A 72,089-nucleotide genomic window follows, 5' to 3' on the forward strand; every position below is an offset into this window, starting at 1 on the left:
AAAATCCTCAACAAAATACTAGCAAACAGAATCCAACAGCACATGAAAAGGATCATACATCATGATCAAGTGGGGTTTATTCCAGGAATGCAAGGATTCTCAATATATGCAGATCAATGAATGTGATACACCATATTCACAAATTGAACAAGAAAAGCCATATGATCATCTCATTAGATGCAGAGAAAGCTTTTGACAAAATTCAACACCAATTTATGATAAAAACCCTGCAGAAAGTAGGCATAGAGGGAACTTTCCTCAACATAATAAAGGCCATATATGACAAACCCACAGCCAACATCATCCTCAATGGTGAAAAACAGAAACCATTTCCACTAAGAGATAAAGAAGATGTGGCACATATATACAATGGAATATTACTCAGCCATAAAAGTAAACGAAATTGAACTATTTGTAGTGAGGTGGATCGACCTAGAGTCTGTCATACTGAGTGAAGTGAGTCAGAAAGAGGAAAACAAATACTGTATGGTAACACCTATATATGGAATCTAGGGGAAAAAAAAAAAGGTCATGAAGAACCTAGGGGTAAGACAGGAATCAAGACACAGACCTACTAGAGAATTGACTTGAGGATATGGGAAGGGGGAAGGGTAAGCTGTGACAAAGTGAGAGAGTGGCATGGACATATATACACTACCGAATGTAAAATAGATAGCTAGTGGGAAGCAGCCGCATAGCACAGGGAGATCAGCTTGGTGGTTTGTGACCACCTAGAGGGGTGGGATAGGGAGGGTTGGAGGGAGGGAGACGCAGGAGGGAAGAGATATGGGAACATATGTATATGTTTAACTGATTCACTTTGTTATAAAGCAGAAACTAACACACAATTGTAAAGCAATTATACTCCAATAAAGATGTTTAAAAAAAAATGGTTGCTTGCTTAAGTGTATTTTGGAAGCAATATTCATTTCTATGGTATTGCTGTCCAAGAATCTGGAAAGAGTCCAGTAACACCATAAGACAATAATGTGAGATTTGACCTATTTGAGGAGGGGTGGGGGGCGGATTCCAGCAGAAGGTCAATTGATCTGATACCTGCATAAGAAGCTAACCAGGCCAGGGGGCCTAGAAAGCCCATTGTGACAAAACAGAGGAGGTTTAAAATGCAAAGTTGACTTCTTATATATGTAGATATCAAAAATTTTTTAAATGGCATTAAGCTCAGTTACTTGGGCTTCCTTTAATTTATGCAGAAACAATATATGCTAACTCATTTGATCTTGATGGGAACTCTGTAATCATTAATAAGAGCCATTTTATAGATCAGTATGTGAGTTCAGACTTGTTAACTGGCTTGTCCAAGGGACAGAATCTGGAGTAAAAACTATGGTCTCTGATCCCTAGCGCAGGACTTTTTCTCCTTAACTACTGTCACTGCCCCTGCAGTTTGCAAAACCCATTTGTCTCTGCTCAACAGGCAGACCAAGTGTGACTTTTTTCTTGAGGCCTTCTCAGTCCTTTTTGACCCACAATCAAATATAACTAGAGGAAAAAAATGGTATCTTACAAACCAGAAAAATACCTGTAACATAGATGACAGATAGGAAAGGGTCACCATAAAAAGAGCTCATAAAATTGATGGGAAAAAAAAAATGAGAATCCAGTTAACAAATAAATAAAATTCTTGAAAAAGAACTACAAGGGGCTAAACAAATACAAAATAAAATGTCAACCTTTGCTAGTAATCAAAGTGCAAACAAAAGGGATAACTTTTACCCATTAAGCTAGTATTCTTTAATATATAACAAAAGGAAGAGCTGTCAAAGTTGCCACAAAAATGGCATTAATGGGCTTCCCTGGTGGCGCAGTGCTTGAGAGTCCGCCTGCCGATGCAGGGGACACGGGTTCGTGTCCCGGTCCGGGAAGATCCCACATGCCGCAGAGCGGCTGGGCCCGTGAGCCATGGCCGCTGAGCCCGCGCGTCCAGAGCCTGTGCTCTGCAACGGGAGAGGCCACAACAGTGAGAGGCCCACGTACGGAAAAAAAAAAAAGAAAAATGGCATTAATGTACACTGTTGGTGGGAGCACAATAAAAATAGCGAACAGTTACACAGAATGTGCAGTACCTTCCATATATCGCCTCAACTCTATAAAGTAGGTACATTGTGATTCCTGTATTAGAGATGAGGATGCTGAGGCACAGAATGTTTAAGTAACTTTCCTAGACCCAAATAAAGTAATACAACCATACTGATGATTACTGAGACTCTTTACAAGAAAATTTAAAGTATCAAAATTTGACCTAGTATCGATATAATAACTTACTGAAAAGATTTATGGACGAATGTATTCAAGACAGTGTTAGCATTCAGATTGTTCCTGATTTTTCTCACTGTTATAAATGTGAATAGTAAAATGAAAGCGGGAAAACTTGGAATAATAAGAGAGGAACTGTTAAATAATTACAGTCTATCTGAACGGCAGAATATCATTCACCCCTCCAAAATAATATGAGTAATAAATTGTTGATCGACATAAGAAAATGTTTTGGAATATTACTGAAAATGTTAAGGGAGAAAAATAATACAAAATCATATACAGTATAATGACTCCAACTTTGTTTTGAAAAAGTAGTCAGTAAATATGTGAATGCAGCTTCAAAGACAGATACATCATCCTTGGCTTGGAGAAGAGAAACGTATGTATACATGTATAAATAAGAATATGGTACATCTCCTTTGAAGGAGCAACACAAAATTTACTGATTTAAGAACACTAGGGAGAATCTTATTTTAAAAAGAGAATTGTGATTTATATTATATTATTATCTTCGTAAAATAGTTCAGAGTTTACAAATTGGAGGAACCTAAACTGTTACTTTACACTTAAATCTTTTAAAAATGAATCACATCCATGAAGCTTTTTCAGTATTACATGAACAAAACTTAACTAAATCTGAACTACTTGGCCAGAACCCTGCTCTTCAGGTTTGGCCAGTCTCCTTGACCAGCTGGGGTTAGGTCCAGCTGACCCTCTGAACCCAGGAAGTGAGATTTAGGTGTCCTGTTGACTCCTTAAAGTATAAGAGTTTAGTAGAAAGAGCCTCACCCGCTGGTCCACCCAAAGGAAAACCTGCAGCCATCTCCAAACTCTAAGAATCTTCCTTCCTCTCCTGAGCCTGTATGGTCCCCTGAGATTCAAAGCTAGCTACTGTCAACCCTATTTCTCTTCTTCTACTCAAGGCCTGAATATAATCCCCATTCCTCAGAATGATCCTCACTGGGTTTGGAGACTGCACCGTCCTAATGCAGTACTAACAGAGCCTGGCCTGGTTCAGACCCTAACCACAGAGATCAAGATCCAGCGAGACCCAAGTTCCTAGGATGTGGTGAAGGAATCCTAAATCTCCACTTTCTCCTGCCCACCCTCACAATGAATGCAGGTTATACATTTGGTCCAGTTACCTTGTCTATGTATCTCCACTTTCTCAGCTGAAAAATAGCTATAACAGTAATATTTATCTTGTTAGAAATATGCCATTAAAAAGTTTTTAGCACATAGGCACCAGGTCCATAAATGCTAACTACTATTATGGTAATGAGGAGGTAATGATCACCAAGAAGAGCTGGCCAATTCCCAGTCAGAGCAAGTACAGAAATTTAGCCAGACTGTAAACTCTTGGCTGTTTTAACCCATTATTTTATCTTCAGTACGTATAGTATAGTGAAGGCACATAGTTGACCCTTGAAAAAATATAGATAATTGAATAAGTAAATGGATTTGGCAAATCCCTTCCAGCTGCCCAGATTTTAGGCGTCCCTGAGGAGTAGTGAGCTCTCACATATCTGGATCAAGACCATGGGATGTCTGGGAGGGGTATCTTGGTTTCCTAGCTGCTTCCAGAACTGGTGTCTAGGTGTACTCTTCCTCAAGTGGCTGCCTTTTTTCCTAGATCTCTATATAACTCTAGGCAGAACTAAAAGTTCCAGTTAAAACTGAAATTTGTGCAAACACTGTCTGAGGTCACTCCCTCAGTTTGGGCAAAACAAGCTGGCACTGTTAGAATTGGAAGTCTGGCAGTGCAGGCACATCCTGCCAGACTCTTGTCAGTGGAGGAGAGATTATATGAATTGCTCTGATTCAAGAAGCCACTCCCTGTAACAACCATCTGAGAAGTCCTGCAGCTTCTCTGTATGGGATGAACCTCATTAAACTCCATGAGGCAACAGCCACAGATTCAAGCAATCAAAATCTTAGGTTTATACAGCAGAGTGCAAGGGAGGGACTGTACATGGGTGGAGAAAGCTGCTTCTAAAAGTACCTTCTCTAGCCACCTCCTCCTTGCCTAATTCTCATCTGCCCTTCTATCTCTTAGAATAAGAAATTCAGTAGCACAGACAGGTCCCCGTGTGCCTGGACAGGAAATCTCAGAAATTGGGTTTCTATTTTTTGATTCCCAGAAGACAAGCAATGCTACCACCTTAGCATTCCTAATTACCTAATATGCCATATTGTTTGTATTATGGACACAGATTTTAATGGGTATTCTTCAAAAGCAATTTGGCCCATTGGTTTTCAATGTTTAGTCCCTTGAACTGTATATACAGGAATAACCTAGGCAGCTGATTAAAAATTCAAATTCCTTGTCTCAAAACCCAGATATTTCAATTCAGTAGAGCTTAGATGGGGCCCAGGTATTTCCTTCCTTTCCTCCTTCCTCCCTTCCTTTTTTGTCTTTTTTTTTAAAAAAAAAACTAAGTTAGAAGATGATGTTCAGTCAGGGCTGAAAGTCACAGATCTTCCAAATTCTAATTTCTGGTTTAACTCTTGAATCCTCTCCAAAATAGTCACATCAAATGATTATCAAATCCATGTTTGAAAACTACTAGTGATGGGAAGCTTGACTTCTAGAAGTAAACCATCTTTTTACATAGTTATCCAGCTCATCATAATTTTATACTTTCAGTCTAGTTTTATCCCTCTTGGGACCTTGAAAAGTAAGTACAATCCTTCTTTCACATCCCAAGTTTCTTTGTTTGACATGGCTTTTTGTACAAAAATTAAAGGAGTATTCATAATTCAGTCTTCCACAAATTATGTTCCTGAGCACAGCGCTGCTAGGATGTGTTCCATGAAAAAGGTGGTCTGTTGTCAAAGAAATTTGCTGCTTATCAAACACATAGGCTACATTCAGTGGTAGCAAATACATGCTATACAAGCAGAAGAAAGATGGTGATCCCCTCACACATGCACTGGAGGGGATTTTCACACTGGATGAAAGGACTAACTTTAATCTATGATCTCTACTCCCTTCATCACTGCTATCTTTATGAAGAGGATAGAGTAATTCCTTCTTGCTCACAATACCCCAGTCCCTTTTGAAACCTCATAGAAAAGCAGGGAAAAGTGAGCACTCTGTGTGTAATTCATCCCCAGTCATCAAGAGTCAGCCCTAGGTCACACCCCATCAGGAGGGTTTGTCAATTAGTCATGATCTTGAGGGATGGGCCGGGTCTGTCTACTCCCAATATAATTCACTTAGTTCTCATCAATGGCAATAGAAGAATTCACCCTTCAATTAGTAAAGGCTCAGCAGATTTCAGATGAAAGAGGATCAGAAGTCAAGGAGGTCCACACCTACTCTTTCCCAGACACTTGGGAAACTGACCTAGTTTTGTTTTATACCTTGTATACACCTTTTGGTAGTGTTAAATAAATTGTTTAAAAATGTGCACGTGTTATGACAACCTGTTTCATCAACTGCTACTGTTTTCTCACACATTATTATAATCCTACAGCAATCACATACATATTTTACATAGCTGTAATCATAGTGCACATATAATTTTGTGCTCTTTATTTCACATATGTTGTACACATCTTTCATATTTTTATGGTATTCCTATTTATCATACAATATACATTCGGGAAGTTCACACTAAGTTCCTTAACATTTCCCCAACTTTGTGATTTGAACTTACTTCAAATATTCACTATGATAGAGTTTTAATCATTTTTGTACATAAGAATTTTTCCTTGTCTTTAACCCTTTTCTAAGTGTGGATTTTTATGAGTGGGATTATTGACCCAAAAAGCATAAACAATTTAAGGCAAACTAATCTTTTATAATGTTACACTAATTTATAATGATGCCAACAGGTATTAGAATTAATGTTTTAGAATACACATTTCATTACAAATTTACCACTACAGTACAATATATTTTTCTTCTACATTCATCTACATATACAGAGCTTTTACAAAACTTTTAGAGAGAAGTAATGTACCTCTAGAATTTCTTTTCAAACATCACAGTACATATTCATACAGAAATGAAATTCTCAAGTCTTTAAAAATATTTCTCAAAAACCATGCAAAATTTGTATGATTTAAATTAGGTGTTGTGGTGGCAGAATTCTAAGAAGGCCCCAAGATTCCTGCCCTCTGTTGTACATACCTGGTGAGTGCCCTTGAGTGTGGCAGGTCCTATAAATATGAGAGCAAACAACCACCAAGATTAGGCTATGTTATATGACAAAGTAAAGGAATTTTGCAGGTGTAATTAAGTTCCCTGATCTATTAACTCTAAGTTAATTAAAAGGTAGATAACTAGGTAGGCCTGACTTAATCAGGCGAGCCCTTGAAAGGTAGTCTAGCAAAAGGTCAGAGACATAAGGTCAGAAAGTTTCAAAGCAGTAACATACACATTTCTGCAGGTCTTGGAGAATAATACTGCCATATTTTGAAGAGGACCATGTCTCAGGTAATAAAACGTGACCTCTAGGAGCTGAGGGCCTCAGTTCAACAGCTGTGAGGAACAAAATTCTGTCAATAACCAGTGATTTGGGAATAAACCCAGGGCCTCAGATGAGATTTAAACATCAACTGACATCTTGATTTCATCCTGTTGAGACCCTGAACATAGGACCCAACTAACCCTTGTCTGGATTCCTAACACAAAGAAACCGTGAGATAATAAATTCATGTCATTTTAAGGCAGTAAGTTGGTGATAATTTGTTACTCAGTGAAAGAAAACTGACACATTAAATACTAAAGGTAAAAAAATCTTACAAGGCTTCCCTGGTGGCGCAGTGGTTGGGAGTCCGCCTGCCGATGCAGGGGGCACGGGTTCGTGCCCTGGTCCGGGAGGATCCCACGCGCCGCGGAGCGGCTCAGCCTGTGAGCCATGGCTACTGAGCCTGCGGGTCCGGAGCCTGTGCTCCGCGACGGGAGGGGCCGCAGCAGTGAGAGGCCCGCGTACCGCAAAAAACAAAACAAAACAAAAAATCTTACAATAATCAAAGAAGCCAACCAACATTAGAGAAAGAATAAAATAAAATAAAGCATTAACTGCAAAGGGACGAGTTGGAGCTAATAAATATCCCAAATTAATGTAATGTTTTGAAGAAGTCTAAGTCATGATGACCAAATAAAAAGAAGTAGTTATAGATGGTTTCATTCTCCAGATTAGACAAAACAAAAAAATGCCAATAAGAATGGTCTCTTTGGGCTTCCCTGGTGGCGCAGTGGTTGAGAGTCCGCCTGCCGATGCAGGGCACACGGGTTCGTGCCCATTTTCCTATAAAATTAAGTTTAAAATATATTTTATATGAGCATAAATAGATAATTTTATGGTTAATAATGTTTGAAATTATATTAGGAAATAACTAATGGCATAAAAAAAACCTTTCTCCTCACACAAAATTTTAAATATAAAATCAAAAAAGGAGATCATCTGTGCACTAATAGTCAATCAATATAAATAAATCCAAGGAAGTAAGCAAAAAGATAACAAATATCAAATTATGAAAAATTATTCAGTGAATATAAAGGGTAAATATTCCTGATCAAAGGCAAGCAGTTTCCAACTGCACCTGAAAAGAAATTTAGTAACACTGATTTTAAGAGACATTTCTAAAACAAAATTAAAAATTAATTAACTACTATTTAATTAATTTAAAAGGCCGGGGGTGGGGGTGGGGTGGGGAAAATGTTTTTAAATAATGTTTAAACAAAAGAAGAACAAGGTTGCCAATATCAACCTCAGAAAAAAAATATATGAGAAAATTAAAACATAGTAAGCAAGTTTCAGAGGCTTATTTTATAATAATTAAAGTTATAATAATTTTAAAATATACAAAAACATTATGAATGAAAGGAATTATAAAGTGTAATATGTTATACATATTTTTAAGTGATTAAAAACAAATATAATGTTTTATGTTAATGCAAGAAATGAATCTATTGCAGATGAAACAGAAATTTGTGACAAAAGCAGACCACTGAAAAATATTTAAAATAATAAAAATTTAAATCCTACATACTAGTATTTATAGAATCTGGTCAAAGAATTACTTAGAGCAAAAAATAAAATAAAACTGCACTATAAGAAAATCAATTACATAAAAGTTACGTAATTGTTATGTAATAAGAAAAGTTGTTATGTAATAAGAAATTAGAAGCACATTTAAATTAATCAAGCCCAGCTCCTTAAATATTACTAGCAATATAGACCAAAAAAATCATGGAATCTAATCAAGAAAAAAGCAGTAGCATAAACTTTGTAATATGGGAGAATACATTAGTAAAATGGTCATTTAAAGGAGTATGAGTTTTTTAAATAGTGCCATCAACATGAATGACTTTATATCAAAACTTTCAAAATATCAAAAATACAATGCTAGAAGAAAACTGAACAAGGCTGAAAATAATAATAAAGGAAATGTAACTTTATCAAGATGATTTTCTTTTCTTCTTTATGTTTTATGATAGAGGCAGTAGTCATATTTAAAGACCTTCCTAAATTAATAAAAGGGCCTTTTTGTGTTAAGCTTCTTACATGGTTTATACTTTTCTTAAAACTCTTACTTATACGTACACTTTTTTCGTACAAAAGAATTTTCATTATTCCCTCCTGTGTGTGTGTTTAGACTTAGCACCAAATAAGGATACTCCAACATCCTCAGTGTGATACTAGTAAAGCTCTCAGAATCGCACTGAGAACACTGAAGTGTCCTCACTTCTTCTATGAAGTGTATTTTGGTAGAGGATAGATTTTTATAAGGTCAGATATATGTTAGGCAGTCATTAAAAAAAGCTTCCTTCAAACAACCTAAGCATCCATCAACGGATGGATATGGAAGATGTGTACATCTCCTCCTTTCTCACTCTCTCACTCTCTCTGTCTGTCTCTCTCCTACAATTTGCTCCTCATCATGTGAAGAATACCACACTGATGCTTACCTAGCAGCTGATGAGGGGAAGAAATACAGACCTGGCATATAAGGAACAGGCTTGCAAAATGATTAAGAGCTCTGGATCTGGACTACCTGCACTCAACTCCTAAACATCTACTGTGAACTTGGGCAAATTGTGTAAGTCTCTCTGCCTCAAATATAAAATATAAAAAAAAAAAGAAGAAGAAGAAGAAGAAAATAATAGTAGCTCCCTCACAGAAATGTTATATCACATGAGCTAACATATGTAAGCATGTAGAAGGGAGGGTGACACAGCTAATAATGTTCAGAGTGTTAGCAATTACTGATATTATAGCATAAGTAGTATTTGAATGTATGTTGAATAAAATGTCCATAGCTAAGTATAATCTACATACCCTAGGCTTCACCAGGTTGTGACAATAAAGTGAGGGTATACTTCCTTTTCATAACCAAATTGTCACGGGATTAATGATCCTCTGGTCAAAAATCATCCATCCTTACAGGTCCCTCAAGTATTTCCCAGATTTTCCCCATTCCTGCTATTTATGTAGTTAGGAAATAGAACTTCTAGTTCATCTGCCCTCAGCTCTTTATCAAGCTCCCATTCTAAAGTCTCTGTTGCTGGTGACCCTTGGAACTTAATATTTTGTTGGTTACATTGTTGTCCCGAGGAGATCAGCATTGCTACTCTCTTTGCTATCAGCTGGAGAAGGTGGTTTCCCCAAACTGTTATGCCTTTGCTATTCAAAACATCCCTGAACAAAGGCTCTACTTTTTGACTGGAATTTACTGAAGCTTTGTGAATAATGAAAGGAAGGTAAAATACTGAGAATAACTTTAAAAGGCTTTTTGCATGGCTGGTTCCTCTTAATTTAAGGGTCATTTCCCCAGAGCGACCTTCCCAGATTATTTTCCCCTAACACATTTTCCTATGCAATTATCTTCTCCTCCTCCCTCCTCCTTCTTTTTATTCATTACCAGAACCTGAAATTATCTTATATATTTGTTTACTTGTTTATTTATTCCCTTGTTTTAGAAAAGAAGTGCTTGTTCATTCCTGAGTTCTTGGAACCTAGAACATGGCATGTCTCACTGTAGGAAAACAACACACGTTTGTCATAAAAAATGATGAGTGAATGAATAAATAAATGAATGCACAGAACCAGACCTTCCTTAGGGTGTAGCTAATTTTTGTTCATTTTTTACATATCAACTTGCACATGACTTCCTCAGGCAAGGTCCTCCATGACCCACTACACAGGATGAACACTCCCTGCTACATGATCCTTCTGTACCCTTTATTTATCTAAAATCATTCATTTCATTATCTGTCCTCCCTGCTTGATTGTCAGGTCAAGAATTACGTCTGTTTCATCTCATAATGGGTCCCCAACTCCTAGACAAGTGCATCCCATACAGTTGGTATTTAACAAAACTTTTCCAAAAAACAACTATTAAAAGATTATTCAACTTGATGAAATAACATACAATTAAGAAGTAGCCTTCTTATTTAATGGAAAACACAAAATTGAAACTATGTGAAGAAATCATTCTAATATAAAGGTGACCTGCCCAAATTTTTACAAATTGCTGTTTTCTTTCTTGACTCTTAACATCTCTCACTCATGAGTCATTCTGTTCCCACCACGAATAAATATTACAAATTCTTTCACTGCCATTATAAAGAACCTTTCAGAATACCACTCAACAATAAATGCATCATTTAACCAATAAAGTACTAATACCTGCCATTAACAAATCTAATGACTAAGGAAATAGTTTCCCAATGTATACTTTCACATTATTCTGTAAGGGGGAAAAATTGTAATGGTCAGTGCTCCTATTTGTTACATTTGGTGTCATCAGAAGAGAACCACATTCAAAGTGACGTGTTTGGGAGTCAACCTGCTTAAGGATTCTCAGTCCTCAGGAATGTGAAGGTGGTAGCATATTCCTACCCAAATTTCCATGGCCAAAGCAGTAAAACAGTCACTCAGCTATTTTAAACAGTCACTCGGCTATTTTCATGCTTAGGCTTTTTTTTTTTTTTTTTTTTTTGGCTGGGTTGGGTCTTTGTTGCTGTGCACCGGCTTTCTCTAGTTGCGGTGAGCGGGGGCCCCTCTTGGTTGTGGTGCGCGGGCTTCTCATTGCAGTGGCTCCTCTTGTTGCAGAGCACAGGCTCTAGGCGCTCAGGCTTCAGTAGCTGTGGTATGCGGGCTCAGTAGTTGTGGCGCACGGGCTTAGTTGCTCCATGGCACGTGGGATCGTCCCTGACCAGGGCTCAAATCCATGTCCTCTGCATTGGCAGGTGGATTCTTAACCACTGCTCCACCAGGGAAGTCCTGCTTAGGCCTTTTTTTTGTATTGTTTTTTGTTTTTCATGCTTAGGCTTTAAACACTACCTTTCACATATGTTCACACAACAGCAAAAAACACCATTTAATTAAAGAAAAAAAATCACAATTTAAATAAAACTTAAATATACAAGTATATAAAAACACTATTATACTATTTAATTTTATGGCAAAATCTCTCAGCCTAGAAGCACACTTTTTTTCTGCTTTGGAAAAAAATATGTATTTTTTACAGTGCCGCAGTTTCCTCATTTGTAAAATGGATATAATAATGGCCATAGAGTTCAGAGAATTGCTTTATGGTTTAAGGGAGTTAGTAATCATGAAAACAATAATTATAGCTCCCAATTATGGTTTAAGGGAGTTAGTAATTATGAAAACAATGATTATAGCTCCCATTTATGGTTTACCATGTGCCAAGTATTGTGTTAAATATTTTATCTAGATAACCTAAATAAATTGTACAAAAACCTTATTTTATTGATAGAGTTCAAATGAATAAATAAGGAACCAAGACACAAGAGATTAAATAACATGTCAGTGAGAACTGTCATAGTGTAAAACTCTAGTTGGCACCACTGATGTTGTAGTCTATATGTATGGCAATCCCTGGAATCACATACTCTGAGTGCCAGAGCCAGGATTAAGTATGGGGACAGATGGTTACCAGACTTACTGTGGTGAGCATTTTGTAATGTATCTGAATGTCAGATCACTATGTTGTTCACCTGAAACTGACATAATGTTGTATGTCAACTACACTTCAATAAATAAAAGAGCTCTTAAACATAACACTCTACCACTTGGTTAACTATAAAGTACAATACTAATGCAACAATATTAGCTACTATCTCCATAAATGATTATAAATATTAAAATAATTTTATTTTGAATGTCTTGTTTAGACTTTCAAAGTACACTAATTAAATGTATTTAAAAGAGAAAAATGGTTACAAAATTTACCAGAAATGAATTCAAGAGAAAGAGCATCTGATATGGGCTTGGAAGAAGCACAGGTTGACCCAATTAGGGTAGAAGAGCGTAGACCACTGGCTGAGTTTAAATTAGCATGATGGTACCATTCCCTTTCTCATTAACATCATGTAATGAGGTATAATTATGTTTTGTGTGTTCAGAATACAACAGATATAGAAGCAGCAATATCACATGTGCTTTATGCAAAGAAAAACTGAGATTCAAGTCATATCTTATAAGGATCCATTGTACTTTCTGAGCAAAGTTTTTAGTCCAAGTTTCAGGAAACTGGTGTGTATCTTAAAACAAATCTTAATACGAACTTAAAATCTCTTTTGTTTCCTTAAGAATAATACAGAATGATTTACTAATAATAACTAACAATACTTATACTTAGTGGGGGCTTACAATGTTCCAGGCTCTGTGCTAATAATGTCACATTGATGACCTAATCTAATCCTTCCAACCACTCTAACAGTTATTAATATTATTATAACTTCATTTTACAGATGCAGAAACTGAGGCATGAAAACATTATGTTGCTTGCCAAAGGTCATAAGCTAGATGTTCATTTTTGAAATGAACATCTTTACCAGTCTATGCCAAAGAGAAAAATAAGGCAATCATTTTAGGGAATAACAAGTTTCCAAAGGAGAAACTTCAGGTTCTTAGCTATTAAAAGTAGTCCCAAAATTACCAGTTTGCTAAACACTTAACCTGTATTACCTCAACTCAGTGAGAAGTGTACTGTTTTTTTATTTCCAGTTTGTACTTTACAGAGAATTTAAGCAATTTGCCCAACTACACACAGTTAGTGATAGAACTGGAATTTGAACCCAGCTTTGCCTGATCTTAAAGTCACCTCTTATAACCATTATGTTTTGCTGACTCTCTCCACTCAATCTTATAGATGGTTCCACCGGCTGTCCCACCTATGCCCATGTGTCATTTCTTCTCTAGCCTCTTTACTGGTTGAGTACCATCACCTTCCTTGTTTTTCTCCCTATTCATCTAGCTTAATTCACTGAATGATTTTGGAAGAGGCTATAGACAAAATTTTATTCCTTGGTTTTTCTCATTCATAATTCCCAGAACCCACAAGCTTCTTCCATTTCTAGAAGCTTCAGTGAAAAGGAATAGAGAATCAAATCCTGACTCTGATTCTGGAAACTTCCTCCACAGACCAGGGAGGTGCAAACTCCAGAAATGATGTTCCTTCCTCACACAAGTGATCATCTCTGCTCAACTGTCCCATAATAGGGACTGTCACACAGGCAAGAGTCTCCAACCATCCACACATACGCACAGAGTGAGTTTTATTATTAATAACACGAGCAAGAACAATGACAACAATTAGCATTTATTAGAGTCTTCTATTTTTCTCAGTACTTGCTAAATGTTTCTTATACTTTACCCTATTTCATTCTCACTTCCACACCCTAAAGTAGGTATTACTATAACCACTTTGCAATTGATGAAACTAAAGTTCATGCAAATTAAGTAATTTTGTCACAAAGCCTGTAAGCTGACGTATGAACACTGGGCTTTCTGATTCCAAAGCCCTTGCTCTGAACCCGTGTCCCATATTACATCTGATCCCATCCCATCAAAATATAGTAATGTTTGAGCATAAATATAACACTGATGTATTAGTACAAACAAATGCACACACATAAAATCACCATATTTACACATTATGCAATTCCACACCTACAGGTATTTTCTCACAGTCTCTTTCAAGTTTCGCTTAGCAGCGCTGTGACCAAGCAAGCCATATGAATCCACAAATAGTATTGCTAGTCTGATGCAATTCAGTGGAAGCCCTACTATTATAATTAAACTGTCTGTGGCTTTTTACAGTTTACAAACATTTTATCTAGCTCTCACTTGATGTTCATATCGGTCATAAAATGTGCAATTATCTCATTTTGCAGAAGGGGGTACAGCTTCTGATAATTAGACAACAACCTGAAATTAGAGGCTAGCAGAGGAAAGAGTGGGGAATTTAATCTCAGCTCAAACTTTTCGTATCACTTCCCACTGCCTTTCTTCCTGTGTTTCATGGATTATTTCATCCTAAGCTATTCTCTTCACTCTGTAGTTGCTGATATTGGTCATCTTGTAGAGTCAAATATTTCCCAGATGGAAATCTCCAATCAATTGTATTACACCAGAATGCTTTTACCTGGATGGAGTACTTATTTCTTCCTCTAAGTATTTTACTTCCCAGTGAAATGCCCGCATACAGTCCAAAGTAAAATAAGTTAAATGGCCCCATGTCCTCTAATGCTGAGTCAGCTAAAGTGGGGTCTACGTGACTGAAGACAGTCTATCTCCAAAGGCAGACCTCTTTATCTTCTGGGTAGTCCCAGGGCTAAGAACCCAACAAGCCAGCACTTTGTCTGGGATGACTTCTGGCTTCTACACTGAAGCACTTTTGTTTGTGACCTCTGTTTTCTAAGTGGATGAGTAGTAAAGATAAAAGCCCTCTCCCATCTGAAACCCTGCATCTATAGTTATTCAATGCCTGCACATTTCCTGATTCTATACACTCATATGAATAGGACATTCAGCAATAATTCCAAGATAGGACTTCTTGTGAATTAATGTTAACTCCTACAAACCACTACCTGTAACCCCATAAAAAAACCTATGATCCCAATCCAGCTAAGAAAAGCCACTTATAGGATTTATAAGCAATTCCACAACACAGCGCTGCCAAGGCTGGTAAACAAGCTAGATAGCATGACCTGTTCTTTACGTCCCATAGGTCAAACCACCATATGGCCTGCCTACACTACTGCAATAGCCACCAAACTATTCTCGTATATAGTCTTGTACCCTTACAATCTAATCACCAAAGATCAGCCAATGTGATATTTGAAAACATAAATTATATTATGTCACTCCCCTTCTTGCCACCATCTTATGGTTTCTCCTCAGTCTTAGAATAAAATCCAAACTCCTTATAATGCTGGTTAGATTTTATTCAGAGAACATCCTCAGAGGGACTCTTGGTAAATTCAAGAAGATCATCAGTCTATGAACACTCAGCAGAGAAAATTTTTCCTGTAAAATATTTGAGTTCATGGGGAAAACCTGAGTGCTGCAAGACAAAGAGATCTTTACAATGAAAAGTGACAGATTGAGGGATAACCACCCAAAGAAAAAAACATGTTTCTAATGGGGATCTGAAGAAAAGCATTAAGAATCTATGCTGTACAATCCCACTACTGGGCATATACCCCAAGAAAACCATAATTCAAAAAGAGTCAAGTACCACAATGTTCATTGCAGCTCTATTTACAATAGCCAGGACATGGAAGCAACCTAAGTGTCCATCGACAGATGAATGGATAAAGGAGTTGTGGCACATATATACAATGGAATATTACTCAGCCATAAAAAGAAATGAAATTGAATTATTTGTTTTGAAGTTGATGGACCTAGAGTCTGTCATACTGAGTGAAGTAAGTCAGAAAGAGAAAAACAAATACCATATGCTAACACATATATATGGAATCTAAAAAAAAAAAAAAGGTTCTGAAGAACCTAGGGACAGGACAGGAATCAAGATGCAGACGTAGAGAATGGACTTGAGGACACGGGGAGAGGGAAAGGTAAGCTGGGACGAAGTGAGAGAGTGGCATGGACATATATACACTACCAAATGTAAAACTGATAGCTAGTGGGAAGCAACCACATAGCACAGGGAGATCAGCTCAGTGCTTTGTGACCACCTAGAGGGGTGGGATAGAGAGGATGGGAAGGAGGGAGATGCAAGGGGGAGGAGATATGGGGATATGTGTATATGTATAGCTGACTCACTTTGTTATAAAGCAGAAACTAACACACCATTGTAAAGCAATTATACTCCAATAAAGACGTTAAAAAAAAAAAAAAAAAGAATCTATGCTGTAGTTAGGTTTTTACCAAAAAGGATTATTTGGCTTGAAATCAAGCAATGGAGCTTTACTCAGTCATTTTTTATTTAAAAAAAATGTTTTAAAGATTCTTGGGATTATGGCATCTGTGAAGCTAAAATGGAAACTAAAAACCAGCTATTCAAAGACCTCTAATCCATGGATGAGGAAAGTAATTCCCAAAGGAGAATGAGCTGCCGAGGGTCTCATATGAGTTGGTGTCAGAGCAGGGCTAGAACCCATGACTCCACACTGCCTCAGCACTTTCAAACAATTAGTTACAGAGAACCAACTTCTTTTTATCTTCTTTCTCTTCTTTCTTCTTGTTCGTTTTCTATGCATCACAATGCTTTAAATTAAATGAAACATACACAGCCAACCCTCCATTTCTGTGGGGGATTGGTTCCAGGACTCCTCATGAAGACGAAAATCCACAGATAACTCAAGTCCCTTACCATGCATATGACAAATATGAGTCTACATTTCTCTACTGGTAGATTTAACAGACATAAAGCCACTCTGTAAGACTGATAAACAGCTGTTTAAATGCTTATTCCCAAACCTACAATTACCACATGCAGATCAGCAGCAGTTTGAGGACCAGAAGCAGACTGCACTTTGAGTAGCGATGTTCTACGTGTCGTGCCTAAGCCATCACCCTTCCAGGTTCACAAGATCCCTCTCAGTAGCAAGTTGGCACTCAACTTGCATAAACCGTTACAAACCAGGCTGTTGCCATCTCCAGATGCAAACCTTGTTCCTTAGAAATTAATCTCATCGTGAACTCACTTCCTCTGAGGAGAAATCCTGAACCTAGAAGTGACTTCAGGTATAGGAGAGAAGGCCCCTCATGCTGAGCATTTTGATCATCTTTAAAAAGACTCAGAATGACCGATGTTAAAGGACATACCAAGAATTTCTTCAGACATTTATTTCCCAAAGAAGATCACTGAGGAACATATGATCGTTTTTCCAAAACTGCCCTGTGGCATTTTCCTGTTCCTACCAACACTTCTCAATCTGTCTTGTTTCATTTTTTTCCACATAACCATTCAGTCTTCAACATATTATATTTTATTTGTTTTCTTATATCCTCCAATAATAGCAATATACATAAGTAAATTCATCAGTTGCTATCCTAAGTGCTTTATGCACATTCATTCATTTAATCCTTAGAACTGTGAAGTAAACACTATTACTATCCTTATTGCAGATATGGGGCATAGAGAGAAAATGGATGGGTTCAATTTTGAACTTGGTGAGATTAAAACACCTGTAAGATACTCATGCATAGATATCCAGCAGGCTGCTGTATGTGATCCTGGAACTCAGGAGAGCAATGCCATTTGAATTAGACATTAGAATCCTTAGTCATTTGCATATGCAAATTAGGGCAGCAGACCTGGAGGAGATCTCTTAGGATCATTTGCAGAGTTCAAAAGGGGGCCAGACCTCCAAAGAGCACCAGATACACCATGATCTGTCATTAACAGCATCACATAAGTACAGTTACTAGATCCTGTGTAACTGAACTGCTACTGAGAGCATCTCCCTTTATAAAGAAAAAGGGGCCTAGATTCCACAATCTTTTGCCTTCAAAAAAGGACAGAGACAAATTATATTAGAACATGATGTCAATGACTATGCTTGACAGAAACAGTGTATCTGTGGGAACAATGAAGAATGGCATGGAAATCAATAACAACAGGGCAAACACTCCATCAGCCTGCAGCCTTCTGAAGGATTCCCATTGGAGGCAATGAGGAGACTTGTTCTTTGTGGTTGAAGGAGATGAAACTAGGACAAGTGGGTGAAAGCTACAGAGAAACATGTTTCAGCTTGTTTAAAGAAGTGTTTCCCATAGCTCGAGCTCTCAAGGTGGACCTGATTGCCTGTCAGCAGTCACTATTGGGTAAAGGCCAGGTTCCAGTTGAGGGTTAGACAGGATGGGTCCTCTCTGTACCCATGAGAAATGCTCACAGCCTTTCCCACGGTTGTGAGGACAGAATGGGTACTTTTCCTGGTTGGGCAAGAACTATGGGACAATAGCTCTGTGGTTCTCTGACAGCTCTCCTTGACAGTGACGTGGGTTGTGAAAAGGCCAACAATAGTGCTCACCGAGCAATGGCTCTTTGAGTCCTGTTGAGCAGTACCATAAGTCTCTTCCCAACATGTAGTAGGAAAACTCTAGTTGCAAGTCTCTCTTGCATCCTGGAATTCACTAAAAGGCAGACTCACAGAAATCTCCCAGCTGGAATGACCTCAAAGTTCTAGCTGAGCTCCCACCCACATAGGAATCTCCCTTGCAGCATCCCTGACAAATGCTGTTTACATACCTTCCATGATGAGGAGCTTTCTGCTTCACAAGGTACCTGCCCATGGTTCAGTAGTTCTCACTGTTGTTGATAAAAATAAAAACAATAGCTAACATTTATGCAGTTCTCACTATGTGCCAAACTATGCTGGATACTTTCCATGCATTGAACTATTAATCCTTGCCACAAACTTATTAAACAGATGAGGAAATTATAATGGTAAGAATCACAATGTTAAGAATGTTTCCAAGTCCATGAAAAGTGATAGAGCTAGTTTCAAAGAATATGATTTTCACAAACTTCAATCACTCATCTATCGCTTCATTTGTACATGTCTGAAAATTCACCCTTGCTGTTATGCACCAAAAATTTCTCTTTAAATGATTTTGTTTCATTTTTTTAAAAAGTAAAATATCTACTTTAACCACTTCTTATATATCTGAAATCACAAAATTTGTCTACTAATCATGTATTTTCCCTAGTATGTATTAAAATAAACTCAGAACTAATGAAAATTTTCAAAATGTTCAATCATGTCCTAAATAAAAATATCTTTCTTAGCACCATTTTGTGCTAAGAAAATACACTGTATTTTGGTAAACACTGTTCTAGGCTATGTTACTTCTCTTTTTGTAAATATGTATTTTTGAATCAAAAACTTGATTTTTGCAATTATTTTTCACTGCTGGTATTAACTCTGCCCTGTGAACTTGCAGAGAAAAAGTCTTGGCAATCTTGTCTTTAAGACTGGTTTTCAAGCATCTGAGAAGATTATATCTCCCTGAAGTCTTCTCCAAGTTGGTCATTTCCTGTTCCTCCAACTCTTGGACAGGGTTTCTAGCTTCCTCTAGACCCTCTTAGGCTGGTCACTCTTGCTTGAACTACCCTATTTTGTAAAACAGCCACAGTTGTTATTATATAAGGGCATATACAACCCTAGATGTAGAGCCCAGAATCTTTACACCTATATCCAGTAGCTGCTTCTGTACTCAGGTTCAGATCTACCCAGGGCTGGGGACGGAATACATACCCAGCTGGAAAGAACATGGTCCCAGCCCGGAAGACATGAACTATTTCACAGCTCTGCCTACCCTTTGGCAATCACTTGATTTATAGGAGTCTGAGTTTACTCAATGGAGAAATGAATATGTCTTGTCTTGCCAGCCTCCCAGCATGGTTGTGGAGATAAAATGGATAAGTGACATGTAGATGTTTGTAAACTATGAAGAGTTACAGACATTAGTTATCATTAAAGTAGACCACACGGCCTCAGTACACCATTACTTAACCCTATGAGTGACCTTTGAACCCAGGCCACCTTATAGATCTTTTAGAAAATATAAAGTTCAAGAAAGCATATGTGGACAACACTTGATAGTCAAGTAAGTCACCATGTGAGGGATTGTTATATGCTAGTCACTGTTCCAGGCCTGGGATATAGTGTTGAATATAGGAGACAAGTAGGGTTGATATTCAAACAGTACAAACTAATGGTCATACTGATTGCTAAGATACTGAAATATTTCCACAATAATGGGCACATAGTTCACATGAATTGCTTAGTTAATATGCATTGCTAATTAACATGCATTGCTTATGTACTCCAACCACTCCCTCAGGACTCCTGGGCCTCCCCACACATCAACAATTTCAAGGTCGGAGGGCAGGTTAGGGGGCCTCCTGGACCCTGTCCCAGGACTTTGGCCATGGTCAATTCTGATTGATTAGTGCCATGTGATACTGGTTGTTAAATATTTGGAATATCACCCTGGGAAAATGGGTTCCATTCTATGGAGAAGATACAGAGTAAACAAGTGAATGAAACAATGTATAATTCAGTTGCAGATTGTGTTAAGAACTATGAAGGAATGAGATGGTGATGTGGGTGGAGCAGGGGGTGGACCTCAGATCGCATGATCAGAAAAGGCTTCCTTGAGGAAGTGAGATGTGTGTTGAGACAGGAATAAGGAAGAAGGAATGAGAGCCAGCCATGCAAAGATCTAGGGGTAAAGCATTGCAGGCAGAGGAAAGAGTAGGAGCAAAAGCCCTGGGGCAGGAGTGGGTTTGGCATGTATGGAGAAGAGAAAGAAGGCCCATGTGCGTTGCCCAAAGTACGCCAGCAGAAAAGCATACAAGTGCTGGCAGTCTCCAGTAACAAGTCTGGGTTTTATTCCAAGTGCAAGGAGAAGTCATTAGAATGACTTAATGACTTAAGAGGCTGATGAATGATCTGATACATGTATATGTGGTGGATGATAACAACCAATTCACCAGCCTAGAGGGACCAACTTAGGAGGGAAATCAGACACCTAGAATTCTTGTTGTGCAAGGCGGGAAGAACAGGAAATGACCAACCTATAGAAATCTTAATGGGAACATAGTCAATCTTCTCAGACACTTAAAAGCCAGCCTTAGAGACAAAGTTGCCAAAATGTTTTCCTTTCTTTTTTTTTTCTTTTTTTTTCTTGAAGTATAGTTGATTTACAATGTTGTGTTAATTACTGCTGTACAGCAAATGATGACCATCATTAAAAAGTCCACAACTAACAAATGCTGGAGAGGGTGTGGAGGAAAGCGAACGGTCCTATGAGGCTGGTGGGAATGTAACTTGGTGCAGCCACTATGGAGAACAGTATGGAGGTTCCTCAGAAAACTAAAAATAGAGCTACCATATGATCCAGCAATCCTACTCCTGGGCATATATCCGGACAAAACTATAATTAAAAAAGATACATGCACCCCTATGCTCATAGCAGCTATGCTCATAGCAGCACAATTCACAATAGCCAAGACATGGAAACAACCTAAATGCCCATTGACAGAGGACTGGATAAAGAAGATGTACATATATACAATGTTTTCCTTTCTATAGTCTGATTTCCACAACAACAGGGTAAAGTGGTTCAAGCAGAAGTTATCAATTCTTACATTTTATAAGAAGTATCCGATTCTGAAAAGAAAATTACATTCGTGCTCTACAGAACCATCAGCAGGAGTTATTTCCCCTATTTTGCTTACTGAGAAAGAAATCAAGAAAATTTGCCTGATGTTACATACAATTATCACCATTGGGTTAACACTAGAATACAGGTGCTCTGAGCCTCTTTATAGTACTCTACTACCTCCTTATGACATTTGGGGAGCAAGAGAATTTTGTAACTTTTGGGCTAGTCAGTTGAAGAATGACCCAGCCAATTCCCAAGGTACTATTCAGCCCACACATGTGATGACAATCTGGTCAGGCATTCAGACAATCTGCATGCTTTACCTAGTGTAGAGAAGGCATACATGCATTCAGTTTGGCATACATACACTGCAGTTCATTTTCATTTTAAATTTTAGAGATGCCTAAAATCTGCCCAGGAAATTACCTGTGATTGAACTGCCATCCAGTCAAAAAAAAAAAAAAAACAACTAAGCTTTCTAAAGATGACCCAGACAATCACAGTGGTGTAAGGGAAAGACAGGTGGATGAGGAAGAAAGAAACGCTTCTTTGTTCATTTTCCTAGAGACCCCTAACTCACCCATGGGTATCCAAAAAGTACAGAATAATAGAGGCATACATGTTCATGGTCATGATATGGCACTATTGAATAAGAGAATCTCAGAAACATGGGGAAAGGCTGTTGCCTGCAGGATGGAACTGTATGTCAAGGTGGCCTTTCCCACACCTTTGCAATGGAGTTTCCCTCTGGACCCTCCTCCATGCTGCGTAGGTCTAACTTCATCTTCTTTCAGTTCTTTCCCCATAACTTTTCCACTCCTTCACCCATTCCCTTTGCTTACTTTGGTATTTTCTCTCTCCCATTAGTCTGCAATGTTCTTTGCAGACAGGGACCGTGTCTCCTTCTTTCCCTACTTCCATAGTACCAAGCGTGGTATTTTTCAGCACATCTTTATTAAATAAAATAAAATATAACTATGACTGCCATTTATGGAGCAACATGTACCAGGTATGACATTAAGTGTTTTACCTATTTTTATTTTATTTAATCCTTTTAGCAATCCAGTGATGTGGGTGTCTTCAGTCTCATTTTACAGAGGAGCAGGTAGAAGATTGAGGAAGTTAAATAACTTGCCCAAGGTCACATAATTAGTAAGTAGCAGAACTGGGACTCCATCCACATTTTTTCTGATGCAAACACAGAGTAACTTACACAGTAATCTTGGCTGCCTCTCTCATTATTTCATTATAACATTGAAAGAAAAGAGCTAGAATGGTGAGACAGAGTTAGACAAGCAGCCACTTGCATTAAGGAAGCTGGACCAGTCGAACGGCCAGCAGAGTCCACATTCTTGCTGTGTACCTGGGTATTAGAGGGTGGGCAGGTATCTGTGGGAAGGAACTCATTCAGACCTTAAGCTAGTTGTCATCCCCTTTTAATACCAGACAAACAAACTGAAAAGGAGCTGCCCTGTGCTGAGATGTACTACATGTACTACATGCTAATCTGCTAATCCTGTACTCCTTGGAAGAAGAGAAGGAGTAGGAGATGTTTTCTACAAGTCCTTTGCCTGGCAGACAGCTGAGTCAGAGACAGTTGGCTGAAATTGTGAAAAGGCAGACCAGCAGCTTAAGAGAGGGTGGTGCAGATCTCTTGTTATTCAGCCTTTCCCAGGAGCTAGAAAGCAGGATGCTCTCACCACAGTGAGAATGGGGATTTAGAAAGAGTGGGAGGTGTCCTGGTGAAGGGGAAATATGCCAATTTGGAAATCCAAGGTCTTGGAGTTGTTGAAAAAGTTATTGAAATGAATGAGGTAAAGGCAACACAACGGGGTGTGGTTTAGTAGAAACGAGCACTAGCCTTGGACTTAGGAATCGTACCTTTGAATTTCAATGTTGGAACAAATATTAAAAATTATGAAGATGGATAATATCTTGAAATATTAATTGTTTGTTTCCAGAATTTGCTTCATTCCTTGTTCCTTCCCACATTCAATCAGCTAAGCATTCTCCATAATTGCCTTGGAGGTGAACTGACAGAAGAAAGCAAAGAGAGTTGGTTGCTGGTTTTGAGTTTAGCAACCTACATATTATGACTCAGCTATAGAAACATGAGATTTTGAGAGAATATATGATATGATGATGATATAAATGATAAGAGAAAAATTACCTTAAGGCAAAGGATGGGTTCCCAAGGCTGAGAAGAAAAAGGTAAGAGAGACTTAGAAGACAAAGAATGAGGAGACGTCGCCAGAGGGACCATAAGAACAGTATTGAGTCAATATCTGGGGAAAGGTCAGTCTCCATCTGAGCATGATCATATGTAGCTAGGGCCCAGGGACAGAAGCTACTGCCTTCAAACATGAAGTCTTATATGCTGCCTGGACTGAGGAGCTATGACGAGTTCCTTCCTTTGACAGAAGTTAGCCATCTGGCACACTGTTCATCAAGCAGGAGTGATAGCCATTTATACCTTGACCCTTAAGATTGTTCTGTTCCCATCCAGCATACCCTACCTAGAACTGTCAAGTATTTTGTTTTAATGAAAAACAGCCAATTTTATTCAAATTCTCCAAAATGTATACTCATTATGTTGTTTCCAAAATGTTTCACGTTTATATAATGGTTTTATTATTTCACCTTTCTTTTATAGTTTTTATATTTTTTCTGTACAGTTCTTCAGTAGAAGCCAAAGTCCTGAGTTGCCCAGTTAAGAGCCTCTGACCTACCATTCTGATTATGTTTCTTCTCAATATTCATGACCAACATCTGGCTTCTAAATGAAAGGTTTTTGGCCTTTTCAATCACTTGCTGATAGGATGAGACTACACTGTCACCCATAACCAGATGACCGAATTTGGAATCAATCTTGGCATCCAGTCTTGCATTTCTAATCAAATTTACAATCCACCTTTCAGCTTCTTCTGGAGTCACGATCAGTTTATCTGCCAACATGTTAATGCTGATACACTGATGAATGCAACAAAAAGTCTCAAATACAAAGAGACGGGTGTTTTCAATGGACTCCTCCGGACAAGCCACCGAGAAGAAATCATTCACTAGCACTGATTCATAGTCCTTCAGCTTTTTCTGAGCCCCATAAAAGTCAAAATTAACATATAAGCACTCAACAAACTCTGTAATGGGTTTTTTATATGTGTAAGACTCCTATTGAATAACTTTGACCAGATCATTTAGCACCTGCCGGCGTTTTCAAACATCTTTGTTTGTTATGACTGCTGTGGTCAAATAGCGGAGAATATGTGGACACATCATCTGAATTACATCAAGGTACTGTGGCTGGTAGAGGAAGAGATCAATAATGTTATCACGTCCTTTGGGGTGATTGAAGAAAACAGAGAGACTAATGAATGAGCATGTTTGCTGCTGAAGAGACTAGAGTGGCAAACTCACAGAATTATTATCCATGGTCTCTTTTAGCTACGTAAGGTCTTCCATGGCTGCATTCCAATTCTGCATTAAGATTTCAGAGACCAGTTTTCCCCAGAGTGAACTCAAAGCATTTCTGTCCATCATGGGAACCAACACTCTAAAGAAGTAAAGATATTCTGCTGCTCCAGAGTAGTTTCCACATTTATATTGGAATTTTGCATACCTTTAGGGTGTATCTAAATATAGAATTGTCAAGTCTAAATCAGCCTGCTGGGACACTTGTATACTAAAGAAATAGACACTTAGAGGGGTGGTAGTGTAGAAGAAAAATCCCCCAACACATGGACTTACTAGGTGGGAATGAATGAAGTCATTTAGGGATTACTCGTGTAGCTGACAGTCCAAAAAAACATTATCCTCTATAATTTTCAGAATAATGACCCCCCAAACGTACCTACATCGTAATCGCTAGAATCTGTGAATATGTTGCTTTACACGGCAAAAGAGACTTTGCAGATATGATTAAGTTTAGAATCTTGAGATGGAAAGATAACCCTGCAATATCCTGGAGGATCCAATGTAATTATAAGGGTCCTTATAACAAGGAGGTAGGAGGGTCAGAGTCAGAAAGGGAGCTTTGTCAATGCATGGAGAAGTTGGAGTGATGTAGGGCAGTGAACCAAAGAATGTGGGTAGCCTCTAAAACCTGAAGAAGGCAAGGAAATGGATTCTCTCCTAGAGCCTCCAGAAGGAAACAGCTTGTCAATAACACAGAATCTTGAGACTTTCTCTAAATCTACTAACTCAGATTATCTGCATTTGGGCCCAGACTTATGTATATTTTAACACTATCCGAGGCTATGCTATACAGCCAGTCTGTACTAGCCCATGCACAGCAGGTAGAAAAACATTGGATCTAAACTGACAAATGGGTCTCTGAGACCACTATCACATTCAGAAATGTTAATGTCCTTACCACATGAACACCAAGTGGTCACTCAGTTTCATAAGAACACTTAAAGGGATTATGATCTCATCACCTTTTGAATAATACTAACAGCTTCCACTTATTGAACATATCCTAAGACAATGAGTGTGCTAATATTTTTATGCATTATCTCATTTAACTTCAGAGCAACCTTATAAAATAATTATTAACGTTATAATTTACAACAACAGCAAAAAAGGTCTAGGAAAGTTAATTGTAACCACATGGAAAGTCAAAAGTATCGTTAACATGAAACTGGAATTGCTGTTTTTAATGCAACTGGGTTGGAGCAGACAGGATCTCAAACCAGTTCTATTCATTCCTACCAAGGTACGGATGTGAGGATTCCCTTCCACACGATCTCTCCTCCTACAGGTGTTCAGGAGACAACCTGTCATCAAAGCAACACCTTAGAATATACCTAGTGAATAAGAGTTGTTTCCACACAGGGAAGGTAAAATAGAGCTGAGCAAAGTTTTGGCCCCAAAGAGCTGCAACTCTCATAGGACAAAGACCAGCACTCGGCTAGTGTTTCATTAGGAGGTCTTTACAAGATGTAATGAGGACAGCTGTATGGCATTGATGATTTATGACACTGGTCCAAAAGCCTAATGTGATCCCATGATATCCATTAATGATCTGACTCCCACCTTGTGATAGATGGTGTCTCTCTATTGGTAGTTGATGAGTCTTAGTGCCAGTTCCACAGCTCTCCCCCTGGTTCCCTTAGGTGTGTTGAGTCCCAGGCAGGCTAGGCTCCACCAATCTCCTCCCTCAACATTGTCTTTCCTCCACACATTAACTTCCAGCCCGTGGAATTTTTATTTGGTCTTAGTGGGCAGTGCTGTGTGACTCCTACTTTATATTTCCAAACCTACTATTTCAGCATATATTTTGTGTTCTACTTCCTTCCAGACATTCTGGCCTTAGATTCTAAAAGCCAGACTCAAAATTCCTTTTCTCAAACTATTCTCTCCGCCTTGAATTTCAAAACCCTGACAGTATAAACTGGCAGTTGGCTGCATGAGGTTCAAGGACATGTAGGAGAGGGAAAAAAGAAGGCTATACATACAATATTGCAATATATTATTCTTCTCCATAACCATAATCCCCAGGGTCAAACAGGCAATAAGAGATGAAGCCAGGAATTATTCTCACTTCTCTCTGATGTCAAAGTCTATACGACACCCAGTTCATCATTGGACATCTCTAGCTAGTGAACCCAAGCCTAAATCCCAGCAAATTCTACCATAGGTCCTATATCTGGGCTTATGAAACAGCTAAGTTCCTCCTTTTCCAGGACAGTCATTAAGATACTTGAAGACAATTATTTGGGCACCTGAGTCATTTTTGAGCTAAGTTACCACGCAGTTTCTTCTACTCTTCTTCACAGACACGGTGTTTCTTATTTTTCATTATCCTGGACCTCATTTTGAATATGCACAATTTTGTGTGTGTGTGTCCCTCTTGACTTGTGACTTTCCTAAATAAGCTGCATCATCCCAACTAGTGAAGTCCAAAGTCAACTACAGAAACTTTTCTGATCTTGTTCCTGACACCACATTCCTAAAGCAAAGGATATTTGTACGATGCAGCATGTGTGCAGATTTCTACTTCATCTGTCTACGAGATATGTACAAGCTCAGGGAAGACATTTGGGATGAATTTAGGGTATGCCTCAATCTCTTGCTTCAGCCCAAAGAGCACTCACATGGCCAGCACATACCAAGGTTCATAAAAAGACTAGGAAAAAGGCTTCTGAATGTATTACATAGTAGTAGGTCTAGTGCTAGAGAGAATCTGAAGTCACCACAGGTGAGCCTTACTTCAGAAACCCCAAGCTGGAGGACAGCAAAAGATGGGGTGGGCAGTGAAAGGGGCAAGAAGCCTGTAGTTTATCTGCCAATAACTTGCTCTGGAATCTTGAACAATCATTTCATCACTCTGGATTTTATTTTTCCCACAAGTAAAACAATACAGTTAGACTAGAGTGGTTTCCAAAAGTACTTGATTACACACTTCGATCAGAAAAACATTTCTGCACATGCACGTGAAATTATGTCTATTTTATTTATTTATAAAGAATATACATTCAACCCTAATATATAATATATAGTATAAAACATAATACAAAAAGTTTCTAAATAATTAGACTTCTAAAATGTAGTCAAAACTTTAATATATTTTCCTGTATCCCAGTGAGTCATCATAAGCATGTAGAACAGGAGTTAGCAAATTTTTTCTGTAAAGGACCAGATAGTAAACACTTCAGGCTTTGCAGTCCATATATACTCTGTCCTAAAGACTATTTTGTCTGATATTAGTATAGCCACTCCAGCTTTTATGGTTGCTGTTTGCATATTACATCTTTTTCCATCCTTTTACTTTTAACCTATTCATATCTTTGAATCTAAAGGTGTCTCTTATAGACAGAATGTAGTTGGATCTTGTTTTATAATCCAGTCTGACATCTCTGCCTTTTGACTGGATTGTTTAATCCATTCACATTTAATGTTATTATTGATATATTTGAATTTATATGAGTTTTTTTTTTCTATTTGTTTATATCCTTTTGTTCCTATATTCTTACTTTACTGCTTTCTTTTGCATTAAGTAAATGTTTGGTAGTGAAACATTTTAGTTCCTTTATGATTTTTTTTTTTACCATTTTTAGGGTTTCTTTTGTTGTTTGTTTAGTGGTTGCTCTAGGGCTTACTATATACATTTTAATTTATCACAACTTACTTCAGATTTATACTAATGTAATCAAAGTGAGATAGAAATGTTACTCCTATATAGCTCTATTCCCTCTTTCCCCTTTTTGTGCTATTATGTTTTATATCATATCTGTTACAAATCTAATAATACTTTATTATAATTATTACCTTATATCATTTTACATCTATTAAAGAAACTGAGATACAGCGTCCATTGCAACTACTCAACTCTGAAATTATTGCATTAAAAACAGCCTTGGGCAATATATATATGAATGAACATCACTGTGTTCCAATAAAACTTTATTTATGGACACTGAAACTGAATTTCATATAATTTTCATGCATTATAAAATATTCTTCTTTTGACTTTTTCCCTGTTATTAAAAAATGTAGGGGCTTCCCTAGTGGCGCAGTGGTTGGGAGTCCGCCTGCTGATGCAGGGGACATGGGTTCGTGTCCCGGTCCGGGAAGATCCCACATGCCGCGGAGCAGCTGGGCCCATGAGCCATGGCCGCTGAGCCTGCGCGTCCGGAGCCTGTGCTCTGCAACAGGAGAGGCCACAACAGTGAGAGGCCCGCGTATCGCAAAAAAAAAAAAAAAAAAAAAAAAAAAAAAAAAAAAAAAAAAAATCCCAAAAAAAAAAAGAGAAGGAAACAAAGGGGGGGGGCCCGGCAAAGGAAAAAAAAAAAAAAAAAAAAAAAAAAAAAAAAAAAAATGTAAAAACTAACTCACAGGCTGTGCAAAAACAAGCAGGGGGCAGGATTTGATTCAAGAATGCAGTTTGCCAACCACCTGACTTTCAGCAATGATTTTCCAAACTCTTTTATGTGGCACCTTGGGGTTAACAGACATGCCTCCGGGCCTGCCATGGTGGCAAAGGTAAGATCAGAGACTGGGCTTCAGCATCCTACCTCCATTTCAAGAACAGTTCTGCTTATATTTTGCTTATTTTTTCCAAACTGAAAAGATTCTGTTTAACAAAGTGTCCCTGGAAGGATGAAGGAAGGAAGGAAGGTGGGGAGCAGGGGAGCAGGATGGAAAAAAGGAAAGATAATCTCAAATGTTCTTTCTAGCTTTGAAATTCTATTGCATTCATCTAAAACTGTACAAAATCATCAGCAACACTGGAACTATACTTCAGTTAACCTTGAAATCTAAACATTTGATATTATGCTGTATTTTCATTATTTCTATTAAGTTTTTCCTGAGTTTTGTAATCAAAGTTCTTTTCTGAAAATGGAACGAGCATTAAAGGAAAGAGAACGTTCTACACCTGGGCCTAAAGAACCAGAAGAGAGATCTTTTAGCACCGTCTTGTGTCCATAATTAGTGATAACAGCAACCCTGCTAAGTATTGGGGACATCTAATAAGGCCTAAGCCATCAGGGTGAAATACATGGAACAAAGAACTTGAGGTAGTGACAGGGTTTGTCATTCCTTTTTCATACTGATCTGCTCTGTTCAAATAAGTCTTCTACAAACAAGAATCCCTTACAAAGAAAAGTTCTTCCTTCCCCCTCTTTATCAAAATGCTACCCACTCTTTGAGAAAAAGTTGATCATCTTGAGTTCACCATAATAATTTCTTCTCTGCATAATTAGAGAAGTGAAGATTACTGGTTTTATTTATTTTTTCACATTCAGTTCCTTTATTAGCTTAGATAGCCAAAGGTTATTTGGAGAGTTTTTTTTTTTTCTTTTTGCGGTATGCAGGCCTCTCACTGTTGTGGCCTCTCCCATTGCGAAGCACAGGCTCCGGACGCGCAGGCTCGGCAGCCATGGCTCACGGGCCTAGCCCCTCCGCGGCATGTGGGATCTTCCCGGACCGGGGCATGAACCCGTGTCCCCTGAATGGGCAGGTGGACTCTCAACCACTGCGCCACCAGGGAAGCCCATTTGGAGACATTTTTAAGGTAAGATTACTGGTTTTAACATCAGGTATAAGTCTCAACTCTGCTCTTTACTAGCTGTGTAACACTGGGTACATCAGTTAACCTTCTCTCCTAAGTGCTTCTGCCACTTATCAATGAATGGAATCCCATACACCTAAGCATCGTAGCTTCCCCTATGATTGAACTAAGCAAAGTCACCTCCCCTCAAAAGTTAGAACTGGAGGCATAAACCACAAAACAAACATTAAATTAGTCTTCGTCAAAATTAAAAACTTTTATGTGTCAAAGGTGTAAAAAATTAATAAACTAAAACCTCAACTGAGTGGAGTTGGGAGACCAGAAGGGGGAGCTCTCGTGCCCTGCAACAATAGCAGAGACCAACACAAAGTAGAAAGACTCTTCTTTCCTGGCAACAACCCAGTCAATGAAAATCCATGGACTCTTTGTTTACTACAGCCCTCCCAACTTCCTTTTCCCTTCTATAAAAGAGTTCTTCTCTCCTTGCTGTGTAGGGACTTGCATGTGGCTAGCTAGCCATGGTTGCAGGCCCCAAATTGCAATTCTAATCCCAAATAAGCCCATTTTTACCGGAGAAATAGCTGGCAGTCTGTTTATTTTAGGTCAACATTTTGGTGGCACATACAGGAATTTAGAGGAGACCCCCCAATGACTCCAGAGCTGGTGAGAAACAGGTGCAGTACCCACACTGAGCCCATTGTTGCTCATTGCTTTTCTCCCTGACCGCGGAGTTCAAAGGTATGTCTTTCTCCTGGATCCAAGCTTCCCTGCTCTTTGGATCTTGAAGTTCTCTAGGGTTTGTTTGAGATCTGTTTGAAGGTTTCAACTTTTCTAGTTAAGGCCTTGTTCTATCTGTGAGTGCTCATTTGGCACTTCGATCTGATTTGAAATCAGATTGTTCCAGTCGGGACTGGTTCAGCCTTTGGCCATATATATATATATTTGGAATGAGGGCTGTTCTATGGGAACTGAGCTGAGAAGGCTTCAGCTAGGTTCCTCTAGGACCAGACTGTTCTCTTAGAAATGGCTGGTATTAGGCCTACAGGTTAGAGATATCTGAACTGTTTGAGCTATAAGCTGTTTGAGCTGAAAACTGTTTAGGTGGTTTGAAAATTATTCTGAAATAATTTTCAGAATAATAATAAATAAAATAATAATAAATCATAAAAGAAATTAATAAAAAGAAAATTATTCTTTTTCTAGAGGAAAAGTTATGAGAATGGGACTGCAGTTATCTAAGTATTTTGAGGGCACTCCCCTACAGGGATTTGAGCTGATTTTATGTTTAAAAACCACAGTCTTTCCTCAAGTGCGTTTCCAACTAAAGAAGCCAACATAACCAAAGGCAATTTAGAATATCAGTGGCCATTAAGAGGAATTTTGAAATCCCCAAACTTACTCTTCTTAAAAATAAACTGGACTACCATAGTTCTAAAATGTCTCAAACTAAATAGAATGTCTATTTCGATTTGTATTTTGAGGATTCCAAACTTTATCAGGAGGCTAAAATTGCCTTTCTGCAAAATAAGATTTTAAGATTAACTGATGCAAAGAAAGGTTTAAAGAAAGTGAAAATGGCCCCAAAAGCCACAGGCCCTTCCTCCTTGGCTCCTTCGCCCCTGGTTCTTTCTCCAGGGCCGTCGTGTCTCTCCCTCCATTCCTTGTGCCCAAGCCCTGCCTCTGGCGCCATCCTCCTCCTTTCTTTCTAGGCCACCTAGAGCCCTGTACCCTCAGTTCCCCCATCGAATTCTCTCACTGAACTTCCTTTTTTCTCAGAAACTGACCTCACTTCCTTTGCCTCTGAACTTATCAGAATGTGTCCCGTTAAGATTAAGCTTTCTGAGGATCCAGAAACTAACCCTTAATTTCTTATATTTCCTGGACTAAAGCTAAACTGTAAGCCACAGTCAAAGATCTTCCCAAAGCAACTGAAGATCCTCGCCGATTTGCTGAGGAATTTAATGCAGTCATTCAGACCTATCAACCTAGTTTCTGACTTATGTCAGCTAGTTCATATGCTTGTCAATGAAGGCCAGCCAGCATTGGATGAAAATCACTAATTGGGAACATTCTGAAAAGTCTCTAAAATTACAACTGGGAGACCAGCCTGCTAACTTATCATACGATTAGGCTCAGGCAATGGGTGGGAGACTTCATCCAGTAATTTTTAGGGTGTTTCCAAAGCCTACTGATTGGTACAAAATTCAGGATTGCACATAAATTCTGATGAATCTTGTCGTGACTATTACAATCAAATTCAGATTATTTTTAAAGAAAATTCTGGTCTTCCTTCATATGTTGATTCCACCCAGGTAGCTTTTGTTTTTTTTGAGTTTGGTGATGACTTTTATTTTTTTTACACCTTTATTAGAGTATAATTGCTTTACAATGGTGTGTTAGTTTCTGTTTTTATAACAAAGTGAATCAGTTATACATATACATATGTTCCCATATCTCTTCCCTCTTGCGTCTCCCTCCCTCCCACCCTCCCTATCCCACCCCTCCAGGCGGTCACAAAGCACTGAGCTGATCTCCTTGTGCTATGCGGCTGCTTCCCACTAGGTAGCTACATTACATTTGGTAGTGTATATATGTCCATGCCTCTCTCTTGCTTTCTCACAGCTTACCCTTCCCCCTCCCCATATCCTTAAGTCCATTCTCTAGTAGATCTGTGACTTTACGGGGACCACTATCGACCCATAACAAACAACTGGACCCTGTGGGATGGGGATAACCCCCTTGCCCTAGAGCCATCACTGCCACTGCCCTTTCGGTTAAGACCACTGAGAAAATCTTTGTGTGATCTCCTTTAACCATTTTTGTACCTCATGCAGTAGAAAGCTCCTAAAGTCCCATTATACTCAATATTTCATAACCAGTCACCTCACCTCCTATGAAGTCCTTTTTTCAAACTGATGCTCACATAACTCTTTTAATAATAACATTGTAATAACATTGACCCTGCTACTCTTCTCCCCTTTGTCACTAATAATGTCCCTCACAACTGCTTAATGCTGATGGATCACTTCCTACTCCTAATGATGACCTGAAGGAAATACCTTTCTGTAACACTGACTTCTCATGATTTACTGATGGTTGTTATTTAAAAATATGACAATGATAATTAATATGCCATTGCCACTCCTTTTGATATTCTTGAGACAGCATCTTTACCTATGGCTACTTCAGCCCAACAGGTTGAATTATATGCTTTTACATGGCCTTTTACTTTAGTTAAGGGCAAAACTGCCAATATTTTACGTACAGTAGATATGCTTTTGGAGCAGTGCATGGTTTTGGAATGTTGTGAGAACAATATGGCTTCCTTACTTCCAACAGAAATAAAATTTTAAATGGTCCCTATGTTCAAGAATTTTTAGATACAATACTTTTACCTGCCACTTTTGCTATTATGAAGATTCCAAGGCATTCTAAATTTGGATCTCTGGAAGCTAAAGGAAATCACCTAGCTGATGTTTCTGCAAAGAAGGCTGACCTTAAAGGGACCAACAGCAGCCGAAACTCTGCAATGGTCCAAAGGGATATTTCCCCAAATGATAACTTAGAAAAATTGACTAGAGAAACCCAACAATTGGCCTCAGAAAAGAAAAAAACAAGATTGGAAATTCAACAATTTTGGTTTGATACAAAGAAAAAGCTCTGGTTTGGGACAGATAACAATTCAGTCCTGCTGGAGACTCTAAAATTACCACTTCCAACCACTCTACATGCATTAAACCATTGGTCTACTGACAAAATAATAGCATTCATGAATCAATATTGGTAGGGAAACATGAACAAAGCCGCAAAAAGTGCCTTCCTTACTTGTCCCACTTGTCCAAATTACAACCCAGGGAAGCATGTTGGTACTGCTTCCTGACATGCTACACTGCCTAATGGACCATTCATGGTCTGGCAAATGGATTTCATACACCTTCCTCCATCTCACAGATATAAATATGTGTTAGTCATGGTCTGTATGCTTTCACACTGGACTGAAGCCTTCCCTTGCAAATAGACTACTGCCTCTTCTGGGGTTAAAGTTCTTTTGGAAAAGATTATCCTTACCTGAAGAACTCCTCTTAAACTCTATAGTGTTCAAGGAACCTATTTTACTGGTCATGTATTCAACAAGTCAACATTATTTGACCGGTTTTACACTTCCACTGTGCCCTCAATCCTCTGGTTTAGCTGAACACAATAATGTCATTTTTAAAACTCAGTGGGCAAAATTTGTAAAGGCCCTCCAAATACCTTGACCAAAAGCATTGCCATTGGTCCTTCTAAATCTTAGATCCACCTCTTTTGGAACTCATAAGCTCTCGCCCTTTGAGATAGTCATAGGACATCCAATGCACTTGGTCCCTGCCTCTTCTGACCTACAACTGATAAAAGGAGAGATACTCCACTATTGCAAACGTCTAATTGCTTCTATTAAAAATAATCATGTTCGGGCTTCCCTGGTGGCACAGTGGTTGAGAGTCCGCCTGCCGATGCAGGGGACACGGGTTCGTGCCCCGGTCCGGGAAGATCCCACATGCCGCAGAGTGGCTGGGCCCGTGAGCCATGGCCGCTGAGCCTGCGCGTCCAGAGCCTGCGCTCCGCAATGGGAGAGGCCACGACAGTGAGAGGCCCGCGTACCGCAAAAAAAAAAAAAAAAAAAAAACATGTTCTAGTAGAGCAGTCTTTTCAGAGTGCACTCTCAGGAGATAAAGACCTTAAGTATCACACCTTGCAACCTGGAGATTTCATCTATTGGAAAAAACATCTCCAGAAAGACTCTCTTCAACCTCACTGGAAAGGCCCTTATCAGGTCCTGCTAACAACCCTCATGCCTCCAAATTCCAGGGAATAGACTCTTGGATTCACACCTTAAGAAAGCACTGAAGCTTGACTAGACTTGTATGTCATCCGGCAACCTGAAAGTAAAGATTTCCTTGAATTGAAGCAGACAACATTTGATGAGACCACTTTCCCAAGATATCCAGACCAGGCCTGTTGGAAATTTGTCATCAAACCTTTGATGATGACCTAATGCTTTAGATGATCTCCAATATCTATGATCTTGATAACATATGGACATTAGATAAAAAGTAGAGAGTTTTTACTGAGAGTTCTCCCTCCTACCCTTCCTAGTTACTCATATGTGACCTCAATAGGTTTCCAATCTGTGCACCAACATGAGATATTATGCCTAAGAAAGGTCCTTCTTGGCATGAGAGAGAAAAAGCGACTAAAAATGTAAAACCTGTCTCTTGATCAGTGATGCTTCAGAGAAAGATCTTGATCAAAATGGGAAATGTAAAAAGAAATTAATACACAAAAAAATCAATTAAATAGGAGACCAGAAGGGGGAGCTCTCATGCCCTGCAACAAGAGCCCAGCTAGAAGGACTTTTTTCCTGGCAAGGACTCAGCCAATGAAAAGCTATGAACTTTTTGTTTACTATAGCCCTCCCAACTTCTTTCCTTAAAAGAATTCTTTTTCCCTTGCTCTGTAGGGACTTGCAGTGGCTCTGTGGTTGCAGACCCCAAATTGCAATTCTTTCTGATCCCAAATAAACCCATTTTTACTGGAGAAATATCTGACAGTCTATTTATTTTAGGTCAACAAATGATACTATCAAGAAAGTGAAAAGACAACATAACAAATGGGAGAAAATATTTGTAAATCATGCAGTCTATTCTTGTTATTTGTGGTACTTACATTCTAAAAGTCACGCAAACAATGAACTAGCAAAAACTGAAACATTGCTCCTAGGTATAGATAGATTGATAGATAAACAGATAGAGCTCAAGATAGAGAGTAAGATATATATACATGAATGGTATATATAGAGAAGAGATATATACAGAGAGAAGAGATCCCTTCTATCGCTCTCTCTCTCTCCATATACATGTATATATACACTCACATGTATAATGTATGTGTATCCTTTCTCTATATTTTTAAAAAGAGAAAACAAAGTTCACAAGAGTTTAGTGACTTGCCTGAGGCAAATGCCAGAGCTGGGATTCAACTATAAGGGACTATTATCAGAATATATAAAGAACTGCTATAACTCAACAAGAAAAAGATAAACACACAATTTTTTAAAAATGGGCATTGGACTTAGAAAGATATTTCTCCAAAGAAGATATACAAATGGCCAAAAAGAACATTAAAAAGGAGATCCATATCATTAATTATAGGGAAATAAGAATCAAAACTTCAAGGAGATACCTTTTTACACCAACTAGGATGGCTATATTTTTCAAAGAAGAAAGAAAATAAGTTTTGGCAAGGATGTAGAAAATCAGAACCCTCACACACTGAGGATAGGAGTGTAAAATGGTGCAGCCGTTGTGGAAAACAGTTTGTCAGTTCCTCAAAAAGGTAAACATAAAATTACCACATGGCCCAGCAATTCTACTCCTAGGATATACTCAAAAGAATTAAAAATAGGTATTCAAACAAAAACTGCAGCACTATTCACAATAGCCAAAGTGTGGAAACAAGACCAATGCCCATCAACAGATGAGTAGAAAAACCAAAGTGATATATCTATACAAAGGAAATTATTCAGCCATAAAAAGTAATAGTGTATCTATACAATGGAAATTATTCAGCCATAAAAAGGAATACACGCTACAACATGGATGAACCTTGAAAACCTTTGCTAAGTGAAAGAAGCTAGGTACAAAAGTTCACATATTGTATGATTCCATTTACATGAAATAGAATGGGTACATCCATAGAGACAGACAGCAGATTAGTGACTGCCAGGGCCTGGAGTCAGGGAGATGAGGAGTGACTACTTAATGGGTAAAAAGTTTCTTTGGGGGTGATGAAAATATTTTGGAGCTAAATAGAGGTGATGGTTTTACTCTGTAAGTACTAAGTGCCATTGAATTATACAGTTTAAAATGGTTAACTTTATATTACATGAACTTTACCTCAATAAAAAAAGTGTATAACCAAAAAAGTGAAACCAAAAGAAAGCTTTATCTTTTTTTCAAGATTGCAGCATCTGTTGACATGTTGTTTCAGAAACAATCAAATGGTTATCTACCACCTGCCAAGTGGACAGAGGAACTGAGAGAAAGCTGTTCTAGAGAAAAGTAAAGAAGAAAGAAATATAATCTACAGGCAGGAGCATAAATTCTGGATGGAGAGAGAAGACAGATGACATTCCAGACTCTAGTTTCAATTCTTTCTTCTGCCTATGGACTTCTTGAGACACCTCCTGATTCTTATAATTCACTTTTTTTTCCTTCAGAGTTATTATTCTAGTACTTGTAATCAAAAGTGTCCTATCTATTGTACAAATCCAGCTGAAGGATTACTTCTGCCATGAAGCCTACTGTGGTCCAGAGAAATTATTGCATTTTGAAATGTACTATGGAAACGTTGACTCTTAAGATTTGAAAATACCTTAATGGCTCTTCTTAGTGAGACACAACCCCTACACTACCTCTTGCAGTTATCAGCAGACTCTGCTTAAGAAAGTCAACTAACGAAGACATTATTTCCAAGGGCAGATGATTCCATATTTGGGCAACTCTGGCTATTAGACAATTATTCTGTATAAATGGGCGGAAATTTGTTCATCTAAAATATTATAACATTTGGAGTCATTTGGAAAAAAAACATGGGATTCCTTCCCCTATGACAACTATTTAGCAATTTGAAGACAGAGACCATACCTCCACCATAGCCCTTCCTCTTTCTTCCTTTGTGTGTAACACGCATACACACACACACACACACACACACACACACACACACACACAGACTTCTCCCTGTAAATATTATTTCCTTTCCTACCCCTGTCACAATATCTTAGAATGGCTAAGATGACATGTTGTAACATCAGACTTGGATTTGATTTCAACTCTGCTTTTCCTTAGATGTGTAACTCTGGACACATCAGTTACTCAGTCTCAGTTACCTCATGTGTGAATTGAGCATACTAAGAGTATTCTATACAAAGGACTGTCATGAAGAGTAAATAAAATAATTCAGCATCTGCCACAAGCAGGCATTCAGTAAATGCTAGCTATTATTATCTTATTAATAATATTATTAATACTTGCTATTATGATTGCTCTTATCTAGCAATCTAGTTTTATTTGATAATGTCTTCAAACTGTGATATACAAAGACATCCTTTTTGAGCTCTCTGTGATTACTATAATACCAGGTACCATAGGATTGGTAGAATGTCCCCTTTTACAGAGGAAACTGAGACAAAGGTTAAGTAGCTTGCCCACGTCCCCCAGCTAATTCATGGCAGAGTAAGAATTTGAAACCAAGAATTATGGCCCAAACACTGTTGTAACATGCCAGCTACACCAGCATAGCTCATTATTTATCCACAAGGTGATGCTCAGCAATATACATCATGGCTTGCTCGGCTAAGCCCTCTCATGAAAAGTACAAGCAACTCAAAAGGAGCCCCCTGGTGGTGAGTCAGTATTTTCAACAAAGGCATTTTTCCTCCAAGGGCAAGACTTTAAGTTAGTTTTTAAGGAGAGTAAATAAGTCATGGGGATGTAATGTACAAAGTGACTATAAATAATAATATTGCATTGCATATTTGAAAGTTACTAAGAGAGTAAAAGTAAAATAAAAAATAAGAAGATTAGGGCTTCCCTGGTGGCGCAGTGGTTGAGAGTCCGCGTGCCGATGCAGAGGACAAGGGTTCGCGCCCCGGTCCGGGAAGATCCCACATGCCGCGGAGCGGCTGGGCCCGTGAGCCATAGCCGCTGAGCCTGCGCGTCCGGAGCCTGTGCTCCGCAACGGGAGAGGCCACAGCAGTGAGAGGCCCGTGTACCGCAAAAAAAAAAAAGAAGATTAGATAGGTGGTTTGGTCAGTAGCACAGATTTAGGCACAAGAGAGGCAATTAAATGCTTGAAGAAAATATGAAGGAAAAACTTTTATGAATGTTAACCAAAAAATAAGCAACTTTTTGCAACTATCTACCCTACGTCTGGGTCTCATACGACAAATTTCACATCCCCTTATCTGCACTATGAATTCAGTCATTCCCTTGGAGAGATGAAAACTATAATAAATTTAAACTATGTATGTATTAATTCATGTTCGTGGAAGATTAATGCACGGAGAACTTCAGCCAGCTGGAATCCTCAGGTTTATTCTGGCTAGAACAACACTTGTCAGAGATATCCACACATGCACCCACCTTGCTGGAATGCACAATTCTTTTTCTTTTTTAATTGTGGTAAAAGTCACATAATATGAAACATACTATTTTAACCATATTTAACTGTACAGTTCAGTGGCACTAAGTACAATCACATGGTTATGCAACTCTCACCATCAACCAACTCCTGAATTTTTCACCTTCCTAAACTGAAACTGTGTCCGCATTAAACACTAACTCCCCATTCCCCTCCCCAACACCCCCACCCCCCGCCCCCCGCACCTACTCGTATAAGTGGAATCAAACAGTATTTATCTGCACCTCATGTATATTGGAATGCATTTTTAAAGTTAACTTTATATAAAGTTAACTTTATATTTATATATAACTTTATATGTCCTGCAAAGAGATTGTACCTTCTTTTTGCTATACAGTAGGCCCTCACCAGCCATCTACTTCATACATAGTAGTGTACATAGTAGTCAATCCCAATCTCCCAATCCATCACACTGCCCCGCCTTGGTGTCCATACATTCGTTCTCTACTTCTGTGTCTATATTTCTGCTTTGCAGATAGGTTCATCTGTACCATTTTTCTAAATTCCACATATATGTGCTAATATATAATACTCGTTTTTCTCTTTCTGACTTACTTCACTCTGTATGACAGTCTCTAGGCCTATCCACATCTCTGTAAATGGCACAATTTTGTTCCTCTTTATGGCTGAGTAATATTCCATTGTATACATGTACCACATCTTCTTTATCCATTCCTCTGCTGATGGACATTTAGGTTGCTTCCATGTCCTGGCTATTGTAAATAGTGCTGCAGTGAACATGGGGGTGCATGTATCTTTTCAAATTATGTTTTTCTCCAGGTATATGCCCCCAAGTGGGATTGCTGGGTCATATGGTAGTTCTATTTTTAGTTTTTTAAGGAACCTCCATACTGTTCTCCAGAGTGGCTGTAACAATTTACATCCCCACCAACAGTGTAAGAGGGTTCCCTTTTCTCCACACCCTCTCCAGCATTTATTGTTTGTAGATTTTTTGATGACAGCCATTCTGACCAGTGTGAGGTGGTACCTCATTGTAGTTTTGATTTGCATTTCTCTAATAATTAGTGATGTTGAGCATCTTTTCATGTGCATCTTGGCCATCTGTATGTCTTCTTTGGAGAAAGTCTATTTAGGTGTTCCACCCATTTTTTGATTGGGTTGTTTGTTTTTTTTTGATATTGAGCTGCACAAGCTGTTTGTATATTTTGGAGATTAATCCCTTGTCAGTTGCTTTGTTTGTAAATATTTTCTCCCATTCGGAGATCAATGTAACAGGACAGAAAGCCCAAATATAAACCCATGCACCTATGGTCACCTAATCTATGACAAAGGAGGTAAGAATATACAATGGAGAAAAGACAGTCTCTTCAATAAGTGGTGCTGGGAAAACTGGACAGGTACATGTAAAAGAATGAAATTAGAACACTCCCTACACAATGAAATTAGAACACCATACACAAAAATAAACTCAAAATAGGTTAAAGACCTAAACGTAAGGCCAGACACTGTAAAACTCTTAGACGAAAACATAGGCAGAACACTCTTTGATATAAATCGCAGCAAGATCTTTTTTGACCCACTTCCTAGAGTAATGAAAATAAAAACAAAAATAAACAAATGGGACCTAATTAAACTTAAAAGCTTTTGCACAGCAAAGAAAACCATAAACAAGATGGAATGCACAATTCTTATCCCATTTGCCATTCCCTGCCTCAAGGCAGAACTGGTCATATAAATCATTTTCAAAATACTGATAAACCAATATGAAGCAAATGATGCTCCCTGGCCACTTAAAAGTATATAATATAAACACAAATCCCTTACACACATGCTGGTCTTTACAGTTTCCTTTTTCATCTCATTTGAACTTCACAATATTCCTGAAAGCAAGCAAGGGTCATTACTACTATTTTGCAAGATGAGGGAAAGGAGGGTCATAGAAGTTGCATGGCTTTCACAAGGTCACACAGTCTGTATATGGCAGAACTGGATTTTAACTTCGATTTCTGACTACAAGTCTACTGGGTTCCATGGGACTTGTCAGCATACTTCTCCACTGTTCAAATGTGCTTCAAATACTATGTAATGGAGACCGCTGTGTATGTAGAGGCAAAAACACTTGGCTTAGAGTTTGAAGATCTTGGTTCCAGTCCCTACATTCTATAACTTTGGATAAGTCATTTTTCTGCTCTGGACCTATGTTTATCAACTTCTTCATCCATTTGTATTTTAGAACTTCAATGTTCTACATTCGTGATGAACATAGCTATTATTACTGAAAGTTATAGCAGACAGACCCTAATGACAGGTACATGGATTCATCATCCGTTTAATCTTCATAACCTTGCAAGGTTTCAGAGAGGTTAAAATAACTTTCCCTAACTGGTAAGTAGCAAAATCAGGATTTGAACAGAGAGGTCTGACAGATTATTTTTCCCAGTACGATATAGCTTCAAAATCTCTTGTTGAATTATCAAAACATGTGAAGGATTATGAAAGAGGCAGACCACTCTAAATTGGTAGATGGCAGCCTTATTAAGTAAGGGAACATACATTTGAGGTTTGTCTTGGATGCCACAAGATGAGTAGATCTCTGCATCTGCCTGCCAGAATCTTAATAGTTTATATGGAAGCCTTGAAGAGGGTTCAGTCATGTATCTAGTCCAGATGGTCTCAACAACACATTACACTTTCAAGGCTGTGGCTTGAAAGTGGCTCCAGCTATGGGACTGGTGGGTGGAACAGACATTCCAAGGGCAGGGGAGAGGGTGAGGAGCCTCCATCTGCCTGGGTTTGACTCTTTGGTTAACCAGCAGTCATGTCCTCTTAATAACCTCCTCCCCAGGTTTGGATCTGGATTTGCCTTCCTCTGAATCTATGTTGTTAAAAACTACATTGCAATGCCCAGATAAGTGGGACTTTTGTGTGGTTCTTATACCTGAGCCTCTGTTTTGAATCTAGATGTGCAGAAGAACTTCTTTGAGTGTGACTAGAAGCCTCTGCTCCATGACCTCAGTACCCTTTTCTCCATTCCTACTCCCTCTTGTTGGTTGAATCCCCTGTCCAGAATTGCTGGTGTATTACCATCTACCTTCATTTCCACTGCACTAAACCAGGATCTACTAGCTTATACAATTTCTATTTATCAGTATACAGGAAGGTAAACTTTAGGAACTTGATAAGAAATCCTTCTTTTCTTCCCATTAAAGGCTTGGGAACTTTATGTGGGAGAGTAGACAACGTCAAAATACCTGTTCAGACAAGCTTTTGGCTTCATTCTGGATTGTGACTATATTTTTGAAAGCCACAGCCTAAGCAAGTGGGACAGGTTTGGGCACTTAATCTATGGCAGAAGGCCCCCTTCAAGCCAAATGTAGGAGTCTCCAAATCCTTACACTGGGAGAGGAAGCCAAGCTTTCACTGGGGAAAACACCATCTGCATTGTCAAATAAGATCACCAGAATTCACCTCTGAACTTCATGGGCACCAACCCACGGTGCTCTCCTCGCCCACAGGCAAGTAGGAATTTCCTATTCAGCTCAGACATAACCCTAGCATTCTAGACCATGACAGAGTCACCAGGCTGATCCCACGCCCTCTGACAGAGGCAGAAACTAAGGGCCAGAGACTTACTCAGTGACAGACGACTCTTACAAACTGTGCTCCCAATCCCCACCCTTTTATGAAAACTTGATGCCTCCTCTTGGGAAACCCAATATCCACTGGGAGTTATCCTGACCAGCAACTCCTGTTGGCAAAATCCTCCTTCCTTCCTGACTTTTTTAAGACAGATCCACAAACTTTAATATTCACAAATGGCCTTAAAGAGCCAGTCTAACATCTTCTCCAAATTATTGTGACAGAAAGAGAGAAAGAAAGAGAGAGAAGGAAAGAAAGAAAGAGAGAAAATGAGGGATGGAGGGAGGGAAGAAGAAAGGGAAAGAAAGGAAAGAAGGAAAAAAGAAAGGAAGGAGAAGGGGAGGAAAGAAATCTTTGTCAGCAAGTGCCAGAAATGCTGGATTATTCCAAGTTAAAGAGCTGTTTCACTTAGAACTTCTTGAAGCCTTTAATATGGTAAGAGTGTACCGTGATCTCCTGATAGAGAAATAAGTTTGCCAACTTAATTTGTAACACATATCCTTTTTATTTTCTCCATTGAGAAGCACACATGTTTGATGTTCTATGAAGCATACCTCAGTACATACTAATGTAGTCCAGTATTCTTAAGATCCCATTTGCAATGTTCAGAAAGCTGAAATGGCTTAATGCCTTACAGTGTGCATTTAAAAGAAGGAGGCATGACGATCCATGAAATATTAAAAGAAAGAAAAATCATGATTTGTTTAACTATGAGATCACAGCCCTAAAAGTTGAAAACGTACTTTTTAACTGCAGCAGCAAAACATTCTTAGAGGGAGTTGGTAGGAAACACAATGAACATCAGCTCTGAAGAGGAAGAGGATGAGGATGAAAACAAAGATAATGAAGATAATGTGGAGGATGGAGCTGGTCCACCCAAAGAATAAGAGGAAGAGAACAAGGAGAATGATGGCAAGATGAAGCAAACTCAGAACTGGGAAAGGATGCAGACAAAATAGATCTCTCATACTCAAAGAAAGAAGAATTTCAGGATGCATATTATGATGACTATGTTGACAGGGAGAGAGGAGAAGACAAAGAAGAAGGTCTTCAAGGGAAAGAGAAAAAAAATTTGAAGGATGAAAAAGAGAAAAAGACGTCTACATCATTTTAAAACCACATCCCTTAATGCAATAAAATGGTCGTTAGTTATTTCTATAGAAAGTAAGTAACATGTTACATTTCACAGGAAGAATGTATTTTACTATTTTCACATTGTCTTCATTCAAAATAAGCTTTATCTACAGTAATCAAAACAGTATGGTACTGGCACAAAAACAGAAATATAGATCAGTGGAACAGGACAGAAAGTCCAGGGATAAACCCACACACCTACGGTCACCTAATCTATGACAAAGGAGGCAAGAATATACAATGGAGAAAAGACAGTTTCTTCAAAAAGTGGTGCTGGGGAAACTGGAGACCTACAGGTAAAAGAATGAAATTAGAACACTCCCTAACACCATACACAAAAATAAACTCAAAATGCATTAAAGACCTAGAATGCAAGGCTAGATACTATAAAACTCTTAGAGGAAAACATAGGCAGAACACTCTCTGACATAAATTGCAGCAAGCTCTTTTTTGATCCACCTCCTAGAGTAATGAAAATAGAAACAAAAATAAACAAATGGGACCTAATGAAACTTAAAAGCTTTTGCAGATCAAAGGAAGCCATAAACAAAACGAAAAGACAATCCTCAGAATGGGAGAAAATATTTGCAAATGAAGCGACTGACAAAGGATTAATCTCCCAAAATATACTAACAGCTCATGCAGCTCAATATCAAAAAAAGAAACAACCCAATCAAAAAATAGGTGGAAGACCTAAGCAGACATTTCTCCAAAGATATATGGATGGACAACAAACACATGAAAAGATGCTCACATCGCTAATTAGAGAGATGCAAATCAAAACTACAATGAGGTATCACCTCACACCAGTCAGAATGGCCATCATCAAAAAATCTGGAGAGGGCCTTGAGAGAAGGCAACCCTCCTATAGTGTTGGTGGGAATGTAAATTGCTTCAGCCATTATGGAGAACAGTATGAAGGCTCCTTAAAAAACTAAAAATAGAGCTACCATATAATCCAGTAATCCCACTCCTGGTAATATATCTGGAGAAAACCATAATTTGAAAAGATACATGCACCCCAATGTTCATGGCAGCACTATTTACAATAGCCAGGACATGGAAACAACCTAAATGTCCATCAACAGAGGAATGGATCAAGAAGATGTGGAACATATATACAGTGGAATATTACTCAGCTGTAAAAAAGAATGAAATAATGCCATTTGCAGCAACATGGATGGACCTAGAGATTGTCATACTGAGTGAAGTAAGTCAGAGAAAGACAAATATCATATGATATTGCTTATATGTGGAATCTTAAAAAAGGGTACAAATGAACTTATCTACAGAACAGAAAGAGTTACAGATGTAGAAAATAAAATTATGGTTACAAGGGGGTAAGGAGGGGGGTAGGGATAAATTGGAAGATTGGGTTTGACATATATACACTACTGTATATATTGTAAAATAGATAACTAATAAGGACTTACAGTATAGCACAGGGAACTCTACTCAATACTCTTGTAATGGCCTATATGGGAAAAGAATCTAAAAAAGAGTGGATATATGTATATGTATAACAGATCCACTTTGCTGTACAGCAGAAACTAACACAACATTTTAAATCAACTCTACTCCAATAAAAATTTTATAAATAAAAAAATTTTTTTAATTTTAAAATAAGCTTTATTAATCTGTCCTTATAAGTAGAGAAAAATTTTCATTGATCTCATTGTCAAATTCCCTAGAAATATATTGTCTTAATTTTTCTCATTATCTTTTTCTTGTTGGTTATTATTAGCCATCAATTAAAACATAACTTATTATATACAGGTTTAACATGGTACATTTTTTCATAATGTTTTAAACTTATTTTTAAAATAACAGAAGTTGCTATACTATGAAAAGGCAACAGATTTTCCTTTTGAATGGAATGTTGATTGTTTTCAAAACTGACCCAGAGATCTCTAGATTGAAAGCTCTTAGGTTTTGGTTTGCTTTTTTTATAAGAGTTTTTAATTTTTTTAAAATGTGTTTGTGTTTAACTGTTTTGCTACATGAGTAAGTTTGGAGAGTAGAAGCAAAGAAACAAAGATTCTATTCAGCCACATAGTGCATAGATTTTAACACTCATATGACAGTACACAGTCACATATATATATATATATATATATATATATATACACACACACACACACATATATATACACACACAGATAGATAGATAGATGTATATACACACACGTATATAGAGTTAAATTCCTCATGAATCTCTTCTTAAAACTTTGAAATTATTACTTTTTGTGCAACCATGTTCTTTTCAGCTTTATTGGGTATAATTGACAATTCAAGCTCATGTATATGTAAGGTATACAACTTAATGATTTGATATACAGACACACTGTGAAATAATCACCACAATCAAGCTAAATAACATACCCATCACGTCACATAATTGTCATTGCTTTCGTGTGTGGTGAGAACACTTAAGACCTACCCTCTCAGCAAATGTCAAGTGTACAATACAGTATTGTTAACCGCAGACACAGTGTTGTACATTAGATCTCCAGAACTTACTCATCTTGCACAGCTGAAACTGTACACCTTGACCAATGTCTGCCCATTTCTCCTTACCAACAACCCCTGGCAACCACCATTTTATTCTCTGCTATGTTCATTAAGGATATTAGCCTGTAGTTTTGTTTCCTTTTAGTGTTTTTGTCTGGTTTTGGTATAAGGGTGACGATAGTCTCATAAAATTAGTTTGGAAGTATTCCCTCTTCTTCAATTTCTTGGAAGAATTTAAGAAGGATTGGTATTACTTCTCTTTGAATGTTTGGTAGAATTTACCCATGAAGCCATTTGATCCTGGGTTTCTTGGTGTTGGAAGGTTTTAGATTACTGATAAAATCACCATATTTGTTATTGGTCTGTTCAGGCTTTCCATTTCTTCTTGGTTGAGTTTTGATACATTGTATGTTTCTAGGAATTTATCCATTTCTTCTAGGTTATCCAGTTTGTTGGCTTATATTTGTTCATAATAGTCTCTTAAGATCCTTTTTATTTTTACTGAGGCATCCATTGTAATGTCTCTTCTTTCATTCTTGATTTTATTTGAGTCTTCTCTCTCTTTTTATTTTTCTTAGTCTAGCTAAGGATTTGTCCATTTTGTTTCTTTAAAAAAAGAAACTCTTAGTTTGCTGATTTTTTTTCTATTTTTTATTCTATAAATAACTTACTACTGCTAGATTTTTTCCTTTTGCTAAATTTTGGTCTCAGTTTGTTCTTCCTTTTTTCTGGTTCCTTGAGGTTAAAGTTAGGTTGTTTATTTCAGATCTTTCTCTTTTTTTTTTTTTTTTTTTTTTTTTTGGTGTTACGCAGGCCTCTCACTGTTGTGGCCTCTCCCATTGCGGGGCACAGGCTCCGGACGCACAGGCTCAGTGGCCATGGCTCACGGGCCCAGCCACTCCACGGCATGTGGGATCTTCCCAGACAGGGGAACGAACCTGCATCCCCTGCATCGGCAGGCGGACTCTCAACCACTGCGCCACCAGGGAAGCCCTCTCTTTTTTTAATGTAGATGTCTTATCACTATAAACTCAGTACTGCTTATGCTGCATCTCATACAACTTCCAGAATAATGGGTCAAAATGACTGACCATGGCTTACACTCACTCTAGAAACAATGAGGGATCTCTGCTGTCAACTGAATAGAATTAATTCCTCAGAAAGGCATTTAAGCCTCTCGTGATCTGATCCCTTAACTTACATTCTCAAGCTTAATTTCAAATACTTCCCATCCCACAGCCTCACCGCAACTTAATCCTTCACCATCTCTGAACGTACCCCATAAGGTTCCACCTGGTGCTTTGCTTGCTCGTTCCTCAGCCAGCAACACCCTTCAGCTGCTTGCTCCGCCCCACTCCCAATCCCACATCTAAATTATGCCTTTTACCGTTAATCATCTCTCAACTATCAGACCAAATGCCACTATCTCCACTCTGAAGGATTAGGAACACGTTGGAGTGAATTGAAAAAATAGCAACAAAGATGGAGAGGAGCTTTAAAAACATGGCTTTTGAGGACAGTTTGAAGAAACTGGGATATTTACCACAGAGGAGAGAATATTTAATGATGAGGGGTTGTTGTGGGAAAGTAGATTAAACTCACTGCTGCTGTTGCTGCCCAGACCCAAGAACAAAAACTAGGGCCAATGTTTGGGAATTAGAAGGAAATATTTCAGGCCAAAACAATTAGGAAATATTCCATGAGTCAAAGTTGTGAAAAAGAAAATAAAAAATATCTATCATTTTTTAATATATTCTCTGTGCTGGAGGCTGTGCTGTTTGATCACACTTAAGTTTCTTAACAAGTCTGAGAGCTAAGTATCATAATCTCCACTTTACAGACAGGAAAACTGAGGTTTAGAGAGCTTAAGTAACTTGCCCAAGATATCAATTGGTAGAGCAGCAACCAAACCTAGTTCTGTCTGACTTCAGAGCCTGGAACAGAGCAGAAGCCTGCAGCACACCCCCCATCCCCCAAGTTCCAAGGTTCCTCCATGTCCCCTGCCTCTTGTTTGTAGAAAAGCTGAACTCTCCCAGGCCTCCCTGAGTCACAAAAGAGCAGGCTCAAGCAGTTAATGATTAGGACAACAGAGTCACAGATTCAATATCTGATCCACATTCCTGAGTCACTTGACAGATACTATAGCTGCCACCAGAGGGAAAAAGTTAACTGCACGATGACCAGACTGCAGCCGTGACATAAGCTGCTCCATCTTGTGCAGTACTGAATCTATGGCTAGCACAATTCCAGGAACTAGCCTTAAGAGAATGGGATTGGGCTTCCCTGGTGGCGCAGTGGTTGAGAGTCCGCCTGCTGATGCAGGGGACGCGGGTTCGTGCCCCGGTCCGGGAAGATCCCACATGCCGCGGAGCGGCTGGGCCCGTGAGCCATAGCCGCTGAGCCTGCACGTCCGGAGCCTGTGCTCCGCAACGGGAGAGGCCGCAACAGTGAGAGGCCCGCGTACAGCAAAAAAAAAATAGAATGGGATTAACACTATTGCTCAGAATAATCCATAGTTTTGTGGGCATCAAAATAATTGTAGCTTGTTCTGCCCGTATATGTAAACGGGCAACTCAAACTGTCAGCAAAGAGATGTGACAGACCCATGTCCACATCTTCCACACTAAGAATACAGCACCATATGTCAGCATGAAGTACAGAAGGCGGACCTTTGTTCCTAATCCCATAGAAATGGAATGATGTTCTGAGAAGTGGGGATTTGTAAGCAGCTTCTGGCAGGAAAGAACTCTCTGCAGGAGGTTCCTTTTCTCTTGTCACTTTAGCAAAGCTATATTGTAACTAAACAAACCAGGCACCCCCATGCTCTTCTCTGGCCCAAGCACACCTTTTAAATCTTTTGATCACACAATATCTTGCCTAACCCATTCTTTCTACAGCTCAAAGAAGTAGAAATGAAGAAAAAGTAATTAACAGATGACCAGATCTCTTCCCTAGCTTCCCGTTCAGAAATCTCAAGAACAAACTGTGTGACCAAATTGTGTGAATGAGATAGCATCTAAATAAAGATCACAAGAAGTTGATGAGCCTGTACAGTGAGGGATGGTGACAACTCTGACGCCCTATCTCAATGATTAACTGAGATTACTTCCCTCTTTCCCTTTAAAAACTTTCATGGCTAGACAGAATCTTGGGAGTTGGTTTTTGGGAACACTGAGTCTGCCCTCTCCCCAGATTTCTGGCTTTCTGATTAAAAGCAATGTTTTCCATTTCTACTAATACTTGCCTCTCGGGTAATGATTTTCGAGCTTCTAGCAGCCGGACCTGAGTTCAGTAACAAGCCAATGCCATGGAGCCACCACTATGCTGTCTGAAGAGGTAGTGAATGCCCGTCTCTAGAAGTGTAAAAGCAGTCTGGATGCACACTTGGGGGAACAATAGAATGAGGCTCTAAGCAGCTGAGGAGCTGAATGCAACCTTTGAGAATAATTCCAACCCCGACTTTAGCCTTCCCAATCACATGAACCTTTAAATTTTAAATAGTTCATTTTTAATCTGGTAAATTCGACAGGACATTTAAGATGCAAGCGGCAGAATTAGCAAGAGCAGAATATGATTTCTCTCTGTCTCCTCTCTATGCCAAGATTATGACTTCATCATATTCTGCTTTATATTAAGGTTCTTTATATTTCACGTACTTCTGAAATGGAGTGGGGCTGTCAACACCTGTGTTTCACAGATAAGGAAACCAGCTCTGAGACATGCTTGTTCCCATGGAATCTACTTCCTTGATTCTCTCACAGCGTGTAATGAGGCTTATCACCACCACTCCACTGGCACTCCTACAAGTGACCAAAGACCTAGCTGCTATATTTATAAAATATCACAATCCTTGTCTTCCTTGATCTCTGAGCCACAGCCAACACAGCAGAACGGTACCCACTTCCGTTAAGCCTCTCTTCCCTTAGCTTCTGTAGTATCTAAATACCCTCTTTTTTCCTTCTTTATTTCTGACAGCTTTTTCTAAATTTCTCCTACAGGGCCTTCTTGCTTTGTGGGGTCCTTACGTGACGATATTTCTTAAGTTCCTGTGTAAGTGCTCGTCTAATTCTATCCACTATCCTTGAATAGTCTCATCTATTCTCATGGCTTTATTTTTCAGTGATGACTCTATCTTATGTGAAGTCCTCTCTTCTGAGTACAGGTCAGAAAATATTTGTTGATAAATGAGTAAATGCAGGAATTAATAAATAAGTTTATGAGAAGTAACCAGGTTCCCACATTTCAGACTAGAAACAAGTAAAATACATTCTTATCACTGGTTTTGTTCAAGTCTAAGCTCTCCCTTACTAGTAGCATGACACTGGATTAGTGAATTGAAAGACCTACACCTTAGTTTGTTTTACTTTGCCATTGTCACTGTTAATTTTTTTCTTTTTAATAATTTACAAAATGAGGATAATTATACCAACTCTGACCTACATTTCAGGTAGGGTAATTGTGAGGAATGCATGCGTTCTCACATGGGAGAGGGCCTTAGGAATAGGAATTAATCTTACTAAACTGTACTGAACTCTTCTATCAAGAAAGGCAGATAGCAGGATGCCTAGCAGTGTACAAGACAGATGTTTGGTTTTGTTTTGTTTATCCCAAGGCTCTGGGGAAATATTGATGGTACCTGTTCACAGCTCAGCCATTAACAGCTTGGTAAAGGAAGGCTATGAAGGATACACAGCGGTGGCCAGATTAACTCCAGCCCTAGACATCCGCAACACTCACCTACCTGTAATGTATGGTAATGGCTCAGAACGTGAGCCCAGCCCAAACCTCAACCAAAGTGCCTGGTCTCAAAGACTGAGGGAATACAAAGCAACTAGAGAAATCACCTCTTCAGTCATCATAGAATGCCAAGACTAGAAGGCATTTTATTCTAGTCATTATCCCATTCAACATTTTCATTGGGAAAACGGAGAAACTTGGGCCCCAAAAGGTGATAAACAAGTTAGCTGCATAGCTGGAGTACAAATGTAAGCCACCACCCCACTATACATCCCAGCCTCTCCGACTACCTCCACCATCCACAAGGCTATTATAATATTTGTTTCTTTTTCTTGATTTGGATATAATTTACTTAAGGTAAAATATTAAGGTATAATTTAAACACGGTTTAAATTTACCCTTTTTAACATGAAGTTCTGTGAGTTGTACCAAACAAAAAAAATTATAACTAAAACCTTCCTCATGGCATAAAATGTCCATCACCCTGAAAATTCTCTCATGCCCATTTCTAGTGCTATTAGAAATTATATATTTTAATTTCAACTTCTATTTGTTCTTCGCAAGCACAGAAAACATCCAATTGACTTTTGTACCTTAGTCTTGTGCCCTGCAATCTTATTAAATTCACTTAACAGTTCTCATAGCATTTTTGTAGTTTATTTAGGATTCTCTACATAGACAGTCATGTCTTCGAATAGAAACAATTTTATTTCTTCCTTTCCAATCAGTATGCCTTTTAACTCTTTTTCTTGCTGTACTGCACTGGTAAGGACTTCCAGTGCAATATCAAAAAGAAGCAATGACAGAGTATATCTGTATTTTGTTCCTGATCTAAGGGGGAAATCATCCATCTTTCAATATTAAACATGAAGTTAGCTGTGGGTATTTTATAGATACTCTTTATCAAGTTGAGGAATTTCCCTTCTATTCTTGGTTTTTTGAGAGGTATATGCATATAATGAGTATGGAATTTTGTTAAATGATTTTTATATCTATTGAGATGATTACACGGCTTTTCTCCTTTAATCTAGCCACATGATAAATTGCATTTATTGATTTTCAAATTGCATTCCAGTTATAAGCCTAACTTACTTGATATGCTAGTACTTTCTTTGGGGTTTTTATGTTTCTGAGGGATATAGATCTGTAATTTTCTTGTCTTATAGCTTCATTTTCTGATTTTGGTAGCAGGGCAATATTGGTCTCATAAAATGAGAGGGCCAATAAGCACAATGAAAGATGCTTAGTATTAAGCTACTAAGGAAATGCATATCAAAATCAAAATTATATACTACTTTGCACCTACTAGGATGGCTAGAATCAAAAAGACAATAACAAGGGTTGGCTATGAAATGGAAAAACTCATACACTGCTAGTGAGAATGTAAAATAGTGTAGCTGTTTTGGAAGAGTATGGCAATTCCTCAAAAGCTTAAACACACAGTTAGCATATGACCCAGCAGTTCCACTCCTACCTATGTATATACTTATGAGAAATAAAAACATACATCCATTTAAGCACTTGTACAAGAATATTCATAGCAGCATTATCCATAATAGCCAAATAGTGGAAACAATCCATATTTCTATCAACTGATGAATGGATAAATAAAATTCAGTATACCCATACTTTGAATATTATTTGGTAATAAAAATGAAGTGTGATACAGGCTACAACGTAACTCAACCTTGAAAACATTATGCTAATGAAAGAAGCTTGGTACAAAAGGCCACACGTTGTATGGTTACATTTATATGAAATGTCCATTACAGGCAAATCTATAGAGACCAAAAGCAGATTAATGACTGCCTAGGGCTGGAGGGGGAAGGATTAGGGAGAGATGAGGAGTGGCTACTAACAGGTATAAGTTTCTTTGGGTGAGCAATGAAACAATGATAAAATTGGTATGACAACTCCATTAATACACTAAAAAAGACTGAACTGTGCACTTTAAATGGTTGATTTGTATGGTATGTGAAATATATCTCAATAAATCTCTTAAAACAATTAGTGGGAAACAGTTCCCTCCTCTTCTACATGCTGAATGAGTGTTCTGTAGATCCATTATTATTTATTCCCTGATAGAATTTACTAGTGAAATTATCTTATCCTGCAGTTTCTTCTATTGGTAAGTTTTAAATTATGAATTTCATTATTTAATAGATATGAAACTCTTCAAATTAGCAATTTATTCATGAATGACCTTCTTCAGTTTGTGTCAAGGAATGTATCTATTTCATCTAAGTTATATCTATGGGCCTAGAGTCGTTCATATTATTTCTTATTATTTTTAATAACTGTACAGTCTATAATGATATCCCCTCTCCAATCCTGATATTGGTAATTTGTGTCTTTAATTTCTCTCTCTGTCTCTCTGATTGGCAAGTGTGCCCAGATATTTATCAATTTTATTGTATTTTTCAAAGGGCCAGATTCTGGTTTTACTGATTTTTCTCTTTCTCAATTTAATTGATTCATGTTCTTATCATTATAGTTATTTCTTCTATTTGAGTTTATCTTGATCTTTTTCTAGTTTCTTAAGGTAGAAGGTGAAGTCATTGATTTTCTTCTCTTTTAATATAGGTCTTTAATGCTATAAATTCACTGCTAAGCTCTGCATTAGCTGCTCTCATAAATTTTCATATATATTTTTAAAAATTTTTATTGGAATATAGTTGATTTACAATGTTTAGTTTCAGGTGTACAGCAAAGTGAATCAGTTATACATATACATATATCCACTCTTTTTTTTTTTTAGATTCTTTTCCCATATAGGCCATTACAGAGTATTGAGTAGAGATCCTTTTGCTATACAGCAGGTTCTTATCAGTTACCTATTTTATATATAGTAGTGTATATATGTCAGTCCCAATCTCCCAATTTATCCCTCCCCCTTTATCCCCTGGTAACCATATGTTTGTTTTCTACATCCGTGACTCCTGTTCTATAAATAAGTTCATTTGTACCCTTTTTTTTTTTGAGATTCCACATATAAGCAATATCATATGATATTTGTCTTTCTCTGCCTGACTTACTTCACTCAGTATGACAACCTCTAAGTCCATCCATGTTGCTGCAAATGGCATTATTTTGTTCTTTTTATGGCTGAGTAATATTCCATTGTATATATGTACCACATGTTCTTTATCCATTCCTCCGTTGATGGACATTTAGCTTGCTTCCATGTCCTGGCTATTGTAAATAGTTTTTTAATCCAATTCAAAATATGTTTCAGTATCCCTTGGGGCATCCTCTTTGATCCATGGATTATTTAAGACTTTTAAAATTTAATTTCCAAATATTTAAGAACTTTTGACGTACCTGATTTTTTTATTTCTAGTTTGATTTCATTATAGTAAAAAATATACTTTGTATTATTTCAATTCTGTTAAATGTGTGAGGCTTATTTAGTGATCCAATAAAGTCTATCTTGAACAATGTTTCCTTTGCAAATAAAAAAATGTGTATTCCACTGTATGAGGTAGCATACTTTATAATGTAATTTAGGTCAATTTGGTTAATAGTGGTATTCAGGTTTTTGCATCTTTCCTGATTTTCTATCTTGTTCTATCGACCACTGAGAGACTAGTTTTGAAGCCTTTATCTGTAATTGTGGACTTGTTTATTTATCCTTTCTTGTCTGTCAGTTTTTGCTACATAGATTTTGAGGCTCAATTGTTAGCTGCATACACATACAAGATTATTTATATTCTTAAGGAATTGATTCCTTTATGATTATGTAATGACTCTGTCTCTGGTAATATTCCTTGATCTGAATACTACATTTTCTGATATTAATATAACCACTCCAGGTTTCTTTTGATTAGTGCTTGATGATATATGTTTTTGCATTCACTTATTCTCATTATGTCTTTATATTTAAAGTGAGTTTCTGTATACAGTATAGTCTGACAATCTCTGTCTTATTTTTATGGGTTTATACTGTTTACATTTAATATAATTATCAATATGGCTGTGTTAAAATCTACAATGTTGTGAGATGTTTTCTTTTGATCTCGTCTATTCGTTCTTTTCCCCTACTTTTTGCCTACTTTTAGATTAAATGAATATTTTTTATGGATCTATTTTTATCTTCATTATTATCATTATTATTACTTTGGCTACATCATCGGGTCTTCATTGCAGCATGTGGGATCTTCGTTGCGACACATGGGATCTTTTGTTGCAGCGCGTGGGCTCTTCATTGCAGCCTATGGGCTTCTCTCTAGTTGTGGTGTAAGGGTTTTCTCTTTCTAGTTGTGGTGTGCGGGCTCCAGAGTGTGTGGGCTCTGTAGTTGTAGCACACAAGCTCCAGAGCGCATGGGCTCTGTAGTTTGTGGCACATGGGCTCTCTAGTTGAGGCACGTGGGCTCAGTAGTTGTGGTACGCAGGCTTAGTTGCCCCGCAGCATGTGGGATCTCAGTTCCCTGACCAGGGATCGAACCTGGGGCCCCTGCATTGGGAACGTGGAGTCTTACTCACTGGACCACCAGGGAAGTCCCTATCTTCATTATTGACTCAGTAGACATGCCTCCTTTAATTTATCACAGTTTTTCTTCTATTTATAGTTTTCAATTTATAGTTTGACAATTTATAGTTTTCAAATCAATTCTGTATCTACTACCTCATTTGATACCAGAAAAACCTTGTGATTTAAGTATTATTATACCCTGATCTGGCAAAGATAAATTATATGTGACTGGCATAGAAATTTTTACACTGTGAATTTAGTGCTAAGGTCTTCATAATTTGGGGGAAAGTCACTATTTCCATGTGATTAATTTACGCTTAATTTTTTGTTAACTCCCCATCATTCCATCCCGTGTGCCAAAGTCATGACCAAGTACCTCTTCTGGAATTGCCTCCACCCTCGCCCGTAGCTCTAGCTGCTAGAAAAACAAAAGCGACTAGACTCTTAACTAACCTTCCTTGTTTAGACCTGGTCTGTTAGTCTTAGTTTTGGCTCATGAATCACCTCTGCCACTGACTCCAAACGTCCATTTACACATTTAATGAGCATCCATTGAACACTGACTGCATTTATTCATCACTGTGTACTTGCGAGTCATGGTTGTGGGCAAATGGTATTTGAGGACAAATAAGGCATGGCCCACACTTGAAGAACTTGTAGCTTAATGAAGGTGTCAGAAATAAAACAATAACTTATGATTCAATGCAATACATACTACAATAGAGGTGTGTGCAGTGTGGGCGCACAGCAGAAGTGGTGAATTCTGCCATGGATCAGGTCAGGGATGTGACCATGATGTTTTTCTGAAGGATGTAATACTTGAAGTTGAGTTGGTGTGGGTTGGATAATCCATGCAAAACGAACATGGTGATAGAATAAGAATCAGTCTGGAGGTATGCCTAGTAAAGTAGGAGGGGAAGTCATGTGCTCAGAGAGTGTTGGGAAGTTATATTGCAAATAGTAACATGTATTAGACCCACACTGTGCTGAGTTTTTTGTAGCATGATCTCATTTATGCTATAAAAATTTTATGAGGCTGCCACTCTTGTTATTTTCATAATGAAGAAGGAGAACGGAAAGAAGAGTATCACCAACTTGCCAAATCACACTGTAAAGGACTGGTAGGATATTGTACTATATAACAACGAGAATACAAATACTGACCCTTCATAGTGGACCAGATATAAACAAACAGTGTGAGTATTCCATACATGCCAGGCAAATACTAACCCTGATCAAATCAGAAATGGAATCCAGGCCATCAAACTGTAGACCCTGTGCTCTAAGACTTATTCTATACTGCAACTAAGATAAAACTGGAACTATTCATTGAGAGTAAAACATGAAGGGCTTTAGGTATAAACAGTAGGGAGGCATGGAAATTATCAGAGATGGGAAATGACAGAAGATGTAAACATAATTATGTTTGAGAAAGATTAAATGACAGCAATGTTTAGGAGATGGGGGAGACATACATCAGGAAGACTAGACTACTATTACAATAGTCAAGACAATGGCCCAAATTATGACACTATGTGAAAATGAACAGAATTTGATAAAGCTGAAGGCTATTTGAGTGGAGAATTGATAGGACTTTGTGAGCAAATAGGTTCTGTGGTGAAAAAAGAGTTAAAGAAAATTTGTACTTCAGGTAATTGGATGGATGGCAATATGCTTATCTAAGATTGCAACAGGGAAACAAGAGCAGGGGAGAAGCTGACTCTGAGCTCTAATACTTAGTGGTTTGTGATTTCTTACTCCCCCCAGTGTTCTGTTTTCTCTTCTCCCTTTCTCTCTATTATCTCTTCCTAGCGTGTTCATTAATTAAAACGAATTTCAAGATTCAGTTAGCTCACTTTAATTTTCACTTCTAATATCAAAACTCAGGAATTTGAGGGGTCATTCTTAGAAATATGCTCACTCTTCCATGCCTCTGTGCCTTTGCAGATGCCATTCCTCCCACCAAGGAGTCTTCTCCATAGCTTGCTTGCATAGTGAACACCTAAAAACCCACTTTTCCAGGCTCCAAACAAATGATACCCCCATGATTTCCTCCCCACGCAATGTTCCCACTCCCTGATAGTCTTCCATAGGAATCAGTTCATACCTCCATCAGCGTTTCTCATATTTATATTGCAGTTGTTTGGTTACTTGTTCACCTCCTCAACAAAGGCGAGGTCAGGGACTGGTGTTTTGCATTTTTTTTTTGTCCCTGGTGCCTAGCAGAGCACCTGGCAAACGGTGAAAGCTCAAGATGTGTCCACTGAATAAGAAATTAATGAATTGATGGGTGGCATGAGGATTGAATAAGTTATAATGTATGTGTAGAAAGGTGATTAAGGTGACAAAGCATATGGATACCATGGGAATGGGAGCTCTTCCTGCAGCCACGTGCATCCCTTCCAGGGCTGGTCTGAAACTTTAGGTACAGTGAACCAAGGACAAGAGAGGGGCTAATGATTTTCTTACGAGGAATACAAGTGTGAAATATGCCCCAGATGTGATATTAAAGAGGAACTGGGACTTTTCAGTAACTTCCACTTTCCATATATGACTTTAACTTCTCACATACTACCTTTTAATCATTTCTTTGATTCCCCCCCCTCAGTCCTGTCCTTAACTCTCTGATCTGAGGTTCAAAGTAAGAAAACACTGATGAGGGCCTCTCCAGGAAGGGTTGCCAGATTCAGCAAACAAAACTACAGGATGCCCAGTTAAATTTAAATTTCAGCTAACCAATAAAATTTCCTTTTTGTGTGCGTGTGGTACGCGGGCCTCTCACTGTTGTGGCCTCTCCCGTTGCGGAGCACAGGCTCCGGACGCGCAGGCTCAGCAGCCACGGCTCACGGGCCCAGCCACTCCGTGGCACGTGGGATCTTCCCGGACCGGGGCACGAACCCATGTCCCCTGCATCGGCAGGCGGACTCTCAACCACGGAGCCACCAGGGGAACCCCAAAATTTCTTTTAGTAAAGTATGTCCTGTGAAATGTTTGGGACATACTTATACTTAAAAAATTACTCACTGATTATCTGAAATTCAAATTTCATGATGCATCCTGTATTTAATTCTGTAGCCTTAGCTCCAGTTCACTTTCTGCCAAGGATCGAGAACGCGCCCTGTACCCTGCACCTTTGATAGATCAAACTGAGCTCAAACACAGGTGAATGATGCAGGTCAATGGGAAATCTAGAGACGAATGGGGAAAACAGACCAGATACAGATGGATCTGTGCACAAACAGGCCGGTGACTGTAGGGTTCATTGTGTGACCCCGACTTTCCGCCAGTTACAGCACTGAGCACATGCTGGTGCAAATAAGTTAATAGTTAAGAGCACAGACTTTGACAGGGAACCTTACTCAATACTCTGTAATGACCTATATGGGAAAAGAATCTAAAAAAGAGTCGATATATGTATTCTGTATAACGGATTCACTTTCCTGTACAGCAGAAACTAATACAACATTGTAAATCAACTATACTCCAATAAAAATTAATTAAAAAAAAAAGAGCACAAACTCTGAAGTCACATGTCCTTGAGTTCAATTCCTTGTTCTGGCTCATACATGATTTGTAATGCTAGGCAAATTATTTAACTTCTCCAAGCTTGAATTTCCTTATATAAAATTAGGATAATAATGGCAGCCTCTCAATAGCTTTGTTGATATATTTCATCTAGTTTGATTCCTGGTCAGAGTTAACAACATTAGCCTACTACTATTACTACTACTACTATTATTATTATTATTATCATCATCATCCCTAATGCTGCTTGCATGACTAACTCTCACTCCCTCCTCTGGGACAATCCAAGGTAGAACAGGATAGAACAGGATAGGATAGGATAGAAAAGCAAGTTTACCATTTAATTTTTGCTTAGTATATACAAGATACTGTGTTGTTTGTATGTGTTTTTCATCCAGTCCTCATAACAACCCTGAGAGACAGCATTATTCGTATTTTGTAGACATTGGATCCAAGGCATAAAGAAATTAGGAAGTATTTCTAAGATCACATAGATACACAACTTGTAAGTGGCAATCTGAAACTTAAACTCAGTTGTCTGATCCCAGAGCTCAACCACTAACACACACATCAAGATCTGGCTATGAGATTTCCAAATCAGACTACAAGCATTTCCTACCTGAAGAAAGAACTCTGATGACCTTCAGTTACACATGGAAATGGTCATTGGAATTGCAGCATGCCATATTCCTTTTATTTTCATATCCTCTTGCCAAACTAGAATGGCATTCTGAAATAAGGTACTCACTTCCTCTTCCTAGCTTGGGTAAAACCGTCTTTCATAATCCCATTTCTCCTCTACCTAAGGTCAAATTCATTTGCATATGTCAATGGAGGGTAAGTCACAAGTTCTTGACTGCTTTTGATATGGTGCACATTAAAGGCTCTCTACATTTTATCAGGCATTTTATCTGCTGTCTCCTAGGTCCTTAAGATAGTACAGATGACGAGGTGGGAAATTATGTTTCAGTTTTACAGATGAGGAATCTGAGACTTAGAGTGGTCTCAGCCATTTGTCAGAGTTACAAAGATAATAACTGATAGAACTATTACATGAGTCCCTGCTTCTCTTCTGAAAATTATTTATTAACTCATTTATTCAGTACATATTGATGGGTATCTTTTATATGTAAGGCACTATCCTAGAAACTGGAGCTATCTCAGTTCTGCCCTTGACATATCTATAGGCTAAAGGAGAAGAGAGCTATTAAAGTACTTAGTTCCCAGACAACTGGTCAAGGGCAATATGGCAGGTGATGGCAGGTGATGGAGTGACCATCTGGAGAAGGGTGGAAGGGCCATGATGGAGATTTTGCAGAAAAGGGGGCATTTGAACCTGAGCCTGAGTAATAAGTAGGAATGTGTCAAGGAGAGATAATAGGGAAGCTATCCCAGGAAAAATAAAGGGCCTGAGCAACGGCATGGGAGTGTGAATGGGCATGCCCAGGTGGAGACAAGACACTAGCTCAGAGCATGGGAAGGAAGCAGAGCGCACAGGGAGGCAAGGAGGCACGCCTCACCAACTGTTGTTGCTTGCTCCTTGGCACTGAAAAGCAGTTCTGCCTGATCCCCATCTAATTGTCAATGCTGGCAGTGGAACTAACTCCAAAAGAACGATTCCGGTGCCATTTATAAACACACATTAGAAAAACCAAGAGGGTTTTTCTTTCCCTCTCTGTAAAACCCTTAGTTTGAGAGCTAGGGCAGGGCTCATTAGTAGAGATCCAAAAGCAAGCTGTGTCTATCTTATGCAACAACCTGAATTCCATAGCAGATGATGTCACCTATAAATGCCCTATAAATGGAGCAAGGCTTCAGGTGCATCTGAACAATTTAACTGCATCGATACCCACTGCTACAAACATGGCTGTCTCAGTGCTACGGCTGACAGTTGTTTGGGGACTGCTTGTCTTAATTCTGACTTGCCAAGCCGGTAAGTACCTGCAATCACAGCTCATGCATTGTGCAGTAGTTAGCCATGACTGGAGGAAGTCAGTGGCGCAGATCCAGAACATAAAGGGGAGAGAAGGGAACTTTGGGCACTGCAGAAAGAGCACTGGACTGGGAGACAAGAGACAGATCTTCTAATAAAAAGAAAGTAGGACTTTTATTCAAACGTGCTTAGGTTACAGTCTCTATCGGTGAATGTATGACGTTTAGAATGACTTTTCTTCTTATATCTTCATGTGATATAGTGACACTATTATAATTTCCTTGAGAGCTGGGGGTGTTTATTTTTTAATGATTATAACTAATAATATTCAAAGGCAAAGAGTCTGGAATAAGACTCCTAGGCCTCGCTCTACCACTAGTCAGAAATGTAACTTCAGGCATGCTCTTTAACCTCTAAGGGCTTCACACTTAAAAGGGAATATCAGTAGTTAACTTTCTCATTTAGTTGTCATGAAAATTAAATAAAAGAGACAAAACATATTGGAAAAGTATCTGGTCCATCATGAGCACCCAATAAATATTAACTGCTATTTTTATCATGTATCATCTCATTTGATTCTCATAATCTTTTTAAGTAAACGTGCACAGTTTTATCATTTCCCTTTTTGCAGGTAAATAAACTGAGCTTGCAGAGGGAAAGTTACTTGAGCATAGACACAGGTAGAAGTGGCACACTTGGGATTGAAACCCAAGTCTTTCGATTCTTTCTATTATAAAGTATCTACTTCTTTCATGTCTGTTCCAAGCACATAGAGGACCAAAAGGCAGCATGCAGAATTCTCACTAATTAATTTTTGGTCTAAAGAAGGCAGTGAGCTCTTAACTTAACTCCAATCAGAATGATAGGTCAGAAAACACAGACAGTACAAATAGTAACAGAGCTTTCTGAGCTCTTCTAAATGTAACTTGGCAGAACTCCCACCCTCCATCACCCACTGTCCACTGGCACAACCCACAGGCAGACACTCCAACAAAGCTACAGCAGGGATGGGCTCAGAGACTACTGTGTCCATCTACCCCTATAGTAATCACCGTGATAAAGTAAAAAGTGAGATTTATATCCTAGAGACCAGTCCCAGGTCTGTCTCTCATGAACTCTGAAACTGGTTAAAATCAGCTCACTGCTTTGAACCTCAGTTTCCTCATCTGTAAAATGGGATAATTACCAACTGCACCAGGTGAAATGAGCATGCTTTTGGAGTCACTTTGTAAACTATAAAAACTGTATAAATATCAGCATTACTGTATTTTTTCAGAACTTTATGATTATATTGACTAAGAAAATCAGGTAGTTAATGTAAATAAAGGCTACCCCATATTATAACTGAAAGGAGAAAATATTCAACTGTTGGCTTTGATAATTTGTTTCTGGTATGTCAAATGTCTTCATTTTTATTATTCTTCAGCATTTTCAAAGTTCTTAATATTTTAGCAGCATTTTAAAAGTTTCGTATCTTTAAGCACTAGTGGAGAAAGCTACTATGAATCATTCTGTTGCTACTATTATTAACAATAGTAATAATCATACAGTGAGCATTTATTGTGGGCTCACCTTAGACCTGGTACTGCAATAAGTGATTTATATAATATAGATATGCATATATATACATACATATCTATGATATACATCACAGATAAAGTATCTTTCCATCTTGACAATAAGAAACTGAGAGAGCAATTAAATATTGTTTACACGGTTACATGGTGAACTTTTTGCTGAAGACAGAATCAAACTCAGGTACATAGGACTCCAAAACATCACCCACCATACTCTCATACCTCTCATTATATATGCGATCCAAAGGCTGGAGCCAAGGATTTGATCTTCACACACACTGCAATTCAGGGCTCCTTGCATTTTGAAAAGTTAGCATTTAGCATCATATTAAAATAAAAAGTTAAAGTAAAAATAATAAAATTAAATTGTTATGCAAGTAGGCAGATAGGAACACAGAAAAAAAAAGAACTCACTTTTCATGCAAGGAATTTCTGGTTCGCAGCTGGTAAATGTCTCCAGGGGACAGTTGCTTGAAGTCAGTATTATATCATATAGGGAACATGCTCTGTGAAATTAAAAAAAAATAAAAGTTCAAACCCTGGCTCAGCCACTTTCTATATGTGTGACTTTAGGAATTTCTCTGAGCATCCGTTTTCTCTCCTGTAATCCTATCACTGAACTGAATAAGGATTAGGCATGTGATGAAAGCACATCCTAGTACCTGAGCATCACAAATATACCTTCTCTTTCCTTCCACTTCATGTAATGAAAACAAAGCAATTCTGGTCACCGTGGTTGCCCTGTGCTTTATGTAAGGGTCATGTCCATATATGTCCATTTTTGCCTTAACTCTTAGCAGCATATGCTATGTACATAATAGTAGGCTCAAAAACACTCGTTGATGAAGAAAACCGACAGCTGAATCAATGAATACTTGGTGGTTAGTATATTGATCTTGGTTATAGGTCCCAGACTGGTAGTGCTCCTGTTGAATCTTTTGCAGTGGCATAGTAAACAATAAATGTTTGCAGAATGGAAAGCCATATTTTTTACTAAGACTTTCTATTTTAGGATATAATATAAATGCAACTCTTCTCACTAATCTGACAGCCTCCACACCAAAAGCTAGTTACATCTCCTTCATTCAGAGTAATGGGGTACATTGTACAGAAGTTGGGACTTCTTGAGTCAAAGTTTGTGGTGGGGGGCTTCCCTGGTGGCGCAGTGGTTGAGAATCTGCCTGCCAAGGCAAGGGACACGGGTTCGAGCCCTGGTCTGGGAAGATCCCACATGCCGCGGAGCATCTAGGCCCGTGAGCCACAACTACTGAGCCTGCGCTTCTGAAGCCTGTGCTCTGCAACAAGAGAGGCTGCGACAGTGAGAGGCCCGCGCACCGTGATGAAGAGTGCCCCCGCTCGCCACAACTAGAGAAAGCCCACGCACAGAAACGAAGACCCAACACAGCCAGAAATAAATAAATAAGTAATAAATTAATTAAATAAAATTAAAAAAAACATTTGTGGTGGGATTGACAGATAAAATACAGGGCACCCAGTTAAAGTTGAATTTCAGATAAACAATAATTTTTTTGTTTAATTATGTACTAAATATATCATGGGTCATTCTTACACTAAAAAAGTATTGTTATTTATCTGAAATTCAACTTTAACTGGGCATCCTGTAATTTTATTTACCAAATCTGCCAACACTACTTGTGAGGCTACAGTAAAACTAAAAGATAAAGGTCCTACTTCATCCTGGCACCAGGGTGCAAAGGGGAGGCTGTTCGTATCTTTAATTGCTGCTCTTGCATTGCTTTTAATCTCCCAAACCACTTAGACCACTAAGCAAAGCCAAACCCCCCGCCAAGGGACCTTGCATGTCACCAACTTCACTCTGGACCTTTGGCCTCATTCCAAAAGGCACTTGACTAAATATCAAAAGTAAGAGACCTGCAGTTACAGTACCATCTTCTCTTGCTATTTGTAAGATCTTCTGCAGGTCACTTAATGTTCTCAGTTTCTGAGTCCAGTGAGCTCTGCATACTCCACAAGATTGGTCAAGCTTAAACTTACACAGATGTAAAATCATTATTTACAGAACTATCACATGCTGTACAAGTGATAGAATTTCTCCTCGTCATCATTATTATACTACTTTCTACCTTATAACACACTTGTAGTTAGATCATACCTTTTCTGTCAAAGACTATGCAGTTCATCACAGAGTGCTTAAGAACCCGGATTTTAATACCAGGCAAACATGGGATTGAATTCTGATTCTGCCACTTACCATCTCTGCGACTTTGACCCGCTTCTAAACCTCTCTCAACTTCCATTTCTTTACCTTTAACTTCGGATAATAACTTTGCCCCCCTCATAGTGTTGCTGTGAGAATAAAATGAGATAATGCACGTAGATTGCCTGTCATAGGTATGTGCTCAGAAAACGCTACCTATTATTATATCATCCTCCTTATTATCATTTCCATAGGTCCAGGGATTACATGAGAAAAATACATTAAAACCAAGCAACCTGCATTTCAGTCCCAGCCCTGGCATTTACTAGCTGCTTTAACTCTGAACAAGTTACTTAACCTCCGTGAGCTTCAGTTTTCTCATCTGGAAAGAGAACCAATGTCTGCCTAAGCATCAATATCTGTTGCTCTGTTTGGTTTCAGGAATAAGTGACATAATGCACGTGAAGACAATAACCAGGCAGGCACTAGATATGCAATAAATGTAACTCTATGAGGCTATATAATTAGTGAGAGGGGGTATAAAGAGCTCTAGGGTTCCCTACAATGAAAGAAACTTCCCTTTTTTCTTGCTGAGAATCACCCTGAGATTCCATTCTGTTTTTCAGATGACAAACCAGAGAGCAAGTCAAATGACAAGCCAGATGACTCGGGCAAAACCCTAGAACCAGCCTTTCCAAAACTCCTAAGCCTCTTGGGCTCGGATATCATTGAGAATACGGTGGCGTTCATCGTCTGCTCCATGATGAGGAGCAAGTAAGCACTGAGACAAACCTTGCTTTTGTCCAGTTCGCCGTTGGTAATGACCGCATTGCATTAAAATGAATGAGAAACAAAATTGCATGCATGCCAATGTATTGTTTTAATTGAAACTTGTTGCCTACCTTAAGATATATTTGCATCTGCATGAATTTCCCTGAACTCTTTTGGGGTGAACACGTTCCCAAGGAATTTATGGAACAAGGGGTTCCATAAAATATTTTTTATTTCAGGATGGAGTAGGGAGGAAGAAGGCCACCGGACCGAGGGACGGAAAGCCATGTTCTGGTCTTGACACAGGTGTTATTTACTGGGTGATCTGGAGTTAGGCTTTCCCTCCCTGAGTGCCTCAATTTGCTAATCTGTAAAGTTAAAGGAATAAAGGACCCACCCAGTGCAGACACAGTAATCTGCTGATGAAGGTAGTGGGTAGACGTGTGCTCATTAGTGAGAGGTATGGTGGGTCCCGTCTTTATTTTCTGGTTTGAGTAATTCAAGAGGGTTAGCAGACACAGTAGCTAATCTCTCCTCAGAGGCAATCTGAAGAACCTCTCTTATGAGGGTTTGTTTTGATCACGAGAGATTGCCTTGATGGCAAATTCCACAACCCAGACTCTTCCAATTATTTTCAACCTGCTTCCAAGCTCCTGTGCTCAACTCCTAATACATCCTACCCAAGTTTACATAGCTCTGATTTTTACATCTACTTTACCCTTTCTTCATTCTTCCGACATTAATCTCCCCAAGTTCAGCTCTCCAGGGTCTATTTCGTTCTTTTGAATTTCTAGGTGCTTTTAATCTCCACCTCTCTGAGGCTCTGCTCTCTAATTCTCTCCTTCACAGCCCCCTAAGCAGAGTTTGACAAAGTGCAGTCTATTACCTGCTTCAGAATCGCCTGGAGAACTTAACCAAAATGCAGGTCCCTTCGTCCCATCTTGCACCTTCCTGGGGCAAGGCTATATAACAAGCCTTTATAACAAGCTTTATAACAAGCGTTTTAACAAGCTTTCAGGTGATTCTTATATACAACAAATTTTGAGAGCCCTTGATTGGATGCTCTGGGCTACATGGCTGAGCCTTAAAGGTCCACACAGCCTTTAAATTTGTATTCATCTTTTGTGTAGATGTGAATCTTTGTATTTTTCTAGGGAAAGTGCTTCTGACTTTATAAGATTCTCAGAAAGGTCTATTACCAGTAACAGATTAAGAGCCACTTCTATATAGAAGTCATCAGGGGTCATTTTGTATCCCTTGATCTGCTTAAATCCATATATTACTATCATGTGAATGGGCATAATTCTGCATACAATCATCATGAACAAACTGTTAAAACACAGATGTTTATTTTGTGTTTTTATTTTTCATATTGTGGTTGCTTTTGCAACTGTTGAGTTCCCATGACTGTTAGTGTAAACAAGGAAAAAACTGAATAACACCTATTATGTACAAAGTAGAGTTTAGACTCCAGTTGAATTCATATTGTTATAAATCACAACAATAGCAAGGCAAAGAATTAGAATAATAATTCTTTTTATTCCTTCCCTGGGGAATTCCCTAGATATAAAATAGCCCTTGTTTTCTCTGTTAACTCTGAAAGTTGACTATCTGAAATACTAAAGAATTGTTAGCTCTGGGTTCAGAAATGGCACTTCTTCTACCATTTTCTTTTTCCCTCATTTTATTCTGGGTATATGATATTCTTTCTGTTCTTGGAACTTACAACTGTCTCAGGCTCTCTGCTCGTGCTTTAATTTCTGCCTAAAATGCTCTTTTTCCCCTCCTAGCTAGTGCTTTGTCTTGCCTCTCATCTAAAAGTCACCTCCTCTGAAAACGATTCTATAACCACTCTTATTAATACAACTTCTTTTATTCCCTGGTTATTCTCTATCATTTTACCTTGTCATTATGTCATTATAACATATCACCATCTCACATGATTAATTTATTTTTAATCATGTAACTATATGAAAGTAGAGATCAGATCTCTCTAGCTCATTGCTATAGCACAGTACCCTGTAAGTCATATCGGGCACTTAGTAAATAATTGTTGAATTAATTAAATAAGGAAAGGAATCTTAGAGATCAGATCTAAAGCTCACATACCCCAATTTGACTGAGACATTTTGAGGGATCTTTGTTGAAAGATACAGCAGTCCTTGCTCAAGGGAACAAATCTAACTGTCCTCACTCTGTCCAAGAAAAGACCATAAATGTAACAGGGAATGGGAAATGGGAAGAGACCAGCAAGAAGTATTCCTAAGAACTTAATACATGCTTAGGAAAGTAGGGGCAGGAATTGTGAAGGAAAAAAGTCTAGACTTTAAGCCCCTTTCCTCAAAGAATTTGCCGTCCTTATTGTATAAGATGGCATGAGCAAATACAATGATAACTAAAATGCTGAATAAGTTAAATGTCAGCCAAACATCACAGTTAATGTCTAAGGAAAGGAGCTGTCACTGGGGCCAGGATGCTTAGGGGAGAGTTTCTGGCAAAGGTAAGAAGAAATTTGGGTCATAAAAGACTCAATGAGATTTCATTAGAAAGAGAGAATTACAAAAATATGGAACTTCATAAAGATAGAAAATTTGCTTTATTTAGTCCTATGTATCCAATGCCTAAATACTGTGTCAAGCACATAATAAATGCTGGACCATAGTTTACTCATCTCTTACCTTCTCAGCAGCTACCCCACACCCAATCCTTAAACAGTGGAATGGCCTCTGGTATTAATTCATGCTTCTGGAGACCTAAGTTTTAGACTTTGCTTTGCAATTTACCAGCCATGTGACTTGGACAGGTTTTTAATCTCTTTGAGCTTCAGAGGTTTTTTCATATGTAAAATGATTAAAATTCATTCATGTATCCGTTCAACAAATATTTATTAATTCATACTATATGCTAGGCACTGTTCTAGGTGCTGGGGATATATTATGAAACAAATATATCAAAATATCTGTCTTTATAGAGTTTATATAGGAATAGACATCAAACTAATAGATTTGTTGGCAGATTTAAAGAGATAATTATGTATAATGGCTTGTCAAATTTGAACTATTATGGAAATCTTAGACCTTACTACTTTATGACATAGGAAAACTTGAAGTATTGCTCAAATATTATACGATACCTTAGTGATGATTCTAACATTCCTGATCAGTCTAAATCATAATTCATTTTTTCCTCTTTTTCTTTTAAGAGGATATATGGAATGTGATGATAAACAAGAAAAAGATTCATCAGAGTGACTTCAACCAGGTGATTTTAACCTAAAAACTTACAACCAAAAAATAGTATATTGAACAAAGGAAAAAGGGTCTGTCTGATTTACTTAATAAATTTGGGAACCCACATTTACCCATAAGCAGAAAAGGGGTATTTTTTGTGTGTCTTTTTGTTTTATTCTTTTAGTCGTTTCTTTAAAATTGATTTTAAGTAGATGTATTTTTATCATCTCAAAGTCACTGACTTAATAAGATTCTCTTAAAAGAAGAAGCACAGTTGTGGGGTGAAACAAGTAAGCACTGGAAGTGAGGAGATCTGGTCCTGTCACAACTCTGCTTGGAACTTGACTTGTGCAAGTTCCGCCTATGAAAGGAGGGGTTATATGCACTAATATCTAAAGACCCAGGTAAACAGGCCATTAGTTACTCATGAGAAGAGTGAGATTTACTGAACCTAATTCCAGGAGAAAGGTAGGAAGCTCTCTAATCCTGCAGTTAGATTTATGTGCAAACAGTCTGGTTTGAGTCCTCAGAGATACCTGCTGTTTCCTTATCCAGTTCTCTCTTGAGAATGGATATTGAAATATAAATACAGAAATGTTAGACTTGAGAAAGTAATTCTATAAGTAACTAGCATGAACTTAGTACTTCTGTTTTAGGCAGTAAATTAATGCTGTATATGTAGTACCTAATTTAATTCTATCTAACATTCCCTATGAAAAATATGTATTGCTATTCTTAAATTTTATAAATAATGAAACCAAGTCTCAGGGAGCTTAATTAATGTGGCCAAGTTAATAAGGGAGGAGGGGTGGATCTGAATTCAAACAGCCTGATTCCAGTCTGTGCTCTATCACTCAGCAATAGAGCTACTGAACAGCGAATAGTGTAGGAAGAGGCAGTAGAGAATAGTGATTAAGCTGTGTGATCTTAGACATACCTCAAGGTGCCCATAGAAATAAAACCCTACCCCTTTGGTTAGTTGAATTACCTTATATGCATCTCCAGGAATTATGGCCTTTCCCAACTTTTTCCCTACTGGCTTCATTTCATAACAAGGGAGTGATTGGCGTGAGCTTAGAAAGCTATTATCATATTACCCTGGAACTTAGCCCACTCTTTTCCTTAAGCTTCTAAGGAGGGAAATCAGACTTGCACATTGGAATCAAGATGTGCTCAACGCAGACACACCTGAATCTCACCCCAAAGAGAGCTAAGCTTCTAAAAACACTCACTTATGTTTGCATCTTCCCATTCCCATCTTCTTAGGGAACAGCCTACCTCTTGTTGCAGGTATCCTAACCCTTTGCCTTCATTCAGAAGGCTCATTGGTGCTCACACCCTGAATCTTTGGAGTGCCATCCTAGAGGCTCAATGTATGAGACAGTCCAATAAGCAAGTCAACATGAAATTTTAGAAAGAGCAAAAGCCATAGAGAAGATGTAAGTTCAGCTTCTATCTTGGCCTCTTATTGGTTGTGTGACCATGGGGAGGTCAGTTGGTCTCCATGAGTCTCACTTTACTCCTTATTAATACTTAAAACATTTGGAACTTAATTGTTCCAGACCTTAATGTCGGAAATTTTTTAACTGCATATAAAAAAACTTTGAGTGGATTCACAAACCAACTGTAGATGCCCTAATGGGCAGAGAGGAATGGCTCTGTCTAGGGATATAAACCAAATGGACTAGAGAGAAAGAAGCTTCTAAGGCAGAGATTAAATTTTGGATGGTTTGACCAAGGCTGTCTCTCCAAACTCCAGTGACTGTTCATTTAATAAATAGTTTTAAAAGTTGCATTTGTATGATAAGTGTCTCATCAAATCAAAAGCAAATCATGACTTTAGAATGAGTGATTCACAGCAATGCCTATTTCTCCAGTATAGAAAATCTGGCCAAAGTTTTAGGTATTTCCTAAAGTAAGACAGGTAGATATATAGATATCCCGTTTTTCTCCTACGACATATGCCTCTATCTTACATAGTCCTTTAAAGCTTATTTAACCCACGCCTACTATGTGTCAGATTCTGCCAATGCTACCAAGATGAGTAATACTGTCTCATCGTTAACAAGTTTATGGTTTGGACTATCACCTAGCACAGTGCACCCCAGGACTGTGCAGGAAAACAATGAAGTTCTATGTACAAGTGCCGTGGACATGCCTTGGAGGAAAGGGTGGGCATTAAGAGGGCTTCACAAAGAAGGTGAATTTCCGCATGCAATCTCAGATGATGAGCAGAAAGGGCAAGTTCTCAAAAACTAATCATACAATAATTGGACACCTAATTGATCTGAGATTCTCCCAACCTCAGCTCAATCACATTGACATGATTTCCTTATGTTAATAATTTTACAATCTTAACTCCTAATGTCTTGCATCACTTGAAATCATGCGGATTCAAGTCTCCCAGTGTCTTAAGTCATTTGACATCTTAAAGTATAAATTACCTTTCTTGTGTTAAAATAAGAATCCAATGAAC

General features: G+C 38.3%; 1 protein-coding gene and 1 pseudogene across 1 annotated transcript; one reads left to right on the forward strand and one right to left on the reverse strand.

Annotated features, from left to right (window-relative positions):
- Positions 1–24,371: 24,371 nt before the first annotated feature.
- On the reverse strand, positions 24,372–34,132 carry LOC112395204 (eukaryotic translation initiation factor 3 subunit E pseudogene; annotated as a pseudogene).
- A 27,654-nt stretch (positions 34,133–61,786) lies between these two features.
- Positions 61,787–69,634, forward strand: CUNH5orf46 (chromosome unknown C5orf46 homolog). Its single transcript, XM_024738281.1, has 3 exons — positions 61,787–61,856; positions 66,239–66,386; positions 69,586–69,634. Exons 1-3 carry the CDS (start codon positions 61,787–61,789, stop codon positions 69,632–69,634), a joined length of 267 nt encoding a protein of 88 aa, XP_024594049.1.
- Positions 69,635–72,089: the final 2,455 nt, after the last annotated feature.

This window comes from Neophocaena asiaeorientalis, unplaced genomic scaffold (genome assembly GCF_003031525.2).
Source record: "Neophocaena asiaeorientalis asiaeorientalis breed wild unplaced genomic scaffold, Neophocaena_asiaeorientalis_V1.1 scaffold404, whole genome shotgun sequence".
In the NCBI taxonomy this organism is placed as follows: Eukaryota; Metazoa; Chordata; class Mammalia; order Artiodactyla; family Phocoenidae; genus Neophocaena; species Neophocaena asiaeorientalis.

Coding starts and splice junctions, on each gene's coding strand:
- CUNH5orf46 (XM_024738281.1), top strand. CDS start 61,787: ATGGCTGTCTCAGTGCTACGGCTGACAGTTGTTTGGGGACTGCTTGTC. Junction 61,857..66,238: donor AATTCTGACTTGCCAAGCCG/GTAAGTACCTGC, acceptor TCTGTTTTTCAG/ATGACAAACCAGAGAGCAAG. Junction 66,387..69,585: donor TGCTCCATGATGAGGAGCAA/GTAAGCACTGAG, acceptor TTTTCTTTTAAG/AGGATATATGGAATGTGATG.